General features: G+C 32.6%; 4 protein-coding genes across 4 annotated transcripts; all 4 read left to right on the forward strand.

Annotated features, from left to right (window-relative positions):
• Positions 1–8,120: 8,120 nt before the first annotated feature.
• Positions 8,121–21,312, forward strand: LOC134684088 (brevican core protein-like). The gene is made up of 8 exons (XM_063543370.1): positions 8,121–8,207; positions 10,797–10,864; positions 12,544–12,672; positions 14,710–14,874; positions 17,481–17,569; positions 19,349–19,463; positions 20,585–20,825; positions 21,199–21,312. The coding sequence occupies exons 2-8, from the start codon at positions 10,801–10,803 to the stop codon at positions 21,206–21,208; spliced, it is 813 nt and encodes a 270-aa protein (XP_063399440.1). The 5' UTR covers positions 8,121–8,207; positions 10,797–10,800; the 3' UTR covers positions 21,209–21,312.
• A 10,097-nt stretch (positions 21,313–31,409) lies between these two features.
• On the forward strand, positions 31,410–32,982 carry LOC134684822 (glucose dehydrogenase [FAD, quinone]-like). The gene is made up of 3 exons (XM_063544131.1): positions 31,410–31,479; positions 31,940–32,151; positions 32,785–32,982. The coding sequence occupies exons 1-3, from the start codon at positions 31,410–31,412 to the stop codon at positions 32,980–32,982; spliced, it is 480 nt and encodes a 159-aa protein (XP_063400201.1).
• A 3,544-nt stretch (positions 32,983–36,526) lies between these two features.
• On the forward strand, positions 36,527–41,576 carry LOC134684823 (choline dehydrogenase, mitochondrial-like). The gene is made up of 6 exons (XM_063544132.1): positions 36,527–36,700; positions 37,213–37,363; positions 37,609–37,757; positions 39,473–39,647; positions 40,632–40,857; positions 41,429–41,576. Exons 1-6 carry the CDS (start codon positions 36,527–36,529, stop codon positions 41,574–41,576), a joined length of 1,023 nt encoding a protein of 340 aa, XP_063400202.1.
• Positions 41,577–46,172: 4,596 nt separating this feature from the next.
• On the forward strand, positions 46,173–63,053 carry LOC134684824 (sulfotransferase 1C4-like). Its single transcript, XM_063544133.1, has 7 exons — positions 46,173–46,365; positions 46,977–47,259; positions 47,803–47,818; positions 48,362–48,524; positions 58,118–58,218; positions 61,315–61,345; positions 62,944–63,053. The coding sequence occupies exons 1-7, from the start codon at positions 46,173–46,175 to the stop codon at positions 63,051–63,053; spliced, it is 897 nt and encodes a 298-aa protein (XP_063400203.1).
• Positions 63,054–72,089: the final 9,036 nt, after the last annotated feature.

Genomic DNA, 72,089 nt, shown 5'->3' on the forward strand with positions numbered 1-72,089 from the left:
ATTGACTAAATGTCTGCTTAATATTAGAAAGAATGAGTGATAAGGAGGCTCTCACCATTGCCCTGTGCCCTTTGTCATAATATTTTGATAATTTTTAGCTGAAAAGTGACAATATAAGCCCTCCATAGATATCGAATATGTCATTATTCTGGACAATCCTTCTGATACAACCTTTATATATACAGAGTCTATGATTTACTTAAATTTTGTGGACATTGAAAGACCAGGAGGGTCTCACCCTCATTTAAGCGGTCTCAGGTAGCTTTTCACTATATATTTTGAATATCCAACTGGCACTTTGGGCGCTCAGTAAACATGTAAGACAGGAAGTCTACCCAAATTTCTTTTAGTCACGTTTGTATCTACCTATTGACTAAATGTCTGCATAATATTAGAAAGATTGAGTGATTAGGGTGCTCTCACCATTGCCCTGTGCCCTTTGTCCTAAAATTTTGATAATTTTTAGCTGAAAAGTGACAATATAAGCCCTCCATAGATATCGAATATGTCATTATTCTGGATAATCCTTCTGATACAACCTTTATATATACAGAGTCTATGATTTACTTAAATTTTGTGGACATTGAAAGACCAGGGGTTGGGGGGTCTCACCCTCATTCAAGCTGTCTCAGGTAGCTTTTCACTATATATTTTGAATATCCAACTGGCACTTTGGGCGCTCCGTAAACATGTAAGACAGGAAGTCTACCCAAATTCCTTTTAGTCACGTTTGTATCTACCTATTGACTAAATGTTTGCATAATATTACAAAGATTGAGTGATTAGGGGGCTCTCACTATTGCCCTGTGCCCTTTGTCCTAATATTTTGATAATGTTTAGCTGAAAAGTGACAATATAAGCCCTCCATAGATATCGAATATGTCATTATTCTGGACAATTCTTCTGATACAACCTTTATATATATAGAGTCTATGATTAACTTAAATTTTGTGGACATTGAAAGACCAGGGGGGGGGGGGGGGGTCTCACCTTCATTCGAGCGGTTTCAGGTAGCTTTTCACTATATATTTTGAATATCCAACTGGCACTTTGGGCGCTCCGTAAACATGCAAGACAGGAAGTCTACCCAAATTTCTTTTATTCACATTTGTTTCTACCTATTGACTAAATGTCTGCATAATATTAGAAAGATTGAGTGATTAGGGGGCTCTCACCATTGCCCTGTGCCCTTTGTCCTAATATTTTGATATTTTTTAGCTGAAAAGTGACAATATAAGCCCTCCATAGATATCGAATGTGTCATTATTCTGGATAATCCTTCTGATACAACCTTTATATATACAGAGTCTATGATTTACTTAAATTTTGTGGACATTGAAAGACCAGGGGTTGGGGGGTCTCACCCTCATTCAAGCTGTCTCAGGTAGCTTTTCACTATATATTTTGAATATCCAACTGGCACTTTGGGCGCTCCGTAAACATGTAAGACAGGAAGTCTACCCAAATTCCTTTTAGTCACGTTTGTATCTACCTATTGACTAAATGTCTGCATAATATTACAAAGATTGAGTGATTAGGGGGCTCTCACCATTGCCCTGTGCCCTTTGTCCTAATATTTTGATAATGTTTAGCTGAAAAGTGACAATATAAGCCCTCCATAGATATCGAATATGTCATTATTCTGGACAATTCTTCTGATACAACCTTTATATATACAGAGTCTATGATTTACTTCAATTTTGTGGACATTGAAAGACCAGGGGGGGGGGGGGGGTCTCACCCTCATTCAAGCGGTCTCAGGTAGCTTTTCACTATATATTTTGAAAATCCAACTGGCACTTTGGGCGCTCCGCAAACATGTAAGACAGGAAGTCTACCCAAATTCCTTTTATTCACGTTTGTATCTACCTATTGAATAAATGTCTGCAAAATATTAGAAAGATTGAGTGATTAGGGGGCTCTCACCATTGCCCTGTGCCCTTTGTCCTAATATTTTGATAATTTTTAGCTGAACAGTGACAATATAAGCCCTCCATAGATATCGAATATGTTATTATTCTGGACAATCCTTCTGATACAACCTTTATATATATAGAGTCTATGATTAAATGAAATTTTGTGGACATTGAAAGACCAGGGGGGGGGGGGGGGGGGGTCTCACCCTCATTCGAGCGGTTTCAGGTAGCTTTTCACTATATATTTTGAATATCCAACTGGCACTTTGGGCGCTCCGTAAACATGCAAGACAGGAAGTCTACCCAAATTTCTTTTATTCACATTTGTTTCTACCTATTGACTAAATGTCTGCATAATATTAGAAAGATTGAGTGATTAGGGGGCTCTCACCATTGCCCTGTGCCCTTTGTCCTAATATTTTGATATTTTTTAGCTGAAAAGTGACAATATAAGCCCTCCATAGATATCGAATATGTCATTATTCTGGACAATCCTTCTGATACAACCTTTATATATACAGAGTCTATGATTTACTTAAATTTTGTGGACATTGAAAGACCAGGGGGGGGGGGGTCTCACCCTCATTCAAGTGGTCTCAGGTAGCTTTTCACTATATATTTTGAATATCCAACTGGCACTTTGGGCGCTCCGTAAACATGTAAGACAGGAAGTCTACCAAAATTCCTTTTAGTCATGTTTGTATCTACCTATTGACTAAATGTCTGCATAATATTAGAAAGAGTGAGTGATTAGGGGGCTCTCACCATTGCCCTGTGCCCTTTCTCCTAAGATTTTAATAATTTTTAGCTGAAAAGTGACAATATAAGCCCTCCATAGATATCGAATATGTCATTATTCTGGACAATCCTTCTGATACAACCTTTATATATACAGAGTCTATGATTTCCTTAAATTTTGTGGACAATGAAAGACCAGGGGGGGGGTCTCACCCTCATTCAAGCGGTCTCAGGTAGCTTTTCACTATATATTTTGAATATCCAACTGGCATTTTGGGCGCTCCGTAAACATGTAAGACAGGAAGTCTAACCAAATTCCTTTAAGTCACGTTTGTATCTACCTATTGACTAAATGTTTGCATAATATTAGAAAGATTGAGTGATTAGGGGGCTCTCATCATTGCCCTGTGCCCTTTGTCCTAATATTTTGATAATTTTTAGCTGAAAAGTGACAATTTAAGCCCTCCATAGATATCGTCTGGACAATCCTTCTGATACAACCTTTATATATACAGAGTCTATGATTTACTTAAATTTTGTGGACATTGAAAGACCAGGGGAGGGGGAGGGGGTCTCACCCTCATTCAAGCGGTCTCAGGTAGCTTTTCACTATATATTTTGAATATCCAACTGGCACTTTGGGTGCTCCGTAAACATGTAAGACAGGAAGTCTACACAAATTCCTTTTAGTCACGTTTGTATCTACCTTTTGACTAAATGTCTGCTTAATATTAGAAAGAATGAGTGATAAGGAGGCTCTCACCATTGCCCTGTGCCCTTTGTTCTTATATTTTGATAATTTTTAGCTGAAAAGTGACAATATAAGCCCTCCATAGATATCGAATATGTCATTATTCTGGACAATCCTTCTGATACAACCTTTATATATACAGAGTCTATGATTTACTTAAATTTTGTGGACATTGAAAGACCAGGGGGGTCTCACCCTCATTTAAGCGGTCTCAGGTAGCTTTTCACTATATATTTCTTTTTGGGCTTTCCATAAATATTTCTATTTATAATCCCAATTGTTTTCTAGAATTATCGGTTTTTCTTTTAGTTTTTAAAAAAATATACTGTATAAAGTATGGTATTTCTTTATTTTTTTTGTATTGACAACAATCTATATTACATTAAGACAAATATGCAAGTTAGAAAAGGGTTCATATTCGAGAACAACGAGAATTTACGACAGCTTGAAGATGTCATGACACAATTTCGTACATATCTTATCAGTTCTTTTAACTATGAAAATCATGCTTTTAATGTTATTAAGTAATATTTTTTTTATATTTTCAACTTAATTTTGAATATCCAACCGACTGCTAGCAGCCGGTTGGACATTGAATATCGAATGACGAACCGGCTGCTAACTTCACATACATAAAAAAATAATTGGTAAAGAAAAAAATCATATGGTGATGCACTTCTGCTTATGCTATGGCCCTATGAAAGTACCTAATGTTGATGTTTACCATTTTTCATTAATTTTCACCTATTGTTGGTCTATTATCAGGAAAAAAATCAAAATTCAAACTTTTGGTCATACTTTTAATATAGATGAAGGGGACCAATCTGAATAAATTTGAATTAGAAAAACTATAGGTAGGTATTAATATAAGAAAGTTTTATCCTATTTTCATCCTTTTTTGTGTAAAATTTACCATGTTGTCAATTTTATAAATATGTGATTTTTCTATGTTTTAAGTACAGTTTCCATATTTTTCAACTTCTTTGTTATTAGAAATATGAAAAGAAAAAAGGGATGTTGGATGTACAAGTTCCTGGGAAAATCATTTTTTGTATCCCTTACCCATTTTCTCAACAAAAAAAGTATATAAAAGGACTGACTTCATTGGAAAAAAAATTTTTAAAAATCGAATACTCAAAAACTTTCATTGGAAATAACCATTTTTTTCACAGAGTTTGGTTTGATTATAACATTTTTTTGGACATTTTCCACTTGTATCACTTAGTTTAGAAATAATATTTTAGAACGCGATTTCACAGTGTAGATACTATTCTGTACGCTATCCGGAAGTCGCGATTTTCGAAGCGAGAACTTTTTGGATCACATTCTAAATTTGTTGGATATACTATATTAAACGGTAAGATGTTCATCGGTACATTGCTTAATGATTAATTCAGCTGACATCGATATTCACAAATGGTTTATAATTAAATTTAGCACATTCATTATTCGTATCTTTGCCTTAATCAAGAGATTTTCAAGTGCATCACTAAGGAAAATCAGTCGGTGAACCTAAAAACAATCTTTTTGCACCCTTACTGTACAAATTAACGTAAAACCCAGACTTAATTAACTAAATAAAGTATATTTTAAGTGGTGGTAAAGGTTTCAGACAGATCTTTGAAGCCAGAAATGAGAAAATTACACTTGTTTGAATTTCTCACTGTACGATCAGTCTCGCTTGTATATTTTGAAACTGTATGATCAGTCGTTATTTCACTGTATTCTAGTGGTGATTTCAAAGTTATTTACGATACATTAGAAGGGGGCAATTTTTATAAATAACACAAATATATTTCAATAAATTCACATCCTGAAAACGTATGAATCATGTTTAAGCTTGATAGGGTGTACTCGACTTACTTCATTAAGTATAAGGATGTTTGAATGTTGCTGAAATAAGAGGAAGTTTTGTTTGTTTATATAAATTCCAGAAATGTCCTCCGTTATACTTAAAATTGTACAAACACACAGATTTAATTGTTATACAAACATTCGAGGCCGTACTGTAGCCTATAATTGATCACAGTTCCTTCACTTTGTTTTGGATGTAGATCTGTCTCTTTGACACGCAATTGTACACCTCTTTGTTAAGCGGTGGTTTATAGTGATAATGAAGTCCGTCTTTCCGTTCGTCCGTTGGACCAGTACAACATGTTTCGCGGTTTTGTAAGCGTATCTCCTATAAACCACTTAATATACATTGGGGTTTCCAGACATTTTTAAATGGAGAGGGTGTCCAATCCAGGAGAATATCAAATTACAAATATATGTTCACATAAAAATGCATTTAAAGTTAAAAATGAGTTTCAAACCGCCGGATCCCAATTGTCAATAAAAGACCCCGAAATGACAATGTTAAACAATTCAAACGAGAAAATTAACGGCCTTATTTATATAAAAAAAAAGGAATGTATTTCGAATTTTATTAAAAATCTTTTTCTTTTATGGGGTTTCTTTGTATAAGATACGGACTTGAACATTGCATTATATGGGGGCACCCAGCAGGTATTTCCAACCGTCACCCCCAAAACCAATTGTTAAACTTTTCAAAAATTGCTCCATTTTTAATCATTTAATGTATTATGGACCTTCTATTTCGATTTTTTGGTTAAAATATTTTTGATGTTTCTATATCTAAAATACGGACTTTGTCATAACCTTATATTGGGCGTACATATTTTATATCCACAACTTCCTTCAGACACTTGTCATAACTTAATGAATCTTTTTCAGATTCATTATCATTTAATTAAATTGTGCACCTCTTTTTTTTTATTTTTCGAAAATTCAGCAGTTTTCTAGTTCCATGATAAGGACTTTTCCACTACTTTATTGGGTGATACCAATTTACTATACGCAACTTTCAAAAACTTACCATATATTAATAAAACTTCCACATATTCGTTATTGAATGATGCCCCTGTGCACCTATAATTTTTTTTTTTTGGTGGTCTATTTTTTTCCAAAACATGGACTATAGAAGTGGCGGGATATAATTTCGTCAATTCTTTGCTCAATACCTTAAGTTTTAAAAAAGCTTTCTCTTTCTATTTTTTGTCATTTTAAAAGAGAAAAGCTTGATATATGTTATCACCAATTGGTCAACGGCAGACGGTGTAAATAGTCTTTAAAAATGTAATAGTTAAACAGATTACTGCAACGACACACTAATACAAAGTCCACAAGCGAATCATGTATCGCTTTTTAGGTATTTCATTTTAAATAAGACTGACGGAACAAAATATAATTATTTTGCCGTCTACAAAAATCATCAGAAATATATTTGTATTGTCTGATGAAAGAAATTACACGTTATAGTTCCATGGACACAATCATAATATCACATAGACACGTATATACCTTCAAATTGCCTTTGTTTTTTTTCTTCAAAATCACGACTGGTCATACAGACAAAAAATATGAAATCGCTACTAGAATACAGTTACTTTTAGACTGATCGTACAGTAATTTATTTTGGGATCCTCACGGAAAGCATATTTTTTATTTGAAATACGAACATTCTACTTATATACGGTAAGAATATTGAAACAGTATATATTTAACTGTAAACTGATGCAAATATTTGCAATAAAAGATCATTTGCTTTGTACTACGGGAGCAAAATTGTCCATCGATTCCACTTTTTTCTATGAAGTTGGTGTGATGCACACGTATATTTTATATTCTACTGCATGTTTTTGTTACAGTTACTAATATTTATGATGCTATACATACATTTAAGATGTGCAAAACACTTTATAGATATAGGAGTAAACAAATGATGAGAAAATGCACCAAAACAAACCCGTTCTGTTAGCCAGTTTGAAATCCTCGCTTCGAAAATCGCGACTGCCGGATAGCGTACAGAATAGTATCTACACTGTGGATTTCAACGAGACTGAAATGTCAGAAGAATACATTTTATTCGTTTCTTTCGTTGATATAGAAGGGCATAGGTATAGTCGGGTTTAACGACTTCCCTATTTATTTAAGTCATAAGAAACGAGAGACCGGTGAAAAATAATGTTCTTCCAATTCTTGAACCAATGCATACAAACATCATAAACTTAGTCTTCTGTGCTCGAATTTATCATTTTTTTCGTGTAAATTTCGTATAATTGTCAATTTTTCTTTCAATCAGTCAGTGTTGTTGTGAAAATATGGCAGGTAATTAAAGTTCGTGTTTTGAAGCCGAAGTTCAACGATTGTCACCTGTTTGTCAACAATTGACGAAAAATAAACAAAAAAGCATGGAAATTGAGCACGTGTTTAACATGTAAATTCAGATAATAGTTTATTTTAAGGACATCCATGCGTATTGTGGTCACCGGATTTTTACGAGATGGGTCACACTGAGGTCACCTTGCATACGGAAAATATGTCGGGGGAATTGCTTGCTGGAAGGAAGCTATTCAAATAAAGTAAACTTCTTCTAAATATGAATAAATTTAAGAATTTTCCTCAGAAAAAAGTATATGTACATAAGTTTTATAATGAAAACTATCCATTGAGTTATAAAAATCAGATGCATTAATTTTTTTTGATTTGAGGTTTCTTATGACTTTAATTTACTTGGAAATTCTGTACTTTTGTTGATATTTTTCTTGTTATTTTTACACGTGTCAACCTGTTGCTATTCTCATTAAAAACTCGTAAATCATATGAACAAATTACGTACAACAACATATGTTACAAATCGTTGTTACAAACCATGTGCATCCATATATCATTTGCATACGATCTAAAATCTTAGACGCCACATCATTTTCATAGCCCAAGGTTTGCTTTCGTACATCGTGGTAAGTGTACATATACTTTCTTATATATAGACGTTGCATACTTATCATATCGGGTACAATCTAGTTGTTGTTTTAGTTGTTGACCTAAACTCGATGTTGTGTTAGTGTAACTCACACTTAAACTTAAAATAATTAAGTTCCTATTGATAAAACTCAATGTTTACATGTAGTTTAAATCATGTTTTGTCTACATGCAGTCGATAGTCGACGTAGGCCTTGTGTAGGTTAAATGTACACAAAACTAGGCATTCAGAACTTTAATTTTCCCATGTATTTAAAAAAGAAAAAAAAATAGTTCTTATCATCTGTATGACCCGATTTTTGTAAAATCAAATTGTTTGAAAATCCATCCCCCTTTTTTTTTTAAAGTCAAATGCTCGTTCCCTAACTGCTAGAAAAGTTGTTCGAAATTTTAATACGGTTCTACGTTATAAACATTTGAATGACATAGAGTTTACAAGTGTGAACAAATCTTATGTAGCTAAACAAGGTGTATAGATGTGAACAAATTAAATGTGAAACATTACACATGTTAAACCAAATACTTAACTGTTAACTGATTAAAAAAAAACGGGTCATACAGAAAATTATAATGAACAAATATGCTGAATCCAAAATTCCCCCAAACATTTAAGTGATAAATATCGAATGGGTACCATCGAAAAATTGACTAAACATAAGCTTAAGCGCGGGAAAAAAATCTGACTCAGACCCCCTTCAGAGTATTTGGCAAAGGGAGGGGTAATGTGTTGATATTTCTAATTGTATTTAAACGTATCTGAGATATTACATACACAAACAATTTAACCTCACCCTTATTCAGTATGCATTTATGAGTGAATCGTTGTTTGAGTAAAGACCAGTGGCAAATATTTCTGTCAGCGTGTACGTCCAGTCGATTCAGGAAGACTCAAATGAATTATGTGTTTGGCAATGATGATGGATGAGTCTTGATGCGGGGTTAAAAAGGCTATGTAAAGTTTTTTTTTATAACAATAAATATATGAAGTTGAGACAATATTTCTGTATAGAATTTTATTAATAAGTGTTAAAAGTATCAATTTTATGTAAAAATCGTTTACTGTACACGGCGTTTGGTGTGAAAACGGCCATACACTTACAACATTAATTTACACAGTGAAAGCTTGATCCCTCTTTTTTTTTTTTATTAAAACGTAACTAACATTAACCTCCTTCATAGTTAATACTAGAACTTTGTGAGTCTCTGTTTACTCCTTGGTTTTGATTGTTATTGTCTTTCCATACTGATAATTCACGTTTAAAATATTGACCATAGTCATAGTTTTGTCAAATAGATAAAATTTCTAAGGTTCGAATGTTAAAATATGAATAACTTAATTTTATGATGACAGTGTGTAACCAGTCTTATTCATTATCGATTTAATCATAGTTACACAGTACTCCCAAAATTCAAAGTGTAAAACATATCTCTGGGTAATGACGATTTCCACAATGAACCGAGAACGTGCTCCTAGGTAAACAACGACGGATATAATTACAACCAAGCCGCCACTATTTCACCTTCAAGCAATTCTTGCAGTTATGTTTAATAGTCTGTCTTTTCACTATAAAAATTTTAATCAGAGTATCTTTAAAATATATATAACCTTGAAAGTATTGAATATAACACATTAAATCATATTTTTATACTGTTTCGTGTTATGATTTATATTTATATTTTTTTAAATATCAGACAAAAAAAACTATATTTTTCTCGAGATATTTGTGAATATGTTGCTAGTGATAAAAAAAGAAGAAAGAAATAGAAACACAGATTTGATAGCATCCAGGTAGTATATTTTCTTAAACTTTAGAGGTAAATATAAGAGCTTCGATTATACGATCTTTTTTAGTATTATGCCAAAAATAGTTACAAACGACAAATAATTAATCAATAGCTTCTTCTTCTTTAAGTTTCCACACTCCATCATAATGTTGATGACTATGTGCCGTGCATGCGTGGGTAAAATTTACAATTTTATATTTGCATCAAAAAATTTAATAAAGAAATAATAACTTGTTTTTGATTTTCACTGTACATATAAGATAAAACTATTTACAAGGTGTTACATTACATGGTGTAGTATTGGTTGAGAACTAATATATAGGAATATGTTATCTGAATGCTTCAACTGTGGTGCATTGTACAGCATTAACTGGTAAAAGGTTCCATTGGACGATTGTCTTAGGATAGCTCCTCTTTTTTATGTTCGTACTAGACATATTTACTTTAGGGTTACAAACTAACGATATAATTTCAACACCCCGATATTTTCGAATGAATATTTTTTTCAACAACTTGACATGCCAAGATTTGACGAACTATATTAATTAAATGTTGTTCACACATTTTGATTTCTAACAAAATCATAATTTTCACAGATTTAGAATGTCAACACCGAATAAATAGTGATTTAATCGGAATACATTGACTGTTTGATCAATAAGTTACATCTTTAAATGTACATGTTCTAAATCATGTTATATGAATAATGTTAATATTATACTGTATGTCATATTAATAATGTAAATATCATACACGTTTAATAAAATATGTCAATGTTCCAGGACCATGTTAAACTGCTTGTACGCCACTCTTATTGCGCTCATCATATACCATGAGGCGGATGCAGGAAGTAAGCGACATTTTATATAGCCAGTCAGGTTTAGTTTGTAACTCGGATCAATCGATATATAACTTTCAAACAGCGGTATACTACTTTTGCCTTTATTTATATAAATGAATAAACTGTCATAAAGGATCACTGAAATTATAAATAACCAACTGAAATTTAGATTTCTAATGGATAGACAAAAACGCCCAAAGCTTTAAAAGAGGGACGAAAGATACCAGAGGGACAGTCAAACTAATAAATCGAAAAAAAAATGACAACGCGATGGCTAAAAATGAAAACGAAAATCAGACAGACAGGCTTTAGTACACATGCCACAACATAAAAAACTAAAGAATTAGTAACACGAACCACACCAAAAACTAGCGGTGATCTCAGGTGCTCCAGAAGAGTAAGCAGATATTGTTCCACATGTGACAGACGTCGTGTTGCTCATGTTAAAACAACTCCGATAAAGAGATGCATGTTTTTTTTATTAGTTGTTAGTGGCTTTGAACTAGCTGTCAAATAACTACAAGAACTCTCAGATCTGGTCATAGTCCTTTGTGTTGTCGAGATGTACAAGTACCCGGCCACATTCACTTGTATTTTTTTTCAATCTGATGAGTTAAGCCTTTTCCAACTGATTTCGTTTTTAAGTTTCACTGTTATACCACTGTCCGATGTTAAGGGGGATTTGGGTCCCGCTAACACGTTTTGATTCATCCAAGTTATTTACGTATGTGCCTGTCCCAAGTCAGGAGCCAGTAATTCAGTAGTTGTCGTTCGTTCATGTGTAACATACTTGCTTTTCGTTCTTTTTTAAAAAATAAATATAGCCGTTAGTTTTCACGTTTAAATTTGTTTACATTGTCATATCGGAGCATGTTATAGCTGACCATGCACTATAGCCTTTGCTCATTGTTGAAGGCCGTACAGTGACCTTAATATTGTTGTTAATGTCTGTGTCATTTTGGTCTCTTGTAAACAGTTGTCCCATTTGCAATCATACCACATCTCCTTTTTTTATAATTCGGTAGGTCATAGTCACGACAGGGAATGGGATTGTAGTTACGACGTAAGAAATGTATCCGATATCATTTGTGAAACGGTTAATCCATAACGGTCAACCAACTCGTGATGGCGTCCGTGAAATTTACGAAGATATATTTTCAACTGTACCATTTGAAACTCTAGGTTAAATAGCTTCCTTCCGGGGGCTTCGGAAAATATGGCTGTTCCTGCTTAAACCACGTGATCCTATTGAATGTGTGCTCAAGTAAATTGTTGATTGTGGTGAATTCACGATTTCTATCTCGGATTTGGTCTGTCCCTTTTGTATCTTTCGCCCGTCTTTTAAAAAAAATTTATGCAAAGAATTGCACTCGAATATTTGTCAGAACCAATGTATTTCAAATAATTTTCATTTAAATGCTTGTAATGGAGTTATATCATTTTGATTTATTTAAAGAATATAATGAATTTACATTATCAAATTTGAATGAAATAGTTAATCAATTTTCTTCATCTCTTTTGATTGAAAAAGATAACGTTCAATTTAAGTATAAATTTTGGAAACAATTGTGTTCCCGTTATCCTTGCCACCTTTAACCTAATCATTTAATAACACATTAATTACTGTTTAAATTGCCAAAGATGCATGATGTAGAGAAATTTTAAAACAAAAGACCTTACATTTTTAGAGCTTACTCGTCAATGTATAGCCTCTCAAGGTAGATGCGCCCAAACAAAAGATTCCACTTGTGAGAGTAGTTTTGGTTCAGGATGGAAAGAGACAGGCAAATGCTGTAACAGAAAGCCGTGTTGCGTATGTAAGTATACAACCATATAAGTCTTCGTGAACTTTTTTTTTGCATTTATTGCATAAATATAAGCTAGATCGTTTAAAAGGTGAGCTTAGCTATAATAAGCAGAAGAATATTTTGTCCTACTTCAATGTTCCGTCGAGTGTATTAATTTTACTAATTCTATAAAGATGCAATATATCTGTAATATATATTTAACAACTCTAGATTTAAATCATGACGAAAGGAACTAGGCCCCTCGAAAAGTGAATTATGTAATTCAGTCTAGGTGAGTGAGTTGTATAGAACAGTGGACACAGTGCAATCGGTGTTGTCTCGATATCAAAATAGCATGACTTCAAATCCCTGCAAGGTGAAACAAACATTTCCTTCTGCCAATTTACAGGTTTTTTTCATAAATCCTAAAACTTTGTTAAAAGTAAATTGGTTCAAAAGACTGTTGTTAATATTAAGAGCATTTTTATGTTTTATTTTGGTTCATTTAACATGTGCCTTTTGTTTATCTATTGAAATAAAACAAACAAACAATTCGGTGTGTCCATCCAAAGGATAGAAATCTCCAAAACAGTCTGAAGTGTTGACCCCTGATATCTTTGAAAGTAGCACATAAAGGTATTTTCAGAGGCGGATTAAGGGGGCCCGTGTCCCCGCTCTTTGGGAAAAAAATTGGTTGCTTATTTAGGGATTCATTGAAGCGTGACAAGAGCGCGCCCCTCTTAGGTCAGTCAGTGGGCACCCATTTATGAAAATTTCTGGATCCGCCACTGATTTTTTTATTACATATACATTTGAATTGCTTAGATGAAAATTCATCAAAGGATCGACACGTTGTCGTATGCCCTTATGCGTTTGAATTCATCATTTATACCAGAATTAGAATTTTTACTCAAGACTCGACGTTTGTCTATACAATACAATACGAGCTGCCACAAATCAATCTACTGAACATATACATGTAGATGTGTTATACCATGCTAACACTAAACGCTATGTACAGTAAACATGTTTACAATTATACAATTAGTTTAATGTACTATTCACGTTATATTTGTTCACATCTATACACCTTGTTTAATTACCTGTACACAAGATTTGTTCACATATACACACCTTGTTTAATTACCTGTACATAAGAACTTGTCTAGCAGTTAGAGAACGACCATTTGATTTCAAAAAGGGGGTTTGGGAATGGATATTTCCTTGAAAATATTCTGACTCTTAATTTGATAAAAAAATATGTTCTGGTCATACCAATGATTTAAAAATGTATTCTGAATCCAGAGCACCAACATACATTATAGTGCTAAAACTACGGGGGGGCAATCGATTGCAAGCATCGCAAAAAACTGAATAAAATGTTCGTGCGAAAAGAATTCTGACTCAGACCCAACTTCCAACCTCTCCTTTTTTTGAAGTTAAGAGGTTGCTCCTTTATGAAAGCCATTTTGATAATTTGCAGGAGTTTTAAGATATTAAATATGTCTTGATTACGTATCAGAAAACGTATGTTACATCAGCGTGCTTACAGATGAAGAAAAGGGAATTTTCTGAATGTTGAGTTGTGTGTACACATAACCCACACAAGATCTACCTTTATTATCGACTGCATGTAGACAAAACCTGATTTCAACTATATGTTAACATTGGTATCGATGGGAGCGTACTTTTGTTTAGTTTTCGTGTGATTTATACTAATAAAAACACCACCAAGTATAGGTCAATGTGAACACGGCTTTATACTTTGATTCATTTAAACATATTCAAATACAAAAGCTTGTCTGTTTCGTACCATTGATAACTTCACAATTTTCTAGCAGTTACAGTCCGAGAAAAAAAACATATTACATTAATTTCAAATGCACTTAATTGATTTGTTTACGATTCAGCCAACATATCGATATGCCATCACTACCCCCTCCCCCCCCCCCCCCCCCCACAGTTTTGCAATTTCTTTTGACATTTGAAAACAAGTCCAACGAAGGAAGAAAGAAACATTTCCCATCATTCATCTATTTTGTATTTGTTGATTTTTTTATACAACAGCTCAGTGTATTCCAATCGACAGTCTAAAAAATGGATCTGTAACAGTAACAGGAAGAAATGATGGATTAACGGCACATTTTGCATGTGATGCAGGATTTGTACTTGTTGGAAACGAATCTCTCTCATGTAAATCATCAGTATGGCATTGGGATATTCTACAATGTGGTAAGAACAATTACTAACATCTATTTCCTAAGTTCGAGACAAGGTGTGTCAGTGTGACGTCAGAACTCTTCCCATATCAAAAGATTGATATTTTCCATCCATTGATGCACTATTTCGTTTGGCCTCTCTGTCGACAGACATCATTGGATCTAGGTAAATCGGCCCTTTTTCATTTTTTTTATCTTTGCATTTATGTCATGTATGTACATTTGTACGTTTCCCCATTTTATAGTTACCCATCTAATACTCGAGCTCTTATGTTCCACAGCCCAAGTCAGAATATTCAAGGACTAATGTTTCCTTTGATTGTTGTGTTATATGTAGCAAATAGAAATTATCCTGGATAATCTATATCAACAATATACAATGTTAATTTTGTAACATTCATTACTGATTAAGACGTATACACGAGATTATTTCGCTAATTAAGTGGAAAGATATTCTATTCGAGCGGATACTAAATGAGATGACAACTGAACCAGAAAGACACGTCGGCGCTACTGTACTTTATCTGGCCTTTTTAATTTTTTAATCGAGCGTCTGATGCAAATACAAAGTTTCAGATTTTGGCATTCAAAATGAGTTTTTTTTTAAATATTTAAGCCGTCGTTGTCTATAGCGGTCACCATTTTCTTAAATGTGACCACAGGTCAAAGCAAAAACTTCACGGAAATCTGGGTGTAACGTTAAGACAGCTGGTTCTCCTCGATATGTACGAGTTTAAAAATAAAGAAGAATTTATTAAGGATTATAACTATGGTTTCTATATTTATGACTTTTTTTTAACTTGAATGAATAAAGGCAACAGTAGTATACCGCTGTTCGAAATTCATGAATCGATTGAGCAAAAATAAAACAAATCCGGGTTATAAACTAACTGAGAGAAATATAAGAGAACAACGACACAACATCAAAATGTAACACGCACCGAAACGAACTATAATATAACAATGGCTATGTTCCTTGCTTGGTACAGGAAATTTTGATAAAAGAAATGTTGGGTTGAACCTGATTTTGTGGCATGCCAAACCGCCCGCTTTAATGGCGATGTTTAATATAACATTGAAATGACAACATTACCTGACAGGGCTTTAATACAAAAAAATGGGAGAAAATATAGAACTGAGAAACACACGAATAATAGCTATCAAAAGGTGCCAGGTTTAGAATTTAATGCACCAGACGCACGTTTCCTACACAAGACTAACCAGTCACGCTTTGACGACAAAATTTCGAAAGCCAGAAAAATACTAACAAAGTTGACGAGCATATAGTGCAAAGGATCATCATTGATGACATCAAGAAAGATGAACGAAATAATGATTTTACTTCGGAATAATACACAAAACATAAATTTTACAAGTATTCCGAAACGGCATATTCAAGAAGTGGTGTTTATCAGATGTGGATACTAAACAAATTCAAAATAGTTATTGGTGAATTTACAATCTCAATCATTAAAACATTGTACCAACATTAAAATTCTACTCTTTATACCAATATTCCACAACCTAAACTTAAAGGTCAACTGAAAGACCTCGTCAGCTTATGTTCCTTTAACAAAAAAAGGCGCTAGACGTTTTGAATATCTAGTTATAGGCAAGCATTCAGATTACTTTGTGGAAAATCATACAGAGTCAAGCAAATAATACACCAAAGAGGATATCACTGCCACGTTGGACTTTTTGTTTGACAACATTTTTGTTGAATATGTAGGTTTGGTCTTCCAACAGACTATTGGAATCCCAATGGGTACCAATGGCGCTCTTCTTCTTGCAGATTTGTTTTCGTATTCAGAATGTATCCAAGAGATACAGAAAGGAGAAAAGAAATTAGCCCAGTGTTTTAATTTCACCTTTCGGTATATTGATGATGCACTTTTCTCAATAATAATAGATTCAGTGATCACTTACATTTAATATATATAAGATAACTTGATATTAAAGATACTACCGACACAGATAAATCTGCTTCATATTTAGACCTTTTTCTCAAATGACTATTGATGGTAGGTAAAATACCCAAATTTACGACAAAAACGATGATTTTAATTTTCCTATAGTCATCTTTCCATTTTTGTGTAGCAACATCCAAGCGGCACCAGCATATGAAGTATATGTGTCTCAATTAAAACGTCCCTAAAGAGCTTGCTCAAAGTACTTTCATTTTGTTGAACGAGGAATACTGCTTTCTCAAAAGGGCAATGAATTAATCAAATTAAGGTCACCACTCAAGACATTTACGGTCGCCATCATGAGCTGATTAGCCATTATGACAAAAGTGGGTCAGAATTCATATATGAAATTCTTCCTCAGTCATAATACCCTTCCATCATTACCGAGCTGAACAAAGAATTAACACGACAGGTGACATATACGGTGCGGGAAATAATTGCACTTCCGGAACATCTGATATCACTCCCGGTTTTTAGTTTCGTGTTGTTTTTTATTTATTATGTGTAACTGTTCGTGTAAATGTCTTTTGGTTTTGTGAGTCTTGGTATACTCCTTGGTTTTGATTAATTGTTATTGTCTTTTAAAAACCACAGTCATTGTGTCTGAACATAAAGACAGGAAATATTAATTTTGATATCTTTATACTTTTAGTGATAAGGGATTGTCCTACCACGGTGGCCTACTTTCGTGGGTATAAGTACACGTTCCGTTGTTCAACCGTTTCGCAATATGTTGCGAAGGTAAGCAATTTAATAACTTGAAATACTATATGATCGTTTTAACCATTACATGTTTTAATTTTCTATTACTCATTTTTTTATTAATTATAATTAATACAATAGCAATAAATTGATGAATTTGCATTATCAGTAAAATTATAAGGCTGGAAAATTAAAATCAAGCAGGGAAATTACGCTCCGTGATTTCAATGATAACTCGTTTCTGGAAGCAGTATATCTCTCAAAATGAATGTTTCCGTGTTAATTATTTGTTTCACACTAAATTAGTTTTCAAGAAGATATTTATCCACCAAATATCATTGAGGAATATAACAGAAGCGACACAAATTCTACACGAAAAATAAAAGATGATGAAAATTAATGCGACATTTTAAAACACATCTGCCATTTTTAAAATCTCGCAAAATCCCCTTTTTAAATTGATACGTATTTGCAATAACACTTATTAATAAATGTTTTAAGTTAAGTTTTCCGCCAGATATGTGTTTTAATATTCTGAATCGAGTTGTTAGGTACTACTTACGGAATTTGTGAATTTAAAGAACAATTAAATATGGTGTTGCTATATTTAAAATTGAGCCAACGGGGAAATAAGGAGCACAATAAAAGTTTTTTAACGAATCTCCAGGGAAAAGTAAGAACACAAAAATACCGAACTCCGAGGAAAATTCAAAAAGGAAAATCAAAAATCAAAAGTCCAAACACATCAAACGAACGGATAACAACTGTCATATTCCTGACTTGGTACAGGCATTTTCTAATGTAGAAAATGGTGGATTGAACCTGGTTTTATAGCTAGCTAAACCTCTCACTTGTATGATAGTCGCGTCAAATTCCATTACATTGTCAACGATGTATGAACAAAACAAACATATTCAAAGAGTAAAAATGTCAAAAAATAGGGGTACAGCAGTCAATATTGTGTTATCATCTTAATATCACTATAAAAACAAATGTAACGAAGAATCACAAAAAGGCATACATCAAATTTAACATACTCATTTTGCTTTTCTTGTACCACTTAATTTATGTATATAAAGTCTACCCGTAAAGGAAAGAATGTTTTCATTGCTGGTGTAAAAATGCGCGTTTGAAATTCGTACAGGTAGACATAACAATAATTTTGTCGTTAAAAGTATGAACAAAACAAACATACTTGCATCACTATAAAAACAACAAATGTAACGAAGAATCACAAAAAGGCATACATCAAATTTAACATACTCATTTTGGTTTTCTTGTACCACTTAATTTATGTATATAAAGTCTACCCGTAAAGGAAAGAATGTTTTCAGTGCTGGTATAACAATGCGCGTTTGAAATTCGTACAGGTAGACATAAAAATAATTTTGTCGTTAAAAGTATGAACAAAACAAACATACTTGCAACACTATAAAGACAACAAATGTAAACGAAGAAGCACAAATAGGCATACATCAAATTTCATATACTCATTTTGCTTTTCTTATACCACTGCATTGGGCAGATCTTTTATTAGTGTAGCTACAACTAATATAAGATATTCAAACAAATTAAACTATCAGCAACAACATGTTCTAATAAAATCATGTTCGAACACCAAGGATTCAGTTGCAAAAGATAAAAATGGGTCAGGTAAATGAGCACCAAAGTTACGTGATGTTTTTTTAGTTGGATATGACTTACTAATGTACGCTTCTTGCTTTATTTTCAACAAATCCGATTGACTAACGCGTCTTTATTAACATTAACGATTATCTTGTGTACAGAATGAAAACCATAGTTGTTTTATTGTTGTAGGGTAGTTGCAGGTCTAACGGTGGACATTTGACCAGTATTGAAAGTGAAGACGAAAACAATTTTATATTAGTTGTAGCTACACTAATAAAAGATCTGCCCAATGCCAGAGAAAGACGTAATAAGTGTTAGCTAATGTGTCTGATTATTTTGTTCACGTATCGTTGTCAATATAATGTAATGTTAAGAGACGGTCAAACAAAGGAGAGGTTTAGCTAGCTGTACCAAAACTTTTACTCATACATTAGAAAATGTATCTTGTAATGACGTACACACACAAGTAAAATGATATTTCATGACAGTTCATTTCCATTTGTTTTGATGCATTTTGTTATTTAATTTTGCCATGTGATTATGGACTATCCGAATTGATTTTCCTCTAAGTTCAGTATTTTTGTGATTTTACTTTTCACTGAAATTTAACTGCGCAAAATTAAATAGTCTTAAATATAATTACGACATGCAAATGAATACAAATAATAAACACACTTAAGATTTATTTAGTATATTGAAAACAATCAGCAAAATGCTTCATCACAGCTACATGTACTACTATAGACTATCTCTCTGCGGTCAAGATCTGGGACGTTTCTTAGAACATCAATTGTTCTCAAATTGAAATAATCTTATCTTTTACGTGTTTAAACTTTTTATTATTTAATATTGTATTGCATATCATTAATAACAATAATACGATGTATGGCTCACTAAATTTCATCACACCTAAACCAAGTCTGAAATATGAGTTTTTATCAATTCATTCAAATGTGTATGAGCCTTTGATTTGGAAAATAGCCTAAGGATTTTCCTTTTATGAATTTTTTAAATGTTCTCACACTAAGGTGTACTAGTTGTTGTCACACCGTGTGTGTATGATATGAAAATGCGTGAATCCATATATCACATGTTTATAAAGATCCGTATACATATATGTATATAACCATACAGAATTTTATAAATATTCAATTATGAATGAAATTAGTTGTGTTTGTTAGCATCAAAAATACCATTGTATGTCTGTAGATATACATTGTCATTAAGTAAATTAACGAGAATTTTAATCGCATGGTGTAAATTAGAAATCGTTGAAATTGCATGCATATCGAAACTGTGCTCTTAATTAAATCTTATTATTAATTTTTCAAAAGAAATGCATGCAATTTATAGCTCTGATGCTCGGTTTTGTTTAACAATTTAACACACCATATGTATTTATCATGTTGGAACTATAATTTCAAGTGCAATACTGGATTGGCCTAGCATATGATGACAATGACCAGTCATATAAGTGGGAGTCTGGTGTACCTTTTAACTACAGTGATTGGTCACAAGATCTACCAAATCCACCGCAACCTGATAAACTAGATGCCAGTGGTAGACCAGGCCACGACGTTAAGTGTGTTGTGCTAGACCAGAGCTATTCTAATAAATGGCATGACGATAAGTGTTCATTTTGGAGGAGATATATCTGCAAAACTAAGTAAGTAGCATTGCACCAACATTTAATTTGTTAAAAACATAGTTGTTTCATATCTATGAATGATAATGCGATAGGAACGAAAAAAGATTCGGGCATTATTCCATAAGACAAGGTTTACATAGAATTAAGTTAAATTCTCGCAATTCGTGTGGTTTTTTTTAACTGTATTAAAAGCATATCTGGATGTGTCTCTTTTCATTAAAAAAAATGAAACAATCAAATATTCAAAAACCTACAAGGCATTTTCTTTTCTTTAAATGCTTCAATTTTCAATTGCTATGAATGTAAACAACCGTAGTTTGAACTGTAACCAATAATGGTTTACTTTAACAAATTGTGACTTGGATAATATTTAATATTCTTTATTTTATAGATTGACCTGATTATTGCCAGTTTGTGAGAGCGATTTGAATTTTCTGAGGGAGACATGCTATCTAATAACTTAGGAGCCAAACATGGAATATATTGCATTTCTAATAAAATATTGAGACAACAATGACCATACATATGCTAAAGAGAAGAAGCAAAGATAATCCAAATTTCTGAATCAAACTCTATGTCATGACTCATCACCTGGCCATTATAAAGAAATAAATTGTCGTTCGTATGTTGTGCTGTGAAACCATTGACCTACTACTTTTCTATGTGTTCAGGAACCAAGTCAGGAGCCTTTCAAATCAATGGTTGCCGTTAATTGCTTTATAACATTTCTTGGATTTGTTTCGTTGTTTGGTAAATTAATCAGGTTGTTGCTTTTCTTGTTAGTTGTTTTTAACATGATGTGTTTCGGTCCTATACGTGTAAACTTCTATTTATTTACTCTCTTATAAACCTTTTTTCATTGGCAATTATTCCTCACCTTCTTATCTAATACATTTCATGTCAGATCACGTACCGAATGTTGATAAGTGGTATAAAGATAACCTCGGGACAGTCCAACAGCAGGGGTATCGACCCAGTGCTCATATCAAAATAACACTTTCGATACATAAATATCGTGTTCCTTATATGATGCTTGTCAGAATAATCTCAACCAGGAACACTGAAATCATAACTGACAACTATTACTAATGTTATTTCACCTGATCGGGCAGAGCTTATGTTTTAATTTGCATAAGGACAGTCTTTTTGAATATGTGTGTGATAAGGATGATTGTCGTTATAATTTTAATTGAATTATACTCAACCATCAGTGGCACCGACGCATATATAAACGAACTGAGTGTATGATAAGGGACGAATAACTGGACACTTCATTGATGAGTTTATCCCAAAACCCCTGAGTATTGATGGACTAACCTTTAATACGCGAACTTCTTAAACTCCGTCCAATGAGACAACTTTCCATAATAACAATTTAGAAAAGTAAACTATCATAGTTCAAAGTACGGTATTCAACACGGAACCAAAGCTATAAAATGCCCTAGACATTTTACATTAACAGAAGACAACCAATATGCATCCTGTATATTTATATTGGGAAATGTCCTCTTGAAAATGTTGAAGTGTTTTGAATTTCCGATCAAAATTGTTCTCTGACGTAAATTTTAACTGCATTTTAGAGTGTTCGATAATGGAATTTGTAAATGCAAAAGATAGCACATCCTCATTTTTACGGAAATGTTGTTAAACGTGCCCGGACATATATAAATGGTCCATGTAAAGACCAAAATGACACAGACATTAACAACTATAGGGCACCGTACGGCCTTCAACAATGAACAAAGCCCATACCGCATAGTAAGCTATTAAAGGCCCCGAAAAGACAATGTAAAACAATTCAAACGAGATAACTTACGGCCTTATTTATGTAAAAAAAAAAGAAACGAAAAACAAATATGTAACACTTACACAAACGACAACCACTGAATTGCAGGCTCCTGACTTGGGTCAGGCACGTACATGAATAATTTCGCGGGGTTACACATATAAGTGAGATCCCCCCTAACCTGGGACAGTGGTATAACAGTACAACATAAGAACTAACTATAAAAAAACAAATGAAAAAGGCTTAACTCATCTGATGACAAAAAACATATGAGTGGCCGTGGCAGGGTACTTATACATCCCGACAACAAAGAGACACCAGGAACAGTTTTGAGAGTCCTCGCAGTTATCTGACAGCTTGTTTAAAGCCACTAGCAAACTAATAAAAAATTCATGCATCTAAAACAAGCCGACCAAAAAGCAGAAAATAGCTGAAGGCCACCATTGGGTCTTTCATTACAGCGAAAAAATCCCGCATCCAGAGTAAGTCGTGATAAAAAAATAATCAACAGTTTGTTGCGAGAATTGTTCCCATGAATTATATTTCAATATAAACAACTGTTGTAAACATACAAAAATGATCTGAAATCCAAAGATAATAGTAAGCTTATTAATAGACTTTGTCTTTAATTTTTTTTTCCCGATTATATAGAATCCAAAGATAATATCTTTAAAATAAAACTTTGTCTGTTAAAGAAACACAAATATCTGTTTTGTCATGCATCCTATTTCACTTTTTACTCGGGAGCCTAGCTATAATCCGACACCCCTAAGTCAGGGACCTGATGTACATGTTGTTGTTTGTTGATATAATTTATACGTGTTTCGCGTTTCTCGTTTTTTTTATAAAAATTACACTGTTTCCCGTTTGAATTGTTTTACACTAGTTATTTTTGGGCCCTTTATAGCTTGTTCGGTGTGAACCAATGCTCCGTGTTGGAGGACGTACATTGACCTATAATGGTTTACTTTACATTTATAAATTGCCATTTGGATGAAGAGTTGCCTCATTGGAACTCACACCACATCTTCCTATATCTAATGACTATTGACCACCTAAAAACTTAATCATTGTTATTCCTACTCACTGGTCTATCAAATGAGATCAAGGTCACGTGAGAACTGTCAGACGGGAATTATGACCTTACCAAATAAAGTTGTCCTATTACTCATAATAAGTGAGAAATAAACATTACAATAAATCTTGATTTTTTTCAAGTATTTACTGAACCATGAAAAATCAGTTCAAGGGCAATGGTCTTGTGACAGATATAAACTTCATTACATAAAATATCTATATACAAAGTATGACCATATTCAAGAGTAGGCAACCAACTGATAACTTGCCCATTAGGGGGGGGGCAAGGGGGGTTCCAATAACATCAAAACAGCAAATTGATTTGGCTCATAACAGATAACAAGGAATTAAAATGGACAACAGCAGATAACAGTAAATGAAATTTTTGTGATCCGAGCATATAATTAAACACGTCATAATTCAGACAGCCCATTAGTCCGACAGCCCATTGGTCCGACAACCCATTAGTCCGACAACCCTTTGCTCCGACAGCCAAATACTCCGACAACCCATAAGTCCGACACTTGTCAAGTCAAGTATCAGGTAAAATAAATGTTTGTCTGTCTGTATTATTACGTTTGTGTAATAACATATTTTAAGACATAACTCCGTATATATTACATAAGACTAATTTAGTACGAATACTTTCTATATACTCAACTCAAAATCACGATAAAGCCGACTTCAATAAACTCTGAAACCAAATTTCAGAAATCCTTATAATGTTTTTTGAAAAAGATGCAACGGAAAATATTCACGGGACGGACGGTCAGACAGAGGTATATAATGTTTGGGTCAACATTAAGATATTACTATACTGATATATACTAGGTATCTTCATTTCACCATAAGCCTCAGTCACAATAGGAGCCAAAACAAAATAGGAAAAAAAAACTAACACATTGATATCAAACATAATTCAAATGAACTAACAATAAAACATTTTTTTTCTCAAAGTAGTAAAGTTTTCTTGTGTTAACATCGAAGATTAATGAGTCATGTTTATCTTTATCTAACTATTTAAAGTTCTGACAAGTGCTAGAAATTAATATTCCTAAACAGTGCATCAATACACCTAATCGCTATTTATTCCATTCCGGATAAGTTCTAAAATTACACAACTTTTTCATCCAGTTGAAGCTATCTGGGACCCTGTTTAAACAATTCACCATGCATGATACTTTTTAATGAGACCTGTTTAAACTACTGTAAGTACTTCAAACACAATATTTTTGTACTTCAATTTTAATTTCGTAAAAAGTGGATCATGCTATATCAAAGTTTTTCCTCCCTCAGCTCACTGCTGATGACCTCCATTTTCGACCCGCGTGACCTAAACAGGAAGTTGTATAAATGACTATTTTCCCAGGAATGGACTAAATAGCGATAAGGTGTATTATTATGATTCCCGTTTGGGATGAAAATTTCAGGAACTCAAATTTTGGCTCTCCCTTACCACCATTTGCGAGGATGGTCTTGAGGAAACGATGATAGTCCGTCGGAAGGGGACGGTAAATGGCTGACCCGTGTTATGAGAGAGCCATATCTCTTGCACGTTAAAGACACCTTGTAGATTTCGAAAAAGAGTAGACTAATGCCGCTACAAGGCAGCACTCGCACCCGCAAAGTGGAAAGGGATTAATATAAGTTGCAAAACTTGTTTTTCAATCCACTCTCAATAAATATGTTTAATAGAATTATTATGAAGGGAGCGGAGCATTCGATTGAAAAAAATGACGCTCATCCTCAACTTTATCAGCTGTACAACACGTCTTTTTGAGTATCTGGCAGTTTCAATTCCTAATGTAATGGGTTCTTAATTGACATTTGAACTACAAAAATCAATTATATCTAATTACTGTTCTCCTTGAAACAATCTTAAAATTAAAAATAAGTGTCAAGTATGCCACAAAACACATAATGTACTTAGTTTTTACAATTAGATAATTTGATAAAGACACCAGCGTGACAAGAAAGTCACACATTCTCTTAGAATTTTTACTAGTTGTTATTGGCTTTTATGCTGCACTCGTTCTATCTAAGCATTCACAAAGTTGCGTTGACATTGTCACAGTATCTTTCTTTGTCATATACAGTCACTGACTCGATATCACTTTTCCTCATAAATATTTAAATAGAAGTTGCCGAAATGTTCATGTCCGTCATATTTGTTTTTCGTAATAAATTTTATTGTAAATTAATATGAGGCAGGCATTTCCTGTAAATGGGGCCGAAGTCGGTATGAATTTTTTTTTGTAACTTTTAAAATATTTGTTTAAAAAAACTTGAGAATGACTTATCCAAATTTCATGAAATTCAATATAGTGATTTCTTATAATGGTCAAATGGTGTGTATACTTTTTGGTTTTGATTCAAACTTTTATTTAAGTGATAATTAGTGTTTTGTGTAAACCCTGGGGTCGGGGGTTGGGACATTGTTTACATGTCCTGTTGTATCTTGGAAACAATATATGATTATTTCTTAAAACTTCCACACAAGACGTTTGGCGTATCCTGTGCTTATGGTGTAGCTGTTTATTTATGAAAGAAAATGCTTAGACCCTAACCATTTTGTTTGCTATTTTTGGACAAGCCCTCTTAAAAACAAAATTTCTTAACTCCAAAAATTAAGGTGACAACTTTTGCACTCAGCGGAATTGCGAACCTGTCCCGGAGACTGTTCAATACTGTTCAATACTTAAGTTTTAAGTAAACATGATGATCAAACATTTAACAACAAATAATGGGATAAAACATCTTATAGAACATTAACAATTCACTGTATTCTTTTGTTGTCTACATTATGATAAATGTCTACCTTGTTTATTATTTTCTTTTCCTAATCTAATTTTGTTTACTTTCACCCGAATTTTGGGCTTTGAATGTCTTATATTTTTTTTTTTTCGTTTTTGTTCAAATTTTGACATCTACTGTGTCTCATGTAAATCAAGGTATTAAAAAACCGCAAATTTGGAGATATTAAATTGTTTTGCTAAATTTAAAGAAAATACCAAGTGTGAAAAATTAGCATGGTGACCATGTCCCAGGTTAAGGGGAGGGTTGGGATCCCGCTAACATGTTTAACCCTACCATATTATTTATGTATGTGCCTGTCCCAAGTCAGGAGCCTGAACTTCAGAGGTAGTCGTTTGTTGATGTATTACATATTTGTTTTTCGTTCATTTTTTTTTACATTAATGAGGCCGTTAGTTTTCTCGTTTCAATTGTTTTACATTGTCTTATCGGGGCCTTTTATAGCTGACTATGCGGTAAGAACCTTGCTCATTGTTAAAGGCCGTACATTGACCTATAGTTGTCAATGTCTGTATTATTTTGGTTTTATGTGGACAATTGTCTCATTGGCAATCATACCACATCTTCTTTTTTGTATGTATCTTCTACGATATGGACTTGACCATCAATTCTTAACCGTGTTTACTGATCCATACAATAAGGTCAAGGTCGAGTGAAAACTGTCTGATGGTCATGAGTCCTTACAAGGTACACCCATACCAAATATAGTTATCCTATTACTTATAATAAGAGAGAGTTAAACATATCAACAAAAAATCATAACTGATTCAAGTAATCACTTAACCATGAAAATGAGGTCAAGGACATTTGACATGTAACTTAGGGAAACTTCATAACATGAGGCATACATTGTAAAGATACAAAGTATGAATCATCAAGGTCGTCCACCTTCCAAAATATAAAGCTTTTAAGAACTTAGATAATGCCTCCGCCGCCGGATCACTATCCGTATGTCGAGCTTTCTGCGAAAAAAAGTCGCAGGCTCGACATAAAAATGCGTATTGAAGATCATCATATAAACAAAATGTTACAAAATCTAACTTTCAAAATAGTATGCAAGTCATTAACTAAATACATGTAGGTATGTAAAAGCCTAGTTTTAATTTTCGTAAAAAATGACCAAATAACCATCAGTAAAATCCTAAACATAATGCATGGATATGTCGTTATAAAAAACATTCAAACAGTTCAACTTGTAAGTAAATGACTTGGTAATAAAAAAAAAGAAGACACATCAAATGCATTGACCTTTTATTTCTTAGAGTTCATTATCAGATACTTTCTAATGCAACCAATATATATATATATATATAATATATATTGTATGTTTGTTTTTTGGCTAACAAAAGATGACATTATTTTCAATTTGAATTCTTGTTTATTTACCTGTTTAGTAATTGACAATGTTTTTCGCAGAAGTGATAGTCCGTAATTCAGCAATAGCAGCTCTTGTTTACTTTCTGTCAATGTGTCTCCCGGAACGGAAAGTAGACCAACCAGGAATATATGAGAAGCATATTAAGGAAGTGTATGATTAAATTGTTGGTAACTTTTCTTCCATCCAGATCGAACAGAATTATACTTGAGATAGTTCGTCAATCCTTGGTGAAATCGCTCCTCGCGTAGAAAAACAGCATCGCTCGAGTTTAGACGTTTTAACGTTGACTCGTTTGTGTTTTCTCTTTTTTTTGAGAAATTGAGATAAGACGTGGCACGGTACTTGTCTATCCCAAATTCACATGTATTTGGTTTTGATGTTATATTTGTTATTCTCGTGGTGTTTTGTCTGTTGCTTGGCCCGTTTCTGTGTGTGTTTTGTCGTTGTTCTCTTATATTTAATGCGTTTCCCTAGGTTTTAGTTTGTTACCCCGATTTTGTTTTTTTGTCCATGGACTTATGAGTTTTGAACAGCGGTATACTACTGTTGCCTTTATTTAGACAAATGAAGACAATTTGTCTTTAGATTCCAATGAAGGTATAAGTTATATACATATAAATTTAATTACATGTATGTGTTGATAAAGGATAAAAGTATACATTTGCACGTTTACGGCATAAATAACTGTCGATAACTATGCCTTTACATTAAACAATATCATGTTGGTATATTTTTTTTACCGTAAATAACGCTTTTCAATTTAATCCATATGATGTTTAGATGTGTACTGAATATTATTTTAGTGTTAGATGTCTGATTTTGTTCTTAGTTGTCTTTGAACTTGCTGACATTAACTGGGAATAATTTAATGTTGGATGTAACATGTCTTCTGATTGGCTGATGTTATTTTGTTATGAGCCCAAATACATAATTAAGACATGTGACTGTGACGTCAACAGGTTTTCATGGTTTTCTACGGTTTAAAATGAAATTAAGAATTACATTATAAGAAATGACTGTAATATTTTTCCTGTCTATTCGAAAAAACCTTAAAAATGTCGTGCACACTGTTAAATAACCCGCAACGCGCGTTATTTAGTGTGCACCAAATTTTTGTATGTCATTTTTTCATAGACAGACAAAATATTACAGTCATTCCTTAAATACTTTCAGATCTGTACTATATGTCGGTTCCATAGGTCAAACGATTTTAACAGACATCGTCAATAATACCATTTTATGGTTAGGTTGTCGTTTGTTGCTGTATACAACAATCGTTTTTCGTTCATTATTTTTGGTTCATAAATCCCTCCGTTGTTTTTCTTATTTGAATGGTTTCCCATTTGTCATAACGAGGCCTTTTTATAGCTAACTATGTATGCAAATGGGTTAGCCAGCTAATTTCCCACTAAACGGGATTCGCACATGCTTGCATGCTACATGCATTTAGCTGCATTTTATATAGTTTAGTGATAGTATGTCTTTCATTACTGAACGTATACATGCATTATCACAAATCACTAAATTATATATTGACAGACTTTGCAAAAAAAAAAAGTTAAATATAATAGGTACTTCCAAATTATGCAGATAATAATGCAAACATTCGACAACGTTTTGAATAAGTATCTCGTTTTCTTGCATCGGAATGGTAAAACAAAAAACAGAATAAAAAGACATGTTTCAAAGAAAAATTTAGGGAGTACAAAACACTACATTTACACGTCATATCACAAATGTTTTCGACTTTTCTATGGTTTTAGAGGAGTTGCAGCTAAACAATATCGGTCTCTTTCTTTGATAAAACAGTAGTGCATACTAACATTTTCATTTGGTAGGTTCAGAAATTATCATAGAAATAGAAAATATAACATATTTTATGCAACATATTTTACAAATTGCACCATATCGCTTCTTCCTATCATAATTTCGTGTATAGATGAGTACATTTCTGTTTTGGTTTGTCTTGACAAAATGTTTAACATGCTTAATACATCATCTAAATACATCATGTACAATGTTGTAATAAAGTTTGACAAGTCAATACACATACCTTTTTACTTGCATACATTACGTCGAAGACACAGATGAATTGACAACAATTTGTCAAGTGTAGGCAGTTTTTAAATGAAATTCTCTTTCATTTTCATCTGTAACCTATTTATAGCATGATGTATCTCATAACTCTTTACGAGTGACATGAACATCTATTTACGTTTTTATGATATACATGTAATAAATCTGAGGCATCATTTGTGTAAGCAAATACAATGCGAAATATAATCTAGTAAAGGAAATCTGCCTCTAAATGTACTCATAAAAAGGAGAGGTGGTATGATTGCCAATGGGACAACTATCTACACAAGACCAATATGGCACAGACATTAACAACTATAGGTCACCATACGGCCTTCAACAATGAGCAAAGCCAAAATCGCATAGTCAGCTATGAAAGGCCCTGATAAGACAATGTAAAACAATTCAAACGAGAAACTTACTTCCCTTTATTATTATTATTTGTAATTATTTCAATTACACATCATTTAACACATGTTTAGTTAATCAAGTTTAAAAAGTAAACAGACGCTAAACAATCATCATGCAGATGATAGCAACATGACACGAAGTGTCTGCAGGAAAATTAAACTGCAAGAAATCAATTGTAATTATACAAAAGCATACAACATATTGTTTGAAACATAATGTTTCAGGTCCAATTATTGATTTTGACCGACCGTGCTCGAACTGGAAAGCCAGTCAATGTCGTTAAAAACTACCATTTAGGTGAACTGATGTTTGCAATCTTAAGGAAGAATAACTGAAGGTAAAAAAAGGATAGGATGCCGAACTTTCCCACATACTGGTAGACAGTGGTGTTCTTCTAAATATACTGTGTTAACTCACAGCGGAGTAGAACATAAGCATTGCCTCAGTCAGACACACACTGCAACCTTGGGAATACACCTGTTGGGTTGTAAAAATTGTCAACAGAAAGGTAACATTTCAGTCTATGGAAGGATGGGTGAATGAGAGAGTAAGTTGGTGAATGAGAGAACGAACAATGAGAGAGTGCGTGGGTCAATGAGAAAGTGCGTGGATGAATGAGAGAGTAAGTAGGTGAATGCAAGAGTGAGTAGGTGAATGAGTAAATGAGTTAATGGATGAATGAGTAAATGAGTTAATGGATGAATGAGTAAATGAGTTAATGGATGAATGAGTAAGTGAGATGGATGAGATAGTGAGAGGGTGAAGAAAGAATGAGTGGGTGAATGAGAGGAGTGAGTGGGTGAATGAGAGAGTGAGAGGGCTTATGAAAGAAGAGCGCGTGGGTAAATGAGAAGTGAGTTGGTGAATGAAAGAGTGCGTTGATGAGATAGTGCATGAATGAGAGAAATGTTAGTGTGTGAATGAGAGATTATGTGCGAAAATGAGAGAGTTCGTTAAAGAATTAGGTGATGCGTGAGCGAATGAAAGAATGAGTAGGTGGGTGAAAACATGAATGCGTGAATGAGAGATTCTCTGCGACCTTGAGAGATTGTGTGCGAGAATGAGAGAGAGAGTGAGTTTTAGAGTGAGTGAAGCAGTGAAAGAGCGAGAGAGTGATTGCGAGAATGAGAGTAATATGCCTACCAAAATGAGTGGATAAGTGATAAAATTAAGGAGGGCATAAAAATACTGCATTATTATCATAAGAAAAAAGATACATATATATACATATCACGCGATATTACTGCTCACACGTAATGAAACATACACTCAAAACTGAGATATACATTATATTATCTAACGCTATAACTACTTATAGAGATTTACACACTTATATTCACTATAAAAAAATATATAGGAGTTCAGAATCTCTTGCATTCTAGGTAATATTTCCAAAAGCGTGCATCAAAATTTGTTATTGGTTTAAAAGGTGATAAACAATAGAAATTCAACCAATGACATAACGTTATTTTCATTTTGGTGTACGAATAATAAGATTACCAATTATCATCTAGTATCTGAAAAGACAAGCTATGAATACGAAATAAGTGATCATAAAAAAATAAAAAAAATGATAATTATATTTTCTAGTCGGAGCTGGTTCGGCCGGTAGTATTGTAGCTACCCGATTATCGGAGGATAATGAAAATTCAGTTCTTTTGTTGGAAGCTGGGAAATCGGACTTGGAACCTGATGACATTACCCAAATACCCTCTTTGTGGTATTCCCTTATAGGTTCTGAGAAAGATTGGGGATATAAATCAGTATCACAAAAATATTCACATTTTGCTTACCAAAATGAGGTAACAATAATTTGTATATTAATAAGTGTCACTTAATAGTACCATTGTGTTGTAGATATAGACAAGTATTTAAAAGATTAACAAACTAACTGAACTACATCTTAAGTCGATATAATACATACAACTATACTCGGTGTTTAAACTACGAGAAAAGTGAATAGACAGTAGTACACATGAAAAATATTAACCATTCAAGACCGGTCTGTTAAGTCAAGAATATGAGTTTGAGAGAAAAAGTCTTTACTATGTACTTGCAAAGCATTGTTAATATTAACGTTTATTTAATTGACCGTGCGAGGGTTGTAAAGCCAGTCAATGCCGTTAAATTATTTCAAGAAAATTGTATCCAATCTATTCATTCGTGTATGTTCAACGTATCATTGTCATAATACAGTACTTTTTCCTTCTTTCTGACACAAAATAAAATGCATTAATATGAATGTTTTGTTGTTGCAATACTAATTAACAACACGACGAAAAAAAATAAGTGTCTAGAGCAACTTTCGGTTTTCAATGTGTTATGCGCTACCTAAACGATAACTTTATTTGAAGTATTTCCCACTACTGTTTTTTTTTGCATACTAACAGAAATACGAAACGTAAACACAGCCTCGTTCCTTTCTATTAATATAGAGAGGTTACATAGCACAAGGCAAAGTGCTGGGAGGATCATCGTCAATAAATTCTATAAACATACTCAGAGGCAGTCGTAGCAACTATGATAAATGGAAGCAAGAAGGAGCACCCGGATGGGGATATGATGATGTACTGCCCTACTTCAGAAAGCTTGAAAATGTTACAGAGACATCATACAAAGACTCACGTAATTAATTACTGTTCATATGTGTATTGGTTACATTAAATTTTAACCTGAAGATACATATAAATGGATAACTAGCATGACTTATGTGTTCCATGTCTATAAAATGAACAAATACCAAAAATATGAAAATCTGTTCCCTTATACACTAAAACATAATAAAGGTTTAAAATGAATATTTACCTATTTAATTTACTTCTTATTTATACATAAGGAAACTCTTTCTTTCTATCTAATATCATTTCACTCCAATGCTCTATTATAATCTATTATTTAGTAATTATCTAATATTTTAATCATGTATCAATCTTTAATGTTTAAAAGCATGTTATGGTGAATTAATTGTAAATATCATTCATAAAGGTCATATTCATACTACGTATCCATTTATCCATTCAATCTCGTCAATCTAACCAAATCTTGCATACTCTGTTAAAAACTATAGGACTATTAAAATAATGTAAGAAAGGTATATACAGCCCTTGGATGGTGTAAACTTCCCAAAAAACGTGTATGGTGTAATGGTGTATGGTGTATGGTGCAATGGTGCAAGGTGTATGGTGCTATGGTGTATGGTGTAAGGGGAATGGTGTAATGGTGTATGGGGAATGTTGTGATTGTGTAACGTGTGATCGGGAATGGTGGGAATGATGGTGTACGACATTTCATTAGTTGAAAACGAAGTTCGTTTTATTTTGTTTTTTTCAAATTGTAAACATAAACAATAATAATAATCTTAATATTGGAAATTTAATTGCATTATGGGTAATTTCGGATCGTGTAGATAGAATGGGTAATGGTGTATGGTGTAATGTGTAAGGTGTATGGTGCAAAGGTGTAACGTGTATGGTGTAATGGTACAAGGTGTATGGTGTAATGGTGTATGGTGTATGGTGTTATGGTGTATGGTGTTAGTGGGAAGTTTACACCATCCAAGGACTGTACAACAGACCTGAAAAGAAGAAAAATGGGTTCCCAAAAGATTCAGCAATATCTATACAATAATTCATATAAAACAGTTTGTAAACTCCAAAACTTTGAAATATAGCTGTTCTGTATGACAGTTGAAATGAAAGTGGACAAAACAATAGAAATTTCCCTCCAAAAAGAACATGTGTCCAAAATCACTTTCCACAAGAAATATAGCCTTAAATTAAGATTCTAAATAAAGAAATTAAGGTGACATAGACAAACATGTACACTGGTCAGTTTAACAGTAATCAGACTGGACAAATCAAATACCAGTCAATTTGTAACTAATAATATCAAAGTATGACAATCAGTTTATTCCAATTTATCTAATCAACATGATCAATATATACAAATTTACATTTACAAAAATATGATAAATTCCACTCTACCACAAGATTATAAGAAACCTGTTTTGTATTAAGATAAGCGAATCAAGAGCATACTTTAACCTAGATAGAAGAAGGCGTGTCACCATTTGAAGACCCCTTACCAAAACACAAATGTTTTAACTTATTTGTATGTGTATTTTGTTGTAGATATGAATAATGTGGTCTTTTGTTTAATGTAATCAAATATTCATGGGAAGTTAAAATCTTTCATACACTAAGATTATTCAATGGTAAGCAAAGAGGCCTATGTAAAAATGAGCAGAACTTTTTGGAAATCGTTCTCGAACCTTTTCATAATCTGAATAGGTTCTAACTGGATTGATTCGAGTTTCAATGAACAAAGTATACAAATGTTTTCTAAGGCGAGTATTTAAATTGTGCACATTCAAAGCAGTTATATACATATATTTCATATCTTTTTAAATAAAGACAAACATGTACGTCATTACTGTGAACATTTTGGCGAAGGAGGTCTTATTATACCAATGTTAGTTTAAACATATTTATTTATAGTGGATTGGGAAACAAGTTTTGCAACTTACATTAATTCCTTTCCACTTTTCGGGTGCGAGTGCTGCCTTGTAGCGGCATTAGCCTACTCTTTTTCGAAATCTACAAGGGTGTCTTTGACGTGCAAGAGATGTGGCTCTCTCTTAACACGGGTCAGCCATTTATCGTCCCTTTCCGACGGACTATCATCGTTTCCTCAAGACCATACTCGCAGATGGTGTCAAGGGAGAGCCGAAAATTGAGTTCCTACCAAAGTTGATTGACATAAAGGCAACACTAGTATACCGCTGTTTAATAGCCGCTCATCGATTAAACGAAAACAACTCCGGGTTTCAATAAAAGCCGAGAAAAACACATCAAACATTTGAGAAAACAACAGAAAAGTAAAAGCACGAAACTGAGGTCATTCATATGAATGAACTATTAATTACAACTGCTATATTCCGGACTTATTCATGACATTTTAAAACTGAAGTTGTGATAAGCCTGGTTTTAAAGCTACAATATTTGTGGGAGTCAATTGATTGCATTGTTTAACCGGAACCTATGTGAGAATCTTGCATATTATGATTGTTGAATAAAACATTGCTGTAAATATCATGTAAATCGTTTAATAAAGTTTAGAAATTTATAGCTTTACGAGGACGTCACGGACCGATAATCATAACAGAAAATACTGGAAGTATACTACAAGCATTTCACAATACAGCGGCAATGGAAATTGGGTTTCCTACAGTAGATTGTAATAGCGATTATCCGATTGGTAGGTTATTATCTAGTATCTAGGGCTTTACTATAAATAACTGTTTATTAAACAGCTTTATTCAAATCTAAAATTGAGTGTTGCTTAATATCTTGCTGTTCAACTTCCCCTATGTATATGTGTATATGGTATTTTGCTATTATGCTTTAATTATCAAGAAATTGTCATGTTAACAGTAGTATATAACAGTTTTTATGTTGTTTTAGTATTAAAAAAAATCACGATTTTTGTTATGTAATGAAAATGCACAAGCTATTCCACTGAGTACTACAAGAGCAACAATGATATATTGTTTTTACATCAAATAATTAAGGTTTCTGCAAAAGTCAAACAAACATAAAAGACGGTAAACGTTGCAGTACATCGACCTGTTACCTGCGACCAGTATTACAACGATGTAACTTACAAGTCAGTTTGCGGTCTCATGTCACTAAGGTAGATATACTTTACTATGTTTTGTAACACCTTTAATGACCATTGATTGATTGATTGTTGATTTGTTTACCCCGCATTAGCTATATCGCGGTAATAAAAATGAACATAACAAATTCCAAACTGCCAAATGGTATGAAACTACAAAAAACAATTAAAACTGGCTTTAAAGTACCATCCAAAGCAGTGGTATGGATATATGCCTGTCAACATTTGTAATTTTTATTCTAGTCAGGAAATGGAATAACAAGACGTACAGAACTGTGAAAATACACTCATCATAGAAATACAAGTATATGTGCGTAGTAAGCAAAGTTGGTTTAATGATGAAATGTTGTATCATCCACAAATGTAAGGATGAACATGCATGTACATTTAATCCAACGGTTCCGAAAGCAATACATGCTCAGTTGTAATATCAAAATCCATCGTGTAAATTTTCTTATTATTGATAAAGGCGTGATTCTTTACATATTTATACTCTATAATATGCAGGTGTTGATACGGAATAACAAAGCTGTTGGCGTTGAATTTGTAAAAGATGGAAAGAAAAGACTAGTACTTGCAAAACATGAAGTTATTCTTTCAGCAGGAGTTTTTGGCTCTGCTCAGATTTTAATGCTCTCGGGAGTTGGTCCTCGAGGACATCTTCAACAACTGAAGGTAGCATATTTTAATTATTTTTAGTTTTAGTTTACAGGGATTTGTATTAGGTATTAACATTGACATATCGGTATTACCAGTTAGCAAGTTTCAAGAACAACTCAGTTTTGTAATTTTCTAAGCTTTGTAGTTTATGACTTGACACAAATCTGAATTAAACATTACATACTGAAGTGACTACTCGCTTCTTTGCATTTAACATGTCCACTGTTTTAACATGATAAATGAACTAACTGCCTTGAACAAGAAATGTAAATCGAATCTGTTGGTGGTTTTTTTTTCACAAACACTACTTTCACTCAACATGTAGTCGGATTAAAACAAGTCTCAATCGAGGTAACAAGATGTACCCCTTATCTTTTTAGACACATACGATGGAATGTTAGTCCCCACAATTATCAACAGTTCAGTAATTAATATATGCACTATTTTAAACAAAACATATGTCAATATAAATGTAGTTTGGCGATATGACCAAAATATAGCTAACATATTCTATATCAATTTTATAGATACCAGTAAAAGTGGATCTGCCTGTTGGACAAAGTTTGTATGATCACTTAAACTTCATTGTTCAATATAATACTACTGCACCATTGACTATTAATAATGAAAAAGCGGCTGAACCAGATAAGATTTTGGACTATATTTTCAACAGAGAAGGCAAGTAGTGCAATTAAACATTTAATGAATGATTGGTCTATGTTTAACAAGTACTTTTTTCTTACTGATTAGATGCCACGTTAGAAGAACTTTAAATGTGATACTTAACATTCTTATCAAGGGATATCATTGAATCCGAAACATTATTTGTTACATGATCACGAATAGCAAACACAATTTAAGGAAAAACTCTAAGAAATCAGCAAATTGTACACTCGTCTATACACATTTATTTGTATTTGCAGGAATTTATTCGAAGAACGGAGCTGAAGGATCAATTCTAACAAATGTCAACCCACTCGATCCCAGAGGTCCACAAATCGAGCTTCAGTTGTCGAACATTGCTTACGAAGAAGGTTTAGTTTTAGACCCGAACGTTGCATTTAAAAATGAGGTTAAACTAATAATTTCAAATTAGAATTGCATTTTTATTGATAATGTTAACTTTATCTATTTATATCAATTACATGTGTTCCCCTCTAATATCACTACTCAGGAATTTAATGGTAACTTAACAAGACCTGTCACGGGGAGTATTGCTATAGCGTGTTCATTTATTCTCAGACATGTGTATCTTGAGCATCTTTGGTCCGTCGTGTTTTAACATTTATTCTAAGTCTGTTTATTGGGACTACAATTGCTATTAATTGTACTAACGTATACTTGAAATGCAATCATATTGTCATATGTTTATACTGAAAAGTTGTCCAAATGATTTTGTTCCATGATATATAAAATCACAGCTAAAAATGCAAATGAGCACAGCTCACATCAAATTGCAAACATGAACTTACAAACATTTTAAACTTAAACAATCCTAGAAATATCTGACTATTATGAAGTGTATTCGTTAAATGGTATTTTTTGTCCTTGTCGGTGTATAATGACATGGTCAATATAAAGTTGATGTAATCTGAAAGAGAAAACAATATCAATTATGTTAAACATGGTATATATATTTACAGAAAACTTCAAATATTGCTATTTATATAAAATACTTATTCCAATACATTTAGTAAAATACGCGATTCATTGCGTTGTTTAAAAAAAAAACTTATGAAATAAACTAGACGAAGAGAATAGAAGTGTTATTTATTAAAACTATTGATTATTTGAACATACACTTTACCTGAATAATTATCATTTAAAATTTTGATGACCAAGTATGTCAATGGTATAGTTTTTATCACGTTAGATATGTCACTGAAAAGTTAGTTAGTTACATTTACGAGCTCTAGGAAGATTCAAACGGAGAGTCAACACAGTTACAAAATCAAAACCTCAAATACATCAAAAGAAAACTATATTCCTGACAAACAACAGGTACAAATGTATTTCCCTGTATATACAGTGGTGAATTAAACATGGCTTCATGGCTATCTAAAACTCTCATTTGTATGAGCAACAGCATGGCTAGATAAACATTTTATATTTTGGGTACGGCAGTTAACATTAAGTACAAATCTTAATCACTGTATAAACACTGAAAAATAGTATGGCATGTGGACATTCTAAAGAGTCAAAGCAATATCGATGTGCAATGCATTTGTAATTAATGATGGGAATTGTTTAAATTTGATTTGTTGCAGGAATGTTCTCTCTTCTTGTTTTTTTGAAATTTTTCTATTTATTCAGAATCATCTTGTTTTATCCGTGTAGAGCTTGTCAACAATTACTGTCATCCTATAATTTGAGTACATACGGTTTAAATTGCCAGTTTTGGATATCTGATAAAGTCCTCGCCATTTTTTCATAATTTAAAAAAAAATATGACAATGTTAAATGTGTGAAAAAGACTAGTAAGAAAAAATAATTTGCAAAATTTTTTTTAAGTGGCTTATATATCTCAAAAACAAGCACATCGCCCATCGCTTCCTTCTCCTGTCTTTTTGGTTATTTTATTTGTACACTATCAATTCATACCAGTCCTTAAACCAGTTTGTTATTTTGAAACATATAGGCACATTAAACGACCTAACAATGATATCTTCTGACATATTTTATTGCGTTTAGAAACAATTTTGATAGATGCATCAAGTTACTAATAACTTATATAACAATTAGTTAATAAACATGCTGTATATTTTTGAAACCTATATTATATTTCAGATTGTAAAAGAACATTTAGAACGTGTTGATCCAAACAGTTTTGTTGTCGTTATGTTCCTATTACAACCACGAAGTAAAGGCTATTTGAGGTTAGCAAGCAAATCACCGTTCTCTTATCCAATAATAGATCCACGATACCTCTCTCATCCAAAGGACATTGAAGACTTTGTTAGAGGTATTCAAATAACAAATTGAAACTAGTGCTTTAGTTCAATTATAGTTGTTGTCATTTCCTTAAATGCACTACGATAATACAGTACCATGTTTAAGTATAGCATATAGAATGCACTCTGTAATAGAACAGCTAATTGTTTTGGTGGGGTGATGTTTTAGCCTTCAGTTTTCTATATTGCTGCTTGTGTACTCCTGTTTGTGTGGTATTTTTTCTTTCTTTTAAGCCTAGCGTTGTCAGTTTATTTTCGACGTGTAAGTTTGAGTGTCCCTCTGGTATATTTCGCCCCTCTTTGATAGTAAACTATGTTTTTCTTCTCTGTGGTTTGCTCTTTGTGCAATATAATTGACATCGAACACATCATTTAATCAAGGGCATCAATCTTAACACTCTACCTGATGCTTATACATCATAAACCTACAAGAACGGATTGCACAAACTGTTTGTAATTAACATGTACTTGTATTTTATGAAATAACTACAAATATTATTAATTTTATACACCAGAGACTTTGACTTTGTAAACACTATCGTTGTATTTCAATCTAATCAGAAAGAAAGAAGATATATCATTGAATTTGGTTTTATTTCAATTTAGCAAATTCTAAATTATTAGAAAAGGAAAAGATTGTAAGTTCCGAATCAAATTATTTTTTTAATTAAATCATAAAAAAGACGTAATGGTATTAATTAAATACTGTCGAAATTAATTTATTCTTGTTTGCTCTCGTTTTACGACTATTGCATTTTTTAATAGTGTTGCTGTGATTATGTCTAAAAGAGGTACTATGAACAATTATTCTGTTTTTCTATTACTCCCGACAACCTAACATACAACATATCCAAATGAGCATATTTTCTGAATTCAAAACTTAGTGACGTATAGGAAGAGAGAATAATAAAATTACATTTTCAATATAAATAGGAAATTGTATATAAAACATATCAATCGTAAATGTAATGAAAAACGTCCAATTATTATTTCAGCCATTCGATTTATGCGTTCGTTAGAACAGACTGTAGCCTGGAAATCTATCGGTGCCACTTTAGTTAGACAAGATGTACCGGGACATTGTAGTGAAGAAATATATGATTCTGATCATTACTGGAGGTGTATTGGACGACATTTTCTACGAAGTGCATATCATTTTGTAGGCACATGTAGAATGGGATCCGTTAATGACCCTTCGGTTGTAGTCGATTCAAGATTAAGGTACGAGTATATTCGTTACTATATATTACAATGAATGTGTGGTATGATTGCCAATAAGAAAACTCTCCACAAGATACCAAAGGACACAGACATTAACTAGATAAAACGATAGCTTAACTTACACGCTCCTGAACAGGGTATAAAGCCCATACCACATAGTCAGCTATAAAACGAGAAGATTATGTTGACGTTTATTTTTGTTGCACTTCCCCATTCCGTTGTTTCGTTGTTTTCCTCGTATATATATTATGTATGAAGTATTTCCCTCGGTTCAAGTTTGTAGCACCGGTTTGTTCTTTTCACTCGATTTAAGACGTTTGAACAGCGATATACTAAGTTTACCTTCTTTATACTTTATAACTACCATGCATGTTCCAAAATGTTCACACTATCAAATTCTATGCATCAGGGTACCGATATTTCTACTTTAGGCATTGCAAGAGGATAAAAGTATATGCAACCTCCTCCATCAAATTATTTATGTTTCATGGAATTAACCGCATATCTCACAGGTCAATCTATATTGTCAATTCAATAATAATTTTATAATTTGTCACCTTTTGCTTTATAGGGTTATTGGTGTTGATAAACTAAGAGTTGCCGATGCATCCGTTATGAGATATGTCCCTTCGGGCCACACAAACGCACCAGCTATGATGATTGGAGAGAAAGCTGCAAACATGATCAAACACAATAAAACTCTTAGATATAATATATAAATATTAGATTATGCAATGGACCGTTGTCATTGATTGTTTTGTTAAAAATATTCGCTGTTTTCACTGCAAAGAGGATGTTAGTTAATAAAAAAAAAGTTAGGGGACAACCAGTACTTTTATTCAAATAAACTTGGCTCGTTTCGTTCTGCATATTTGATAACGGACCATTGCCAACCTCACAAACATTATTATCAAGAATCGTAAACTAAGCAATCAATCATACAAAGTAGGGTGAACGTTCCAATCAATTCTACCAAGTATAGGTAAATTCTGAAACATTCCCACAAAGTGCCAAGCATAAGCTTTTTCACTTACAATGTTCAGTTAAATTTCACAATTCTTCCAAGTATCATCAGCTTATCAAACAATCTTACCAAGCAAAATTAACTTCACAAACAATCATACCAAGTATAATTAATTTCAAAAACATGATTAATTTCAAGAACATGATTAATTTCAAAAACATGATTAATTTCAAGAACATGATTAATTTCAAAAACATGATTAATTTCAAAATAATCATACCAAGTATGATTAATTTCAAAAAAACAATCCTACCAGGTTAAATCAACTTCACATACATTTTTTATTGATTTAACTTGAACTATCCCCTAGCCTCATTAAAAATTAAATGTTAACTCTCTGAGGTAAAAATTATTTTGTGTGATACACTTGCACGTTTGGCTCTCTGTACTATAGCGAGATACAAGTCATATGAGACAGATTTTATATGTGTAGATCTACATCTACATGGGTAATCCGTAAAGAGTCGGCTGACTCATCACATGAATGTATTAAAATTAAAGTTGTGTCATCCAAAATGTGCTCTTTTAAAATCATATGTACAGGTGCCAGTGCAGATAAAAAAAACATGTGTGTGCTGATTTACGGATATCTGTGTGCTATGAGGTTGGTTTTGAATGCCTCATAGTCATCAATGTCCAATAAGCTAGGCGGTAGTTCAATCCAGTTGGTGATGGTTCTTACAAAGTTTTCTTTGTTCAGAACTTGATCCTAATCTGACAAATCGTCCTTGATGGAACTGACGTGTCATTCTCGCTGGTGTCATCACGTATTCTCGAATCGGAATAGCAATAAGTTGGTGGAGTACTTTGTGAAACAGGAGTAAACGTGATGTTTTTCGTCTCTCCTGTAATTGTGGCAGTTTTAGGTCCTCTAATAAAGAAATTACTATGCCCGGGTCTCGAGAATACTCATGCCTGATGTATATGGCTGCTCTCCTTTAGACCATTTCTAGCTGTTGTATGTGTTTTTGGAGATGCGGGTCCCAGACACTGCTAGCATATTCTAGTTTTGGTCGTGCAAGGGTTATGTATGCCTGACACTTTATATTCATTGGGCATTTACTAAGATTCCGCCTTATAAAGCCTAAAGTTTTATTTGCCTTTGTAGTGATATTTCCGATGTTGTAATTCCATGATAACGTGCTAGATAGCGCCACTCCATGGTACGGATTGTGGTTGACTGTTCCAAGGATGTGTCCCTCCATTTCATATGGATAGCTTATTGGTTGTTGTCCTGTTGTTATACATAATACAAAACATTTCGTTGGATTAAATATCATTTGCCATTATTTAGTCCAGTTAACCACAGTGGTCAGGTCCTGCTGGAGTTGAAGACAATGGCTCATTGATTGTACAGCTACGTAGATTAGGCTAACATCTGCAAATAATATAATTGATGATTTAATGTCAATACCTATGTCGTTGATAAACATGAGGAACATTAAGGGCCCAAGCACTGTTCCTTGTGGTACACCAGATTTTATATTTACAGATGATGATTTATCGCCGTCTACTAGTACTTTCTGCTGCTGGTTTTTAACCAAGACTTCAGCCACCCGAAGATGTCTCATCTAACTCCATAGTGGACTAGTTTATGGAGGAGTCTGATGTGGGGTACGGTGTCAAAGGCTTTACTGAAGTCGAGTATCAACAAGTCAGTTTGTTGTTTGGAATCTGAATACCTGCTTATTTCCTCAACTGTTATTATAAGCTGTGTTTCACATGATCTCTTTTGCCGAAATCCATGTTCGAAGTCTGCACGGATGTTTAAAGTGTTTAAAGATTATGTGCTCCATAACTTTACACGGTACTGATGTAAGCGATACCGGTATATAAATTCCTGGTTTTGATCTATCTCCTTTCTTAGAAAGTGCTGTTATGTTTGCAGTAGTCCAATCGTGAGAAACTTGTTTTAGACATAATGATCTTTCAAATATGTGTTTCAGATAAGGTGATATTTCATCAGCTGTTTCCTTTAATATTCTGCAAGATATTTTATCTGGACCACTAGCTTTATTAATATTTAGTTGTTTTAGTAGCTTTGCTATTCCCTTTTCTTCAATTTTGATGTCGTTAATTATATTGATGGTACTAGGTCCAATGTTTGGAAATGAAGTCATGTCTTCCTCTGTAAAAAACAGACTGAAATTGGTTGTTAAGTGCTTCTGCTTTGGATGTATCGTCTTCCTTAATTTGTCCATCTACATTGAGTGTTGATACACCACTATTCTCCTGTTTTCTTGACTCTACATATCTCCAAAACTGTTTGGTGATTCCCTGTTTAGGCGACTCAGTATTGGTTTCATCCTTAATTTCTAATAAATTGGATAAGTAATTGTTGTGTTCAACTTCTAGAAGGTTTTTTTATATTTCTTCTGATATTTTTGAATTTTACCCAGTCTAACTTTTTGGGTCTTTTTAGCTCTGTTATATAGTCGTTATTTTCTACGTAATGCTCTCTTAATATCTTTCTTGAGCCAGGGGATGTTCCATCTAGTGGTGCATGTTTATGTGGTATATGTTCGTTCATGAGTGATGTAAGTAAGGTCTTAAATGTTTCCCAACAAATTTCTATAGATTGATCATTTGTCTTTTTGATGTATTCAGGAAATTTATCCTTCGGTCTGTTCTTTATAGCTGGTATATTTCCTTTTGAGTATAAGAATGTTTTGCGTGGTTTCTTTTCCGTTAGTTTAACTTTAGTTTTGATGTCCACAATTACTGCCTCGTGGTCGCTTATTTCGCTCTCTATGATATTTTTGTTGGTGGTGAAAACTAAGTCAAGTTAATATTTTGTTGTTCAAGGTTATGTTCGTTGGTGATATTCAGAATGGTCTCATTAAACTCTAGGTTGTACTGTTGTGGTGATCGGATTGAATATGCATCTTTCCATTGTATATCAGGGATGTTAAAAACTCCAGTTAGTACTATATTAGGCAAGTTTTGGCTGTGGTTGAGTCTCCAAAGTGATTCGTTTAGTTTTTGTAGTAATACAGCTTCCTTGTTTGGTTGTCTATAGAAACATCCGGTGTATATAAGGTCTTTTCTCACCGCATTTAACACCTCCTTCGTGTTATAAACAATAACAAGATACAATAGCTAAAGGGGGATGACATAGTGTCCTTTTATCAGTACACAAGTTGTTTACACAACGAATAGTTGATGCAATAATTGTGTATCAAGAGGTAACCAATGTTTATAAGAAGGTTTAATTAGTTATCAAATATTTAACTTCAAAAGTGGGGTAATGTGAATCAGAAAAGGTTTTTCCATGTTTTCAATCACATTATTCTTGAAAATTTGACACTTTATTGAAGGTTTTGGTAAATCTTTGTCATCAGCAAATTGAGGTTCCGAATATATATATGTTCTCATGAAAAAAAACATGGTTTAACAATACCATAACAATCCTTTTTTTCTTGAAGTTGCATGGTCGTTCCCTTATTTGACAATTTACATTTTAATATATTTAAAAAAAATAAACACACAAAGTGTCATCTACATTTAAAAACGTACTAAGACATATACATTTTGTACATAAGTGTATTCAATATTAATAAATAGTTATTTCTACATGTATACACAGTGTTCAACTGTGGACGGTATGGAGGTTGAATTACGTAGTACACAAATGATGATAATTGAAAGACACAGATCACGAAAGCTTTAAGTTTCAATAAAAACCAATGTCATTAAGACATTGCAATCTAGATAACATGATATGTATCAACAATTTACGGTCATAAGGTAGATCGTAATATGATCGAAGTACCTATAGCTATATTTAGTTTTAGGTTTGATATACGTGTGACAAAATCAATTGTAGCGGTTCTTCAAAGTTCCTTTCAAGTGAGTATCAAATATACAACATTTCATTACTAGATGTATAATTATGTATTGAAAAAATATTTATTTCAGAATTTAAGAAATATGGCATTGGTAAGAGGAAATAATTATATGTTGCATACATACAACCTTGCAGTAATTATGCAATGTATTACGATCGTTTTAAGTATTGTATTTTTCTTGTGTGTATACATATATCATCTTAGTATTTCAAATCGTCAGGATTTTTCTTTTAGCAAAATAGTTTTTTTATATAATATATAATTGCAACTGCCGAACAAGTTAACTGGCAAACAATCAATATTAATCATTTCGACTCTTATAAATAATGCATACGAATAATGCTATCATACTTCGAAACACGTGAACATATTCGTGTGACCATTCTAGTCACTATATGTCAGGGTTCTGTCTGCTCTCTAGTTACTTTTACATCTTGTTAAGGATGGATTTGAGTGAGGAGAAACTCAAGGAACTGAGAAAAACCTTGACACGGATTCCATTACCAGAGTTCAAAGGAATACGATTCCCGGCTACCATGCCAATCAGAAAAAAAGGAGTCGAGAAAGTTTTACAAGACGTAAGAGAAATTCACTCCAGAGAATCAGATATTATGATCTGCACATATCCAAAATCAGGTAATATTCGTATGATAGACTTTGTAAATAAAAATGAGCAAACATGATATTAATCGCTAGTCAAGAATCAAATTTCGAAAGAAAAAAAAAAGAAACACATTTGCTCTCTCGCTATCCTTTTCCTTTTAGGGGATTAACTAGAAATTTATTTTGATGTGGCCGCCCAGATATTGTTAAAACACTATATTTTTGATTCATCATTATAAATTAGGAACAAATTGTCGACGATTTCGTGGTACAGGAGAATCTTGAATATAAATTATCAGCAAATTGCAAATAGTCTATATGGTAGTATGCGGACTACGTTTAAACAAGAGATCAATATACAGTTAGTACAATTGTTTTGCGATCTTTAAAAATTTATACTCACATAACAATTTAAATCATCCTTTACATGACTTAAGAAAATAGCTTTTAATTATAAGACATTTTCCCGACAATCTGAAATTCACATACTCTTCTAGTAATTGTGTATCATTAACATGTAAGTTTCCGTCCACGTCGACACTAAGTTACTGTTAGATTTATTTCTGTTAGTGTAATTCGAATTGAATTTGAATATTACATGTACCCGTTATAATAGATGTTATTTTTGTTGTAATCTTCCAAAGGAACGCATTGGGTCAACGAAGTTACCAATATGTTAGTTAAAAAAACAGAACTCGATAACAGCAGCAAAGTTTCAACGATGTTGGAAGTTATTCATGATCTCTCAGTCCTAGATGCACTACCATCACCAAGGTTACTTAATACACATCTCTCATTAAAATATCTACCAAAGAAGCACATCAAAAATAGATGCAAGATTATTCAAATGATTAGAAACCCAAAAGATGTCTGTGTCTCGTTTTACTACCATGCAAAGAGTGACCCTTTGCTTGATTTTACTGGATCGTGGGATGATTTTTTCGAAATGTGGATGTCAGACAAATATAAGTTAGCAAACAACATTATACGAATTAACCATTTATTAGGGCATTCATTTAAATCATCCCTATATTCACACTGATAAGAAAAGATTTATAATATCATTTTGATTTTGTGTTATGAAATAAGATTGATTGATTTATTGTTGGTTCAACAACATTTTTAGTAAAGAATATCAATATCAACAATGAACACCTCTCTAAATAGTATGTCAAGCTGACAAAAAATGCGGCGAAAAAGGAAAGAATCAAATCATATTGAACAAATACTATCAAAAATTGATTAGTTTAAAAATAAAAACAACACTTCGATATACCCTTTGAAAAGCACCCGTTAAGTCTGTTTGACAGTCTATTGACATTCTAGTTTTGGTCTCACTCAAGTTATCGCTGTCTATCCATTCGCACTTGTTTTTGTTTAAAGTATTTTATTTCATTTTCTCATTCCAACTTGAGATTTTGTTCGATTCTTATAGTAATTTAATTGTTTTAACTCTGTTTTCACTTGCAGGTCCATATGGATCATGGTATAATTACGAAAGAGAAATGGAACAAGCAGAGAAAGATTTTCCTGGCATAATATTTACATGCTACTTCGGAGAAATGAAAAAGGATGCTTTGGCATAAAGCAATATTTTTTACTAGGTGTATTTTTTATTAAAAAAACGAAAATATACAACACGATTGGTGCCTCGTGTTTGAGAGAATCTGTTTACAAATCCAGGACACCTGAGATCACAGCCAGTGTTTTAGTTGAGATGATGTTGCGTAGTCTTCAAGTTTCTGTGTAATTTTAAGATTTTGTACTGTTGTCTTTTTACCGTGGCAATGTCAGCTAATTTTCGACCGGATTTTTAATGTCCATTATGTATCCTTCTTCTACCTTTTATGGTTATTTTCATAAAATCCAGGTACTGCTGCTATTATCCATGACATGTTTTGTTAGATCTCAACCCTCCATTTATAGAATATTATTTATATTATTCGACAGGCAGAACATGAACTTTTAAGGAAGGTAGATTTTTTTATATTGTGTTAGCTATAATGACATTTCGTTTTATTATTTTAAGAATAGTAAAGGAGAGATACAGAGATTGGCTAATTTCTTAGGAATACCGTGTAACGATAAGACAATAACAAATATCGCCGAAACAACGTCCTTTGATAACATGCAGCAAAATAAACTAGATATCACGAAAGTAGTTTTTGGGAAAGGATTCATATATAGAAAAGGTAAGATAACTTAGATACAATACACTGTGTACAGTGAAAAAAACTTTTAATTCAATTTCAAAATACCTTCAGATTTTCCTTTTTTGTCCTGAGCACAATACCTACTAAAACTGTTATTGATATGTGGAAGATATAGGAAGCATTTATAGGGACTAGTGACGTCTGCAGCTATACATTAAGTAAACCAAATATCATAAGCAGTTTGTTAAACCATGTTTGTGGGAAAAGGTTGATCATGAAAATGTAGGGAATCACTGAAGTATGGCTTGAGCAGGTTCTAAATCCCAAATCATGGCAGTCAATGCTCCCCAGTTATTAAAAAACAAACAAAATAGGTACGTTTATTACAGATCACAGATTTCAGTTTAAAGACCTGCCGAATTATAATATTAACCGGGTTTGTAATAACATAAGTGACACGACGGGTGGCACATGTGGAGAAGGATATGCTTACCCTTCCGGAGCATCTGTACATAAGATCATCCGTAGTTTTTGGTGGGGTTCGGGTTGTTTTATCTTTTGTTTCCTCTCTTGAGTGTTGTGTTGTTTTTTTTAGCCATGGAGTTGTCAGCTTATTTTCGATCTTTAAGTTTATTTTTAGGTTATTGAGTAATATGACATCACCGATTCCGAACATGAAGCTTAAAAACATAAACAATGCCTTATAATTTTGTCTTTATTTGAAAAGTAATTGTATCAGTTATATGATCCATATCAAATTGATGAATATAAAAAAATGTAGTATGAGTGCCAATGAGACAACTGTCCAATCAAGTTACAATTTGTATGTATATTATTACACTAAAAAGGTCAAAGGACGGTCTTCAACACGGAGCCTTGACTCATATCGGATACCCAGGTAGAACGGGCCCCAACAATCATTAGTATACAACCATTCAAACGACAAAACCAACGGTCTATGATTTATAGAAACTTCCAACACATCAATAAACGGCAGGCAAGCATTTGTCATCTGGGTATCCAAGTCAATATTTGAAGGCGGACTATTTGCCAAAGTGTAAATCCACATTTCGTTTCTTACGGAACATGCCATTCAAAAATATTCATTCTTATGTAGCAAGGGTGCACACGCTGAAATGTCTCGTCTTCTTCACTAACCATTGCTATAATGTTGATAGTCCTAAGTATAAAGCTTAAATACAACTGTCATATACACTTAACATTAACCAAGAAAACTAAATATTGACCTATAATTATTAAAATCAGGTCAGGGTCAGATGAACCATGCCAGACAGGCATGTACAGCTAACAATTCTTACATACAACAAATTTAGTCGATCTACTACTTATAGCTTAAAAAAACAGACCAAAACACAAAAACTTAACACTAAGCAATGAACCGTGAACATGAGGTCAAGGCAAAATAAAACCGGCGCGATTGACATAGATCATACACTATTTCAAAACACCAAATACAGTTGACCAATTGCATATGGTATTAGAAAAAATATCAAAACTCAAAAACTTAACTTTGACCACTGAACCATAAAAATGAGATCAAGGTCAGATTACATCTACCAGCTAGACATATACACCTTACAAACATTCCATACAACAAATATAGTAGTTCTATTGCATACAGTATAAGGAAAACAGACCAAAACACAAAAACTTAACTATAAACGCTTAAACATGAAAATGAGGTCAAGGTTAGATGACATCTGCCATGAGGAACTTTCAAGGTACACACATACCAAATATAGACATACCACATATAGTTTTCATATTACTTATAATAAGAGAGAATTGAACATTACAAAATGTTTTTTTTTCAAGTAGTCACTGAACCATGAAAATGAGGTCAAGGACATTGAACACGTGACTGACGGAGACTTCGCTTTAAGGAAGTGAACTAACGCCGCCGCCGATCACTTTCCCTATGTCGAGCTTTCTGCGACAAAAGTCTACATATATGTAAGACAGCTACATATGTCAAAACTATGTACTTGCACACACGTCAAAACTGTGAAACTGCTAATGTGATTATTATATCAAAGTTTTGTTTTGATAAAGCCAAAACATATGTACACAGATAAATATTTTCAAATATCTAGAAATAAGTCAAATTTACTAATCTATTCTCTATATTAAATTACGCAGAAATAAAGATGGATTGCATGCATTTGACTTTTTGTTTGCATACTCTAACCTTTGCTAAGACCAGTTCATCTAATATCATCAAACTATTTATTTCGATTCCAGCAACTTATTGGAAAACAATCTTCCCAAGTAAAATTTTTACGACATACAATTAAAAAAAAAGAAGACAAAGACAAAGGGATCATTTTCATAAAAAGTATTGATATGATCATTTGTTCCAATAAATCTATTTCAGGGAAAATAGGAGACTGGAAAAATCATTTTACAGTTGCACAAAATAAACGGTTTGATGTGCAGTACACAGAAAGATGTATAGACAGTTCACACAACATTTCTTTTGAATAAAGTATCATCTTCAAGAAAGAAAAATTGTAACGACTTTTATTTGCATTATAAAGGTGTTTTATTTCAAATGAGAGAACTATTCACACATACGTAACGCCACAGATGTCTTATATGGAACTCAGTTATTACATTATATTGTTTTATCATAACTTAATGATATTTTGTCTTTACATATATGGTACTGACTTTGCATAATGATGTTTTGATATAACTCAATATGGAATAGTCATAATTTAATGATGTTTCGATATTACACGACATAGTTTCGTATTGACTTGATATAGTTTTTTTCATTATTTTATATGTTTTATCATTACTCAATGTGGTTCCACAATTATTTAATATGGTTGCGCCATTAGGCAATCTGGTTTACCATTATTTGATGCGTATGTGACTTAACGTAATGTAGTTGTTTCATTACATGATCTGGTTTAGTTATGTCGTAAAAAAAGATTGCTATTTTTTATATGACTTTAACATTGTATAATTATGTTACAAAATTTGATGATTTAACACTTCATGATGTGTTTGTTTCATTAATTGATGTGGTACTTTCAATCTTTGCTGCTTTTCATTGAGGTTAACTATTAAGCTATCAAGTAGCTTTGCGGTTTTTTAAAAATAACAAAATCAATTTTGGTTGCCAGTTTCATTGATGTTGATTAAAAAGTACACCATTCCATATACTTTTGTTTTAAACATAATTAATGTTGCCAATAATAAACAAGTTCCTGATTGAATTTTTACCTGTTGCCTAATCTTAACGTCCCCGTTCCAACTTATTTGGGACTTGGGTTAGAAATCACAAACTTTGTCAGTTTAAAGTTTAACACTACTAAATTCAATCGTTTACCCCAACATTATCTACAAATAGTTACTGTTTGTGCTTAGAACTACGTACAAGAGCGGAATGAAACAGAAAGATTTTTTAATCAGTGATAAATGTGTACCAGAATCAGAATCAGCGTGAAATAATCAAATGTCAATGTACCAAAATTAAAGAACCAAGGCTGAAAACAAAGTGCATGGACTTGAATTCTTTCACAGACTAGCGATTTGGCACTTGTGTTCTAGTAATAACTTAATATAGAAAACTATTATTTATACGACTTATAAATAGTCACACTACAAACCCAAAAATATCCGTCATTAGAGGTCCTAGCTCTTCTCTATGTAGTTTAGTTAAAAACCATACACGAAGCAACCGTCTCTCTGTTTTGACGTTTAACATTAAGACGACATAGAGAATATGTCAGGGTAATAACTACTGGACCAAAGTGCATTCAACAGTCAAAGGTTACCAATGGGTCTTCAACGCAGCGAGAAAATCCCGTTCATGGATTGGTCCTCTGCTTTTTCCAAAAGTAAATTCTCTACTAGTGTAGTGAAAATGGACGTGAAACTTTACCTAAAACATATCCATAAACAAGAAGTGTAAAAACAAACATACACGATTAATAAAGGCCAGAAGCCCCTGACTTGGGACAGGCGACTACATTCAGCGGAACTAAACATGTTCTGTGATATCGCAAACCTCCCAGTTCATAAGAGGTATACTAAAACTGAGAATTACCCAGTTCTGTACTAATGTTTCCAAAGGTGGAATGCGAGAGTATAAACATGATAACTTTTATCAAAAGATTGGTAGATTTTGTGTATTTTACGTACACCTTACACCTAGAAATTGACAATAAGGTTCGTTTGAAAACTCTGTTTTTTAATGTGAATGTCGTGTTTGGTTATAAAATAAGAAGAAATAAAAAAAAGAAAAACAATATAAGCAAACTAATGTGTAATGTTGAGGTACTAAACAAAGCATAGGCAGTGGAATACATTTTGCTTGATTTTGGGAAATATGATGATTGCTCACCATTGAAAAATTTCGTTTCCCTCGGAAAAAAACAACGTGAAATTTAGATATCTTTGGAAAACAAGTCTTCATATTTTTTCCCGCTTATTTTTATCTTTCGCTATTTTGTTGTTTTAACAATGTCGCTAATGTTTTATTGTATATGATATCAAAAAGTTATTGCACTTTTGAAACTGATCCTGTTTAACCGAACACTTTATTTTGTAAGAGTAATTCCCCTGAACACTATTTTTTTCAAAACAGTAAAAGATTACCACAAATGTATTTTACCAACTTGTTCGTTAAATCCTCAGGATGCTTTGATTTGTTTTGAACAAAGTAATATAGTTTCCACATGAGAGTAACTTCCCCTTTTGTATTTGAATAAAACTATGCATGTTAAACTGGTGAACCAATAGAAATAGAGACATAGGGTATTTTGATTTAATATCCTCATTCCAAAACAAAAAGAAAATAAGGTTAAGGTTAAAGGTCAAGGTCATATTCTAATTTTTTTTTGATAATTTTCACTTCTTTTCAAACACCGTATAAGATATCGATAACATGTTTTTTTTCTAAATTGATAGTCGCGACATGTCGTAACACATACATTTTGAGTTGATTGGGTAAGTTGGCAATTAACGGGAGTTTTCTCTCATCCATTATTTATTATTACATGTATGATAATATGATTTCAACCATATATACTAAAGATCTATAATCTTCTAATTTGAAGCCCTTAGTTTGTGACCTGGAAATTTATATCAGGGTCATAGGTACATTTCACGTTCTTTATTTTGACATTTGCTTAAATTCATATTTATACATGATAAAGTCATAGGACTTTTTGCATTAGGTTGCAAGCAACTTATTCCTGGAAGCGCCAACCGGAAGTGACTTTGTGTACACCGGAAGTTACTTTTTTTGTACTTATTTAATGCAAAAATAAACTTGACCATATGTTTTGAGTTTCAGTGTCAAGCAAACTATCAAATACTTGAAGTAACATTTTTTAAACCGTAAGTTACAAGTTGTATTCCTTATTCCAAATAAAAGTGTATAGAATTCACATATAGTTTTGAAATCTGCATATGATAAGCTATAATTTGAAACTGGAAATGACATTTAAAACTGAATTTTCATATTTGTGTATCAAAACATATCGTTTCGGGTGGAAAGACCTTCAATTGTTCTTTGAACAATTAGTATTTAATTTTATAAAACGTTACATAAAATGAGATTTCTTTATTGGTAAACTTGAGGATAATACGATCTTTGTTTGTCAACTTTGATCTCTTGATAGCAACTTAACATCACTATCTCAAAATAATAGTATACTCTTATTTTAAATAAAAAAAAACTAAAAAAATGAATTTAACTTGTGTCTATAAGCAAAAAGACAATACTCAAAGAAAACTTTAAATATTACAGTGAAAATGGTGATATTATCAATATTATATTTCACATATTACCGTGATTCGACATGTGATGATATGTACATATCCAAAACAGGTAATACCAGTATTATGTTTCTATTCAGAATAAAGGATAATGAAGGTCTTGAAGATTGTTGCCAAAAGTATTAAAAAAAAAGCTTCCACACCAACAAAAAAAAGGGACAGAAAGTGAAAAAAGAATAATCAAGTGCTACAATATGGAAAATAATAAACATAGGAAAACTCAATATATACATTAGAAAACAGATTTCAGAAATGAACATCCTCGATTTAGACACCTACGTATTTTTTAACTTCACATTTTAATTTGAGCTATGCTATTTAACAAAGAAAATTTGTAGTATTATTATAACTAAATGGAACAGAACGAATGGAAAATAAATGTCATACTTCTGACTCGGTACCAGCATTTTGCTATTTTAGAGCTAGCTAAAACTGTCACTTGTGTTAGAGTAATTAAAAAAGTTCCGTTATATTGTAAAAATAAGGGGAGAAAAACCTACAGACATAATACGTTAACGTTAAAAACGTATGATCCAGCAGCCTGAAAACTGCGCAAACTTATACCACAGACCTACAACACAACTGACTTATAAAATGAAATTCACAAATACAAAGCCTAAATAGTAATCAAAGGCATTTGGCTTAAAATTTATTACACACCACATGCGCGTTTCGTCTACATAAGATGCATCAGTGACGCCTAGCTCAAAATTGTTAGAAGGCTAACAAGTATAAAATTGAAAAGCATTGATGACCCAACATTTAAAAACGGTTGTGCCAAAAAGGACTTAGATAATCTATGCCTAGGATAAAAAAAAAATTAGTACATCAGATAATTCATTTATATTATCTTGTTTTTATAAGATATCTTACTTTATAAGACTCTTTTATGCTTTAATAGATATGTATAAAAGTTCGTCAGATATTTTTTAAAGAGTATACAATATACAATTTTCATGTCATTTTATTGTATTTCAAATAGTTGACATGAGTTATTTCACGTTGAAAACGGTGAGGATGTTTTGCAATCTCTACTATTCAGAAAAAATATCGTCAATTTTCAATTCAAGATGGCAGCCGTGAAGGAAATAAAACAAGTTGGCTACCCCTCTTAAATGATAAAGTATTCCTTAAAGAATATCTGTGTCAGATCTGATTGTATCACCATTTGCATGATTTTGTCAAACTTCGGTACTAAGCCGCCCCACTTATATTTAATAAAGATAATAAGATATCCAATATACCTCATAAGGCATCTTGTATACATAAAAATAGATAATAAAACGTCTTGCCATAAGTACGAATACAAATTTGTAATTATGTTTTTTTAATTCAAGGAACGCATTAGATCTTTGAAATCAGTAATATGTTGATTCGAAACAAGACAGAATTGGACAATATATGCAAAGGTTCGATGATGATAGAATGTGTTCCTGATTTTACTGTTCTAGATAAACTGGCATCACCAAGGCTCATAAACTCTCATCGCTTATTTAAATATCTACCAATGAAACATATTGAAAATGGATGCAAGATCATTCACCTGATTAGAAACCCAAAGGATGTTAGTGTTTCCCTTTATCATCAGTATACGACACATCCGTTTGCAGACTTTACAGGATCCTGGGATGCTTGTTTTGAGATATGGATGTCTGGAAAATGCAAGTAACTAACAAAGTAATTTACAGGAATATTGGACGTCGATATAGATTAATATAGCTATTGTCCATATAATACAAGACAAAACAGCTGATCACAATGTTGACTAAAAAAATATGTAAATGCAATAATGTGACTTTACTAGTACTTGTTCAACTGTTTGGATCACCGTGTCATTATATGTTCATTGTAATATTTAAAATAGAAAATGATTAAAATAGACCACGCTTTTCATTAGATCGACATGCTAAGACAGATTTTTAACGTACGTTAGCTCACAAGATTACTGTCGTCGGGAATACATAGAACCCTACCCGGACACATTGTTCTTAGATTTATACGATATTCCCGTGCTTGCATTTCCTATCATGATTTTCTTGATAGAGGGTTACTGCTAACAAGGAAGCTATTAAACCAAGAGTTCCAAATGGTGATGTTGAAATCATCCCTTCGTAAATTTTACGGACGCCATCACGAGTTGGTTGACCGTTATGGAATAACCGTTTCACAAATGATATCGGATATGTTCCTTACGTCGTAACTACAATCCCCTTCCCTTTCATGAATTTGACCTACCGAATTAGACTTTTTTACCGGATTTGTAATCACATAAGCAACACGACGGTTGCCCCATGTGGAGCAGGATCTGCTTACCCTTCGGGAGCACCTGGCATTACCCCTAGTTTTTGGTTGGGTTCGTGTTGTTTATTCTTTAGTTTTCTATGTTGTGTCATGTGTACTATTGTTTTTCTGTTTGTCTTTTTCATTTTTAGCCATGGCGTTGTCAGTTTGTTTTAGATTTACGAGTTTGACTGTCCCTTTGGTATCTTTGGTCCCTCTTTTAATTCGCCAGTCTGAGTCTTGTAGATTTGGGTGTTAAATCCTCCTCCCTAAAACATGTTCTCGCTTTTAACTCCCTTTGATGGTCTCGTTGTGTTTTTTTATATAATGTCAGAGACTCGTTGTTCAGTCAATTACAATGCCAGGAGGTATAAATTATAAGCCTGGTATACAATCAGGTAGCTTGATATGTTGTGTCATGTGTACTATTGTTTGTCTGTTTTTACATTTTCATTTTTAGCCATAGCGTTGTCAGTTTTGTTTTTATTTTTTATGAGTTTGACTGTCCTTCTGGTATCTTTCGTCCCTCTTTTGATTACATTGCATACTTTTATCAGGACGAGCACATGTAGATGAAATTCCAATATAAACTGTGTTTTGCTCATGACTTTGTTGGATTAATGTTAGCTAGTTTTCAAGATAGCAGTACACAGGAAAATAAAATCCATTGATACTGTACATACAAACTGAACAAAACACATAATATTATAAGTCTTTATTTTATTGTATACGATCGAGAAGAATAAATGTAAATAAGAACCCACACAATGTTTATTCCAGTTATGATTAATTTGCATCGACGTTATTGTTCTATACTTGCATATGAAAAAGAGGCAAACGTTACAAACAGGAATATGAATAAGTCGAAACCGAACAAATAACACCATGGTTAAAAAAAGATCAACAGACAATAATCAGAAAAATTACAAAATCAAAAACTGGCGGTAATCTCAAATGCTCTTGAAGGGTAAGCTGATCCTGCTTCAGAAGTGGCACCCGTCGTGTTGCTCATGTTAATAAAAACACGGAAATACGTCTTAATCGGTATGTCACATTCTGACGAACTGACGTGATGCCGTCCTTAAGATTTACGAAGGAATGATAACCAAGTGAATTTAAGATTAAGGATACTACTGATTATGAAAGAACTGCTCTATACTTTACTATTTTCTTCAACATTGCCACGGATTGACGACTTTCCTTTAAACTTAAAAAATACGTCATTATTTGCGTTGTCTTTTGTTTTTCTGCTGTGGAATAAGAGTCGCTCATTTTCAAGTGTTTGTATAATGCGGTGTGCCTTTTTGTCTTTTTCGTGGTTTTTTTTTTTGGTGCTGGAGTTTTTTATTTATTTTCGACTTAGGCTTTGGAATACAACTTTAGTACCTTTTGCCTCTTTTGATCCTTCCATAGTTACAAAAGGTCATTCCGTGCTTCATTCTATACATTTTTATGGTTTAATGCATTCAATGATGCTTTTTTTGGTTCAGTCTTTTTTGTTTTATCCTATTGTTATGTGTCCTTTTTGTTATTTGTAGGCTTCTATGGATCTTGGTACATTTATGAGAAGGAAATGGATAGAGCAGAGAAACTCTATCCTGACATGATATTAACTTGCTTTTATGAGAAAATGAAAAAGGTTTCTATGTTAATATTCTAATTCTCTGTAACATATACTATACAACAGGTTCAAACAAATACTTATACCTTACAGTTGACGCTTGATTTCCAAAACTTCTGAGGAAAGTATTTGAAATAGACTGTATGTATATGTAGGACTCGAATCCATCGCGGGTTCCAATTATATTGATGAGATTCCTTAATTACGCTAAATATGACGTCATACCATTCCATATCTATGGCAGACTTTTCAAACTCGTATCATTGTCCAAAGCTAATGATAAGGCCGGTAAAATGGACCTTTCATAATATTAATCAACTTGTGATGGCGTACTATTGTCTAAGTTTGGAAGTGATATGTACTTTAACAAACGTTATGAGCGAAAAGATGAGGCCCTGGATATTAAGCATTTCCTTTTCTGTTATTTTATCAACTAGTCAACATAAAAGTCTATTAACAAATTAAAATGAAATTTGAATTATAAGAATCAAACAATTTGCCTGTTTCGTTGTATTAACTTGGGCGTTAAGAAATCTTTTTCAGTTGAATCTTGCGATTTCAGCCCCCCTTTTTGTCAATTGCCGAAGCTATAATAGTAACTTTAATTTCTTTCTTATTGTCCATGTTTTAATTTAACAATATCTAGTGAATACATTTTTCAAACATACTTGAACATTTTATCATGAGGCTTTGAAAGATTTAAACTTTTTGCCATATGAATTAAAGAGCAACACAATTTCTTATCTAGTCGGAAATGGACAGTACCGATTTAAATAGGATTTTTTTTTAATTCTATTTTATAGATGGGCTTTAATATTGAAGTCAATGTCATCGTACATCTAATTTTTTAACCTAATAAGTATAAAGTCTTCCAAAGTCATGATTTCTTAAATCTATAGTATTGCATATTTTTAGAATGTAATCTAATATAAAGAAGAAGTTGTGGTATGATTCAATGAGACAACTGTCCACGAGAGACCAAAATGACACATAAATTAACAACTAAAGGCCACCGCACGTCCTTCAATAATGAGCAAAGCCCATAACGAATAGTCAGCTATAACAGGCCCCAAAATGTCAATGTTAAACAATTCAAACGAGAAAAATAACGGCCTAAAGGCTACCATATTGGAAATAAGCCGTATGACTTTCATTGTTTATCCTGGTTAATTATCAGCAAATGTACATGTGTTTCTCCTCAAAAACTATTATCTTCTGAAAGCAGTTGTTCTTTTATGCATCCCGGGATTATCACGGTACATCCTATATTGTCCGTGCTCTGGACAAAGGGCACATATTGCCGTAAACAATCAAGAGGAAACGCTAAAAGTGTCTTCCTGTGCATTTGGTTGTAAACCTCTTGTTTATTCCCATGTTATACGACATGATTCTATTGTGACGCTTTAGTTGACATATTTCAAAACCTACTATATATGGTGAGAAAGAAATCAACTGCTACATATTTGTGATTTGTATGGCTTTTTGACGTCATCTTTGCCTTATATTTGAAACATACTATAAAAATCTGAAAACCCTAATAGAGTCAAACATATGTGCAACAAAATGTCAAAAAATTACTTATTAAACAATTTTTCATAAAGGTATCATAACAACAACAAAAATGGACGTTGTGTGTACTAACGACGCGTATCTGAGATTGAAAAACAGACATTTGCGATTGTCAAATCGAAATTCTAATACATATTTATGTAACATTTTTTTCATTGGCTAAAAGATACCGTCAAATCTTCAGTTGAACAGTTTTAACTAAGGAGTGACCCGCCATTTTGAACTCATGGACTAAGAAATGTTCAATTACTATACTAATTTCGAAAATAACACAACACCTACCTACAAATCACCGTGTTTATGTAATTTCATATCAAACTGAATCGTAAAAGAAACGAAATAACCTTCAGTTTGTGAATTTGAATTAAATCACATCAAAAACTTCGATTAGTAGGTTGTTGTTGCTTAATTTTCGATAATAGTTGTTGATCCTTTAATTCAAACTGGCGGGTCCGTCCTTTGTTACGACTGGTAAACTGTGGAATTGACGGTTACTTTTAGCCAATGCAAAAAAATATTGTTGCATACACATTGCATTAAAATTGACAATAAGTTTTTCGTTAATACATGTAGTCATAATTAGGATTGTAATGTTTCAACGTCTTCTTCAGACTAACATAGTTTCACTATTGAAGAGTTTAAATTTCTTTTATAGACAATGAGTACCTTTTATTTCCTTTAAGGAATAACTGTATAATTTGTTTCTGTCCATGACGAAATAAAAAATGTGATGCACACTGAATAATTCGCGTAGCGGATTATTTTAAAGTCTGCACCAATCTTTTTGTGTTATTTCGAATGGGCAGAAAGTATATTATAGTCATTTCTTATTATTTAATTCTAATTCCATTTTAAACCGAAATAAATCATGAAAAAACGTTGATGACTTCAAGGTCACATTACAAAATTATTTCTATAAGATGATGAACAAAACCACGTCATCCAATCAAAAGACGCGTTATATCCAAAAGTAAATTCTAAAATGCATATCAAAATGATTGTTGGTTTGAGGAATACAAAACATGTAGAACATATAGACAACAGTAGTACACCGCTGTTTCGAAACTCATAAATCGATAGAGGAAAAAAAACAAATCCGGGTTTATACACACTAAAACTAAGGAAAACGCATCAAATAAACGAGGAGAATAACGAAACAACAGAAACACACCAATAAAATGTTACACACACAGAAACGAACTATAATATCACAATTGCCATTTTCCTGACATGGTACAGGACATTTTAAGAAAAAAATGGTGTGTTGAACCTGTTTTTGTGGCGTGAAAACCTCCCGCTTTTATGGCATTGATATATATAAAATTAAAATGACAACATTATATGACAACACTGTAACATCCTTAAAAAGACAGAAGCTGAAGGGTTTTGGAAATGTCAATTTTGATCGTAGTTATGTTTCTTTCAATAAAGGATACCAAAAGAGAGATAAAGAGATTGGCTGATTTCTTAGGAATACAATGTACAGAATCAACGATAAAAAACATCGCTGACACAACATCTTTTCAGAATATGTAACAACATAAGAGAGATTCTAGAGGCTCAATTTATCGGAAGGGTAATGAATTTCTTATAGTACACAAATTTTGTAGTAACTCATATACCTTATTTTGTTTATAAAACTACGCGTACTTAGCTATTGCTTGTCCGCAAAATGAGGTTTTTCTGTATGCAATGTAAACTTCTACAAAAAATATATCAGATTGATGGTAGAATGTTGATAAAAACTGAAACGTGACGTAGAATAAAAGAATATATTGAAGCTGTAAACATGGTAAACTACTCATTAACAGTGCCACATCAGGAACATTGGAATATTCCAGTCGTTTAAAATGTTTGAGCTTTTGATTTTCTCATTTGATTATAGATTTTACATATAAATTTTTTCTCAGAGTTCAGTGCATTTGTGATTTTACTTTTAAAATTGTACAAGACTAAGTATACATTTATACAACGTATATTAAAACTATATCTTATTTATGATGTTGTGTAACCTTAAATACTTTTAATATAGATGGCATAAGTTTTGCTGTGCTGGATATACAAATATATCCAGTCTGATTTGGGACATTATATTATGTCTATCAAAAACATTGCGTTGTTTTATCGACAAACAAGAGTTTTAAGTATGGCAGCTGACCAGGTTGATTGTCTAGGCAAGATGTTGATACAAAGCTACATCAGTTATATTTAACATATGTAACATTGCCATAAAACGAACACTGATGTACGTAGATGAAACTAACTTTATGTGTGTGTCATTAAATAGCACAACATTGTATACCAACTTGTTATTTATTAAAATTCAATCTTAATTTGTGGTAATTAAAAGGTTTCTGGAATATACCTAAAATATAATAATAGAACTTACCTCCGTTTTGCTTTCAGTCTACTTAAAGATACTTTTAAATTGGAAACTTTCAATATGGCTGTTTTGTTGAATTGATAATCAACCCTCATTCCCGTGATAACAAAAGCTTTGGTATAAGGATCGAACGTCTTGAAAGAAATACCACATAATGCAGACATTCATGCAAGTAAAATATATTAAAGTATGGGTAAACGGCAATCTGTTTGACATAAAGTGCTGAAAATTGAAATTTGGCAATCGGAAAATGACATATTTTTGTTTATTATAAACAATTTAATTTGATGTCGTTTTCTATTGATTTATTTTAAAAATAGGGGTGAACATTTTTAAGTACTCGCTGATGTGTGAATTATCAAAAAACATAATATCATTAAAATATCTAGACGTGAATCTAAAATTGTACAGCCTTTTTTGAACCCATCTATCCCACTCAGGATTGAATTCGAAACCACGTATAGCAAGTACAGATTGAAACGGTCGTTATGGAAATGATTAAGAAAACAAAGACGCAAATAATAATGACATCCCTCAGTTGCTAGTGTAAATATAATCTGTCAATATATCAAGGCACAACAATTCATACTTGCTTACCTTTAATTGTCTTTATTCGTTCTCTTATTAAACATCTTAAATTATCCGAATTTGTCAAAGGCAATGAAAAGAAAACTAAACATGATTTTTGTTCTGCAATTCCTAGTCTTAACAACAATATTACTGTCCATGATAAAGACTGTAAAAAAAACGTGTCCTCTTCGTCAAAAAATTCTACAATTACTATTTTTCAGGGAAAATAGGAGACTGGCAAAATCATTTTACAGTTGCACAAAATGATCGTTTTGACGAAATGTATTCCGAGAGGTTCAAAAACAGCACATACACAATCGATTTTGAATAACACTCTTAACACCAGTGTATATTTGTGTCACTATAATCACATGAATTAGATTTGAAATGATATAAAATGGTAGAACTTTCACGTTGTTGCATTGGTACTTATGTTTACATGTTGAATTTATTTTTTAATATTTCAAAATGTCCCTTTTATAGATTAAACAAAATATATACATATTCTACATTATTTAGGTTTGTATCTTTCAACTACTAGTATGTGACTCACTTATCATCCGATAGGGAATAAAGAAAATCCCAACAAATATGTCTGTTGTTTCAGTGTTACTCTCGGTCATGCTGGCTAAACGGGATTATTAAAAAAAAAGTAATAATTAAATTTGGACCTCAATTCTCTCTTTAACTTTAATTGGACTATTTGACATTTTTTATTTGAGTGTCTCTGATGAAAATTCTTGGAAGACGAAACGCGCATCTGACGTTTATAATTTAAATCCTGGTATTTATATGGTTAGTTTTTTCAAATAGGTAAATCATGTTAATCCTATTTGCCAGTTTTGTTATCTATGTTGTAGAACGTTTCATATGTATAGTTATGGATTTCGTTTTAGTTTCTATAGTTTCATATAAACATTAGAAAAATATGGAATATATTGTTAACAGAGCAGACGATTTGTTTTTGATAACATAGGCGACCTTACTTTACGCGTATTCACAAATCAAAAATGGTGAAAGGGATCGGTTGTTGGGTTGTCTAAGCAGTGGAAATATTACACTATAGTATGTAAAAATTGGGGTTATAAGGTCAAACCACGTAGAGATTGACATTTTTTACTCGAGTAAAATTAACATGTTTATCAGAAGAAATATTCGTTACCTAACATGTTTAGAAATGGCCTTGTAACAGACAAAGTTGATTAGATCCTATTTTTCAATAGGAACAAATTTGTTGCACCCTTTTGGTAATAATGTTATGTGCATTTTAATGGTTACCAAATACTGTTGTTTGAGAAATCTTTTTTTCTATAGATATAAATTAATAACTTGAGTAGACTATTGTAAGCTTACATAATTTGTACAAGAGTAAATGGGTTAATACTTATGATGTTACATTTCTTCGATCAACAATACATAGCATGAGTATATGTGTTACCAGTTGTAAATGTTTTACGGAGCGATAACTTGAGTAACGTCGTTTTCTGATGTCTTGGGATGAACGATAATGTGTCTCAGATAGTTCTCAAGATATCACCAAACATGTTGTGTCATTCACAAATGTTTTGATCATGACAAGTTTATTGGGCCACATAAAGAAAGAGTATTGTGGATCCAAATATGACCTAATATGGTTATTTTTATATGAACTTATTTAACTTCATTTTGTGACTTATGCTTAAACGCATTTAAAATCAATTTGCAGTTTTCATAAACGACTCATTTATACTGGTTATAAAGTCTTGAATGCATTCACAAAAAATACAGATTGTAATTGTTTAAGTTGACAGAAATGCACTGCCAAATAGAGCTACAACTTTCGAAATAATGTAACTGTCTGTCAATATTAGGCGACGCAAAGTTACCATACTTCTATTCAGCAGTCAACTTTGGGGGTTCCAAAATGTTTAATTTTACTTTTTCGTATTCATTTATTTTTCTTACAATGCATTGGAAATGATTTGACATTTTGATTATTTTGATTTGAACTCAACTATATCATGTATATATTGTTGTGATAACAACAAATGTGGTAAATGTACATTATAGCATAAACGAAGCAAAGCCTGATAAAGTAGTAGGTCCGGTAAGGACTGATTTTGGCCTCAAATTTCAGGTTCATCTGACGAGAGATTTTGACCACTTTTTAAACACTTTCAAGTGTCTATTTCATTTCATTCTATTAGTTTATGTGAAAGATGTTAACTGATTTAGTCATTTTAAACGATCCGATTCAAGCTCAAATATGAAAAATCTACCAGATATGCCGAAAAATGTAACTTTTTAGATGGTTTTAGTGAAACATGAAAGTGGCCGCATCCGTGTTCATTCACAACCTTTGTATATAGTATGTACTATCATCAAATACTACGTACTTTTCAATATCAAGGATGAACACAAATGCGGCCACTTTCGTTTCGTTCTGTCCAATAAATAACTAAAAGTTTACATTTTAACAATATTGTAAAACTGCTATATTTTGGTGCCAAAAAGGGGTCTTACTGGACCTATTCCTTTGATAAAATGTTTATTATATTTTGTTTATCTTAAAAAAATATACTTATATACATAAAATAGTAATCATTTATATCATATAGTATATTTTACATTTTTGTGTCTCAAAGCATTAAGATTATCAATTTTATTATAATCCTATTTATTTTGTGTTTCTATGATTTTCGCTCTCGTTTTATTCCTTGTATTACTTTTCTCTAGGAAGCGCTTATTGTACATTTATAAATTACTCTTCTTCATAAGAGCAGCTTGAGTTATGATACAAAATAGTTTTCTTGATATTTAAAACAACTACAAATCGAGTAGGACATTTACTTGAACTTACGATATGACTTACGATAATACCATTTATCTTTTATCTATAATTGAATAGGCTAACAATCTAAAGGGGTTTTATTCACGGGTGATTTTTTTATTTCAGTAAGTATTTTTTAAATCTGAAACAGTTTTCTCTGTATTTTCCCTTCATGTATACTAAATACAAATTGTAAATAAAGCAATGTTTTATTAATTTAGTCCGCTAAAAGATACGTTTCATAATAAATATAGATTACATATTTTGATTGATTCTCGTATATTTTGTTTTAAATCTTCAAAAGTAAATTTTAATTTGTATGTTTTACATACAATGGTATACTACTGTTGCCTTTATTTGGAACTTGCAGCAATTATTAAAAAAAAGGGATTTTTTACATAATTCCACATATCAACTTTAATAGAATATCTAACAGTGTTAATTTTGCTTAATAATTACTCACATCGGTTTTGAACATATGTTCTTGCGAATCAACATTCATCTTTAAAGTTTACCAAAATAACTAACGTTACTTATTGCTGATCACTGGTCAGAGTGCTTTATGAAATTGTCTGAAAACCACTGGTTCTCAATCAAATATATATCGAGGACTTGCAAATCGCACACTGTGCCATCTGAATTACAATCTAAATGTTTGTTAAATCCGTGGGTGCAATAGACATAATTTGGAATGTTCCAAATACATGGTGTATATTCATCAGGAACACTTAAACGCTCAAGAGCCAAGGTTGAATGACTACTGGTTCATCGGATGAATTAATGACGAGTAAAATTACAAGCATCTTCACGTCATCGGGAAAATAAACCCATTCAATATTTCAGTATACAATTTTATGCATGTGACGGGGATTTCATCTACAAAATACTCATCAGTAACGCTCAATTATTTTGTAAACCAAATACAGAACGCAATTGTAAAGCAACAAGACCAACATTTCGAATTGTAATTATTCAGGATGGTATACTATTGGGAGATAACTCTCTGATAATCAATGACCAAAATTAGAGTTTGTCAAAAAGCTATGTATCCAATGAATATTTGTTTTCGATTAAGTGTACAGTTCTAATTCTCGAACTTTTTTACATTTTTGTAGAGGGATCGAGGTTAATATGGAAACAATAAAAATCAATCGAGCCAACTAAGTGTAGTCAATGCACATTCTGGTTTTAATTTACGCTGAAACGATGTTTAAAAAGATTTAATAGGAATGTTGTTATACCCTACATTGAAAAGGAAGAATACAATGTACCATTAACCGTTGCAATGTCAATATGAGGTAAAGATACAAAAGTGTGAATTCATTTTAGAAAGTATTAAATTAATTAACTCACAAAGAATGTATTAACAGGAGTTATTACCTTTTTTTATTTACTGGAATAACGTTGTTTTGTAGATAAAACACAGTAAATCGATTGCGAAAATTTTAATTTTTTTCATTTTTAGGCTAACAAAAAGTGCCATGCTTTAATTATATAAAAACAATTCCAGTGGTAAATGTGTCTGGTTTTAGGAGCTACGAAATGCACTGCAACATTGACACAGAGCGCATATATTTTGATATTTACAGCATTTGTTCAATGATAATTCATCATAGATACATCCATCGATTAAAATTTTGTACCATAGCATTTTGTGCACATACATGTAACAGTCATCAGTGACACTCAAAATAATGATATTCGACTTACTTGTACTAAACAACTGCAAATTGTTTTTATCGATAACAAATGAGACGAACATAAACGTACATGTAGTAATAAAGGGAAAATCACCTAACTACATCATGCACATACCTCACAGCTTATGACTTACTACAATTACACAAGGCGTGTGCCTTGTACTGTATTTAACGTATTACGTTTATATACAGTTGTTACTGTGATCTTCAAATTAACGTTGCTTACGTATTACATAGTTTACACACTACAACTTTTATTTCCTTCCCAATATCATTGTGTCGTGACCAGGACTGACCAACTAAAGTTCGACGATTAAAAAAAAGTGTCGTTACAATACCTTTTATTATACATTTGACAACGCGAGGAAAAATCTGATTTTAATAGAAGGGATATAATAGCCAAATATTAAAATTACCATACAAAAAGTTACTCGATACTCGAGGAGAACATTTTGTTACTGCATCGGCTGAAATTGTAAACACTACAAACTTTGCAACTAGCCTGAGAAAATTTAATGTATTGACAAAACAAAAAGTTACACATTAAATCGTCTATCCCTAAATTTGGGAATAGAGACTATATATGACGCCCAATTATTGTTTCAATCAAACGATGCTGCTCCATTTTTTTACAAATTTTAGAAAACAGCATATACCAATACCTACGTAAAACTTTACTTTCCTATCCACTTTATTTACCGACCACCGTTTGGAATATACAATTATCGACATTTAACATGTTAATTGAACTATATACGAATCGCGAAGTTTTTTTTTATTCTAATAAATCAGAAGTTCATTACTACTAAACATAGGACACTGTTCACAAGTTCAATTATTTGAAGGCAAAATTACAAAACAAATCCACAAAGACAATATTTAGAATTTTGGACAGTTACACTTATTAATTATTAGCCTTACATGTTACTGTAGTGAGATATAAACCGAAGTACAAAATTAAAAACCAATTGTTCAGAGAACAATTGAAGGTCTTTCCACCCAATAAGATATATATGAATGTTAAAAACAGCAAACCTCATTTAGAAATGTAATTTTCAGTGCTAACTGATAGCTTTGGGCATTCTGAATTTCAAAATATTTACTTTTCGGCATATAAGTAAAAAAGTAGCCACTTTGTTTACCAAATTTATTTCCAATAGTTTTTCAAGATCATATGGCTTACAACACAAATTTCTATAGTTTTATCATGCAGAAATTTAAAGTTAAAGCAAAGGTCAAAATCAGGAACGTCAAATCAAACTTAAACCTTGACCACAATTTCAAGATCATGAAAAATGGGCCTCAAATCAAAAGACTAAGTCTCTACTAAAGATTGTTAATTAGTTATATTAACATACAGTTAATACTAGATATAAAAGTGGCAATTACTCCTAGTTAATGTCTACGTACCTTTTCAGCTTAAATTTAAAAAATCTGTCACAACTAACAATTTTCTCTAAAAACACCAGATCCACATTTTTTTTCTTTGCTGACTTATCATTATCAACTATTTCACCTCATGGCATTTGCAATTTTATATATAAAACAATGCACAAGAGCTAAAACAATTGAGATTTAAATCTCTCTTCTCAATGCTAAGAAAAACTGTCTCGGGAATGTTGATTTTTATTCTGAAAAAAAAATATTCATTAACACTTTTTTCCATTTAAAAACATTATATGCTGATGCTTAATATCATTATTCAATGTTACCACAATTTTTGAATCCTCAAATTTGATTCATTGATGGTAAAGGTGAGACTTAAACACAACATTATGAAAAAAAAATTAAATAAATTAATAGAAACACCTAGACTGATTGTTGTTTGCTAAACATGCCGTTGCAAATATTCAGCAAGACCAAACACTGTTCACCGAGACTTGCCAGGGCCCTGTTTGTTATCAGCACTTAATCATGCGCAAGTGCTGATATCCGCCTCCTACGACGGGGACGAAGGGTTGGACTTTAGGAGGCATTATTTTTATATTTTTTCTGTGTTTGAAATCAAAATTAAAATTACTTTTTTTAATATTCAAAATCGAAATTAAAACAAACTGTTTTTCCTTGAACATCTTCATATACAAATCTGTGTTGAGTCTTCAACTTTTAAGTACTATTCTAAGTGCCTCATGGTAGCTGTAATATGTGGGAATTATTGCAACTGATATATCAGGACATCCTCTGACATACACATGATCAATAAGTGTACCACCCTCTGTTGTTGGACCATTGACAAGCTGGTTGAAACCTTTTGATTGCATGAAGTTTAATACTGTATAACATCCTTTTAAAATATCTTGATTAAAATCGCCAATAATTACAATTTTTTCTGATAATTCTTGCAACTTACAGATTAATGTTGCCAAATTCTCCAAAAAATTTCCAACATTATACTTCTGAGTTCTGTAGATCGTAGCAACAAAAATATTTTCAGTTGTTATCTTGAAAACTATACATTCTAAGTTTGAGGCCAAGTTGCATAGTTCAGTTTCTGATGAATGTTTATAAAATACACACACACCACCATGCTGCATATCCTTTAAAGATGAATAGTAAGAATCGTCATTTTCAAAAGCTTGAGATCGCGGCAAATGAAAACCATCATATCCAATCATTTCAAAGCAAGCAAATTCCTGATCAGCCCAGGTTTCAGTAAGACAAATGTAATCGACACCCATAAAGTCTGGATTTTGTTTAAGATCTTCTGCATGGGTCTGCAAACCTTGAATATTGTGATACATTATCTGGACAATATCTGTATGTTCCTCTCTTTCATTCTCAACTTCAGGTAAAAATCTTGTCATTTCTGAAACACCCTTTACAATATCGGGATCACAGAAAATTTTCTTGTCAAGTTTTTCCGTTACTATGCTTTTAATATGAAGACCTGATTTCGAGGTAACTCTGCTAAGGGCAACATATGCTTGACCATAAGTGAAACATTTATTCAAATCAACAACACATTCTTCAACTGTCAACCCTTGAACTTTATGAATAGTGCAAGCCCAGGCTAGTTTCAATGGGAACTGTTTACGTACACAGGTACTTAAAGGAATGTCTTCACTTGAAGGCTTTAATCCAACGCAGCGTTTTCCGCAGATGATTTTTTGTAACTTTGCATTTTTTCCAACTCTTTCATTGTCAAAGAGAACAAATATGGCACTTGGGAGTGAATTAGGTGAGTAGTCTTTGATAGAAATTACTGTTCCCATTACTCCATTTACTAAACCATCTGCTGTGTCCTCATTCTTGATAAGCATTACTCTTGCTCCCTCAGCTAAAAGAATAGATATTGGAAGACAGACATCTGACTTTGTACAATGGATTTTTTTTAGGGTCAATTTTCCTGATGTTTTGTTTTTTTCATAGTCTTCTGCTTCAATTAATTTTGATTCTGTACACAATTTCAAAATCATCTCCTTGTTAAAAGTATCAACCTCTGCATTTGTTGAGTATATGTGTAACACTTCATCAGGACCATCACCAATACATTGTTTTAAAGTATCTTTATCAGAGTATGACAAACTTTCATTTTTCTGCTTTACACGCAGTCTGTTAAATAGTTTTGCAAACAAACCATCCTCACGTTGACGCATTATTTCGTCTAATTCAGCAATTTCAAACAAACCATTCCATAACTGATTTGAAGGATTCGAGGGATCATCTACATACAATTTGTCTACCCTTTTTGTTCTAACAGGTGGTAACTGATAAAAATCACCAACTGCAATTACTGAGACACCTCCAAATAAACAATTGTCTGGTCTTTTTTTCACTTGTCTGAGTCTCTCATGAACGAAAAACAACAACTTTTTGTTGACCATTGAAATTTCATCAATAATCAAGATCTGTAAGTTTTCTAACTTAGTTCGGAGCGAATTAATTTTGTCTTCACTTAGAGTTGCGTGGTCAGGTGAAAGTGATTTGAAAATGCCGAGAGCACTGTGAATTGTCAATCCGTGGATGTTAAATGCAGCTGTTCCAGTTGGAGCTGTTAATAGAACTGTGAGATCATCTGGATTCTCTGAAGTTTGTGCTAAAATTCTAGTTGCTTCATATTGTATACACTTGATCAAGTGACTTTTACCCGTTCCAGCTCCTCCTGTAATGAATACATGTAAAGGCTTTGGTGTTTTTCCATTTGCTTTCTGAATGCACCAATCTCTCACTTTATAGAGAATTTGTCTCTGCTTCACATTCAAACTTCTGAGTCTTGGGATAATTTCATTTTTTGTGAGGGCAACTGACAGCAGATTAGTTCCAACAGATGATGAGCTCTTTTCATTATTCAAATCGGGTATTGTTGCTTCTGACAAATCTTCTTCAATCACACTTGTTACTTTCCCTTCATCAATACATTCTCTTCTGTTCAGTTCTGATTCTGGACATAATTAACACCATGCATCTTCTTTTGGATCTATTTCATGCAATTGATTTTCTGCGTCCTCTAACTCTTGACCAGTTTTCACAAAATCTGCCATGTTTTTGATAACAAATTCCTTTACAGAAGTCAAAGTATTATCCCCTGGAAACTTAACTCTACCACAAGTGAAGAAATTTTCATATGTATCAAATAGTGGAGGTTTTAACTGTTCATCATGCCTGTATGGTAAAAAGAGTTGCAAAATGCTTTGGAAGTATTTCTCAGGTGAAGTTTCCTGTGAGAAACGTGGATATTTGATAACTGCCGGTGAGGTTCTTGTGCGCTTTCTAATATGTCCTAGGTTGCCATCAAGTTTGAAGGTTGTTTCTTCATTAATTTTCTGGGGTAACTGTGACTCTCCTAACACACTGTATTCAGAACCGAACCTTGCAAGGCACATTTTAATAAACATATCAATGTGTGGTCTACCTTTAT

Source organism: Mytilus trossulus, chromosome 9, assembly GCF_036588685.1.
Source record: "Mytilus trossulus isolate FHL-02 chromosome 9, PNRI_Mtr1.1.1.hap1, whole genome shotgun sequence".
Classification (NCBI taxonomy): Eukaryota; Metazoa; Mollusca; class Bivalvia; order Mytilida; family Mytilidae; genus Mytilus; species Mytilus trossulus.

Excerpts from the sequence above, each read along its gene's own strand:
- LOC134684088 (XM_063543370.1), top strand. The coding sequence starts at position 10,801 with ATGTTAAACTGCTTGTACGCCACTCTTATTGCGCTCATCATATACCAT. Across the intron at positions 12,673-14,709 it reads CAGAAAGCCGTGTTGCGTAT|CTCAGTGTATTCCAATCGAC; the intron begins GTAAGTATACAA and ends TTTATACAACAG. Across the intron at positions 19,464-20,584 it reads GCCCAATGCCAGAGAAAGAC|TGCAATACTGGATTGGCCTA; the intron begins GTAATAAGTGTT and ends TATAATTTCAAG.
- LOC134684822 (XM_063544131.1), top strand. The coding sequence starts at position 31,410 with ATGAGAGAGAGAGTGAGTTTTAGAGTGAGTGAAGCAGTGAAAGAGCGA. Across the intron at positions 31,480-31,939 it reads GAGTGATTGCGAGAATGAGA|TCGGAGCTGGTTCGGCCGGT; the intron begins GTAATATGCCTA and ends TATATTTTCTAG. Across the intron at positions 32,152-32,784 it reads ATTTTGCTTACCAAAATGAG|AGAGGTTACATAGCACAAGG; the intron begins GTAACAATAATT and ends CTATTAATATAG.
- LOC134684823 (XM_063544132.1), top strand. The coding sequence starts at position 36,527 with ATGCAGGTGTTGATACGGAATAACAAAGCTGTTGGCGTTGAATTTGTA. Across the intron at positions 39,648-40,631 it reads CATTGAAGACTTTGTTAGAG|CCATTCGATTTATGCGTTCG; the intron begins GTATTCAAATAA and ends TTATTATTTCAG. Across the intron at positions 40,858-41,428 it reads GTAGTCGATTCAAGATTAAG|GGTTATTGGTGTTGATAAAC; the intron begins GTACGAGTATAT and ends TTTGCTTTATAG.
- LOC134684824 (XM_063544133.1), top strand. The coding sequence starts at position 46,173 with ATGGATTTGAGTGAGGAGAAACTCAAGGAACTGAGAAAAACCTTGACA. Across the intron at positions 48,525-58,117 it reads AGGATTCATATATAGAAAAG|GCTTCTATGGATCTTGGTAC; the intron begins GTAAGATAACTT and ends TGTTATTTGTAG. Across the intron at positions 61,346-62,943 it reads AGGCTCAATTTATCGGAAGG|GGAAAATAGGAGACTGGCAA; the intron begins GTAATGAATTTC and ends ACTATTTTTCAG.